At 45.5% G+C, this 61,183-nt stretch overlaps 2 protein-coding genes across 3 annotated transcripts; one reads left to right on the top strand and one right to left on the bottom strand.

Annotated features, from left to right (window-relative positions):
- Positions 1-24,204: 24,204 nt before the first annotated feature.
- On the bottom strand, positions 24,205-54,147 carry SelT (selenoprotein T). The gene is made up of 5 exons (XM_084595425.1): positions 53,939-54,147; positions 49,555-49,795; positions 42,611-42,698; positions 39,787-39,951; positions 24,205-24,614 (listed from the first exon to the last, which is right to left on the bottom strand). Exons 2-4 carry the CDS (start codon positions 49,744-49,746, stop codon positions 39,833-39,835), a joined length of 399 nt encoding a protein of 132 aa, XP_084451551.1. The 5' UTR covers positions 49,747-49,795; positions 53,939-54,147; the 3' UTR covers positions 24,205-24,614; positions 39,787-39,832.
- A 120-nt stretch (positions 54,148-54,267) lies between these two features.
- LOC146200235 (peptidyl-prolyl cis-trans isomerase NIMA-interacting 4) lies at positions 54,268-60,608 on the top strand. Of its 2 annotated transcripts, none has more exons than XM_084595427.1 (4): positions 54,268-54,386; positions 54,810-54,963; positions 57,032-57,151; positions 60,312-60,608. In XM_084595427.1, the coding sequence occupies exons 2-4, from the start codon at positions 54,835-54,837 to the stop codon at positions 60,468-60,470; spliced, it is 408 nt and encodes a 135-aa protein (XP_084451553.1). In that variant the 5' UTR covers positions 54,268-54,386; positions 54,810-54,834; the 3' UTR covers positions 60,471-60,608. The 2 variants fall into 2 exon arrangements, with proteins under 2 accessions (XP_084451553.1, XP_084451554.1); XM_084595428.1 differs by lacking the exon at positions 54,268-54,386 and adding an exon at positions 54,393-54,536.
- The last annotated feature ends 575 nt before the right edge of the window (positions 60,609-61,183 follow it).

Consider the following 61,183-nt stretch of genomic DNA (forward strand, 5'->3'; position numbering starts at 1 on the left):
CTGGACTCACAACATTCACGATGTCATTAATATATATCAGGAATAACAGGGGACCCAGAACACTACCTTGGGGCACCCCTGACGTGACTGGAAGAATGGCCGAGCTGCATTCGCCAATTTTAACGTACTGCGTTCGTTCAGTGAGGTAAGCAACAATCTAGTGTAGAAAAATGTCAGGTATGCCAATCATTCTTAGTTTAAATATTAATTTGTCGTGCGGCACCTTATCAAACGCTTTGGTGAAATCTAAAAATATTACATCTATTTGTCCATTATTGTCGAGGGATAACGCAAAATTATGAATTACGGATACCAGTTGTGTTACAGCCGAATAACCCTTTCTGAAACCATGCTGAAACTCTGTAAGCACATTGTTTTCAGCCAAGAATTCATTGATGCAATTTGCCACAATGTGCTCCAAGAGCTTGTAACATTGAGATGTTAAAGAGATGGGGCGATAATTTTGGAGTATTTTTCGATCTCCCTTTTTGAATACCGGAACAACTCGGGCCACCCTCCAGTCAGCCGGGAGCTCCCCCGACGAAAGTGAAACAGAAAGAATTTTAACAAGAAATTTCGCGCTTTTCGCAAAAATACCGCTTTAGGAAGATATTCGGTATTTCGTCAGGGCCACATGTAGTTTTGGCCTTGAGATTTACCAGCATATTGACAATACCAGCATAAGAAACTGTGGGATTCGGGCTTGGTGCGGCTGGCCTTTGCACGGCCGCCGCCCGCTTCCCAGTTCTCCCCGTTCCCTTTCTCCCGCCTGAGGCGGCGGAGAGGGGCTCGGACGACTTGTCACTGTCGTTCGGGCCACAGCTCCGCCCTGGCGTCCCAGTGGCTGTTCTCATTGGCGCCTTTTGGCGGGAAGACGGCACCGCTTCGACGGCCGCGCTCGCGCGACTGTCCGAGCGGAGCTCAGAGAGAGACCCCTCCGAGACATCGCAAGGTGCGTACGCAACTGTTCTTGTCTGCCGGCCTTTGTCCGCGCAGACCAGTGTGTACTCGAGTTCGTCTGCTCCGGGTCTTACCTGAGAGCGCAGCTCGAGCCTGTCGATCGTGATCCAACGATCCGCGACAGGCGTACCTGGCGGTGGTTGCCCACTCTCTCTCAAAGGAACCCTTTGGTCACTGCGAGAGAGAGATCACAGCACGCCCTTGCGTGCTTGCGGCGCGCACTCCGTGTCACTTCGTGCGCGCAGGGGAGCCTTGCTCCTCGCGCGCTCCCGTGACACGGTGACTGAGTATGTGTGTGTATGTGCGTTTTGTATATATGTGTATGTGTGTGCGTGTGTGTGTGTGCGTGTGTGTGCCGCTGGAGGATGGCGTTTCAATAAACGTCTCCTTCGTGAACTTGGAGGTTTGTGTCCTTGTAGCGAAGTGCTCTCCTCCCGGTGGAGGTTGAGTGCGCGCTGCAGTGTTTCAGTGTGCGCGTGGTGACGGCTGATCGGGGCTTCGGCTCGCGCGACGCTCGAACCCGCGGTGGTTGGTGGCCTATGACCACGTAGAAACCACAAAACAAAACTGGCATCAAATTCACGCTTCTTGGAAAACCCGGTAATAACATTTGATACTGAAAAGACACTTTGAAAATATTCATTGAAGTGCTGCGCTATGTATGTGTCATCAGTTATCAGTGTGTCATCCACTGTCAATTGCGGAATCGATTTCTTTTTCTCCTTCATATGCTTCCAGAATTTATCAGGATCATTTTTAATGAAGTTGGGCAGTGAAGTATTGTAGTAATAATGTTTAGCTGCGTTCACCTTCTGTTCAAGCACATCCTGAGCTTCTTTTATTTTATTCGGATTGATATGCTTTTTCTTTAACCTTTTTAACTTTCGTTTAGCATGAATCACGTCGCGTGTCATCCAGGCTGTACGCTTGTGAACTTTCTTTCTCTTAGTAGGTATGAATTTTTCTACGCAGTGAAGACACATGCTTTTGTAAGTATTCCAAAGGGAGCAGACACTGGCGCTGTTAAAATCGGCAAGACAATTTTCCATGTAATTTATGATAGAAACGTCATCAGCATGAGAATAATCTTTGTAAGAAAGCACTGAAGAATGGTTTTCCGCTATTTGCATAAGTGGAAGGGTAACGCTCACCATGCAGTGATCAGGGGCCGAATTACGGACTCCGCTCACAAGTTTGTGAGCGTGACGTCAAAATTACGAAGCTGTGACGCAGCCTTGAGACGTCAATCGTGACGAGTATGCGAAATCGTCCAATTACCAGCGACTTTTAGCGTGGCTCCGCCCTAGTAGTCCCGAATCCTCGGCAAACGTTGATGCCACAGTGTGGCACAAAACTGAGCAGGGACCGTCTCCTAACTTTTTCTAACACGACGCAACTAATACGCAATAAATAAAACAAACAAAGGTTTATTTTGGCAAGATACTATTTTTAGTATTGATTAACATTGAGCTCAAGTTGAAGCGTTTTTAGTTTTGTAGTTATACTTGCTATTAGGTAACTTTTGTTGCCGCGAGGGTGCGCGGGCGGCGTCATGGCGTGCACATGGCGGCCTGCAAGGAAACAGCTGATTCCCCGAGAAGGTGCTGCTTTTTTTAGCGTCGTCGGTAATCGAAGTGCCGTGCAAGTGCCGTGAGCATGCTGAAAATCTAATAGAATGCAGTCGAAGTTCAGGGCCTGCAGCGATAAAATTTCATGGAGCGCTTGACACGGAAATAGACAAAGACAACTTGCGAAGGTGTTTTCGGTCGGCGCCTACTAGTATCGATGAGAAAAGTGCTGAAAGTGCAACGTGCAGGCTCCGTGGTTCTATTTGTTTCTCTTTAGGAAATACAAAACGACTGTGAAGCATGTAGTGTAGGCCAAAATGAAGCTCTGTCCTTGCATGATCATCTGTTTTTATGTAGCTGGATAGTTTAGGAAAGAACATGATCATGGGAATGCTTCCACCCCTGCCGTGACTGAACCCGAAGCCTTCATTCACTGCAGTGCCACCGCGAGAAGGCTTTCGATGTAGCTTTCATTGTAGTGTGCTCTGTATTTTTTTTTCTTTGTTCTCATGATTGAGTTGCTTTGTTTTTGAGCGATACCTTCTGCCCACACACCATTTGCTTGATGCATATGTGATGTTTTTCTGCGTACGCTACAATCACTGTGAGCACTAAAACTCGCAATATTATGCATTCAATTTGTCAGCTTTACACTGTTTAGCATTAAGCAAATGCTTTCTATGCGTCCTAACAGTATATGCAGGCCTGTAGTCCTGGAAGGTTCACTAATGGAGGCTATTTATGCAAACATTGTACATAGCACTACTACAGTGTACTAGCATATTCTAGTACACTGTAGCACTACTTGTGTCATGTTTCTGCACTGTTAAGAGCCATACTTTGTTTCCTGCTTCTGAAATGTGCCAAACCTATGACAACTACTATGCACGCCTGTAATCATTAAGCAACTATTATTTTGTGTCATGCCACTGAGTCGCAGTTTTATGCACAATACTTTCATTTCTTGTTTCTGAAGTGTGTCAGACCTGCGATGAGTACAGTGGCAGCTTACAGGCTCTAAAAAATTATTCGTGTATGTCTTCTCTGTGTAGCACAATCGTGCAGTACGTGCAAATAACTGCCTGTGCTATTGCAGGCAGTTGGTTTCGCTGCTGCATATTCAAGCGTGTGAAACGCTGCAGGAAAATAAAGGGGCACAGTTGATACACGTGCTTCTAAAAAACTTCTGTGAGACTTTCCCATTCCGATAGGCATCACAATTGCTGCCTCGTTGTGAAACACTAATTATGTACTCAAACACAGGCACACACACAAACACCAACATGCACGGTTGCAAGCAACAGTGAATAGGGGGGGGGGGGGGTACGAAGACAAATTTGACTTGACAGATGAGGTTCGAGAAGATTCATCATTATCACAAAGGTTTCTGGCACAGACATGAAACGAGAAGGCGCTGCACTTGGTTGCCTGCGATGAGTTGGTCAGCTACGTGTGGTATATCATAGCCGATTGTTGTGCTGGCATTGACGCCGCAGCTGTTGCCGTACCATGGGCAGCTGTGCCAGCCAGCTCTGGTGGCAGGTTCTGTGGAACAGGCTAACATGATTCTGTATGGCTTTTCCCTAGAGGTATGCATGGCAATAGTGATCCCACTTCCAAGTAGCCGGTACACAGATGTGACCCTTTCTTGTCCAAGCCAGCAGCACCCTCCTCGTCTGCAGGCAGGAAGACATCCAAAGAAGTTATGCAACACGGCACATGTTACACGCTCTGGCTGGTAGAGGAGCGTCTAGTATTTTTGCAAGCACTGGAAGCGGCTCTTCAGCACGCCTACGCAGTTATCCACCATTAACCTTGTGGAGGTGTATGCCTTGTTCTATGGCCGTTATGGAGAGTCCGGACCGGGATGCCATGACACTGGCAGCCATGTCTCCAACAGGTGCCCCTTTCACCAGCATAACCGAAAATGGCACGCTGTTAAGCACATTCTTCGTCGTTGTCGACCTCAACAGCCTCATAAACTGACACAATGGAAGAGTCGCATCAAGTAGCTCATTGCCAGGTCTTGCTGACGATGACATTCATGGGAGTGCAGACAATGAATGATTGAAAGTTTCAGCAACACTGCTGTAAGGACAGCCTTGCACTTCATATCGGTATAAATGGTGCCCCATTCCTACTCAATACAGGCATCAAACACACGCATTCCCATATTCATTTCTTACGTAGGCATTTCAAAAATGTACGACGTGTCTTACGTTTCAGCTTTTATAAAAGCCCAAGAACGGCAATACATGTGAGGCATGTGGAGCCTACCGTAACTTATCTTGCAAAGAGCAGCACGGCTCACTGTCGTGAATTCGACGCCTCGCAGAAGGCCTTCCTCGGCCTGTGTCATGCCTGTGTGCAGCCGAGAAGGCCGCCAGAAGAAAGCATCATGCCAAGATACCACGTAGGGAGGTTCATGGCCCAAATCATGTCGGCATCTCATATCTGAAAACAGGGACATCACAAGGCTACTCGTAGACGCCCGATGGGCCGTCGACAAACCCGACGACGCCCGGTATGCTGCCGTGACGAAGGAAGCCTTTCTTCGCCGCCGCCTTGCTGCATGCCGCAAACGCTTTTGAAGTGTCGGCTGCGCGAGGCCGATGTTCGCCTCGTTGCCAGTAGCGGTTTGGAAGCCACTAGGAGCTCGGAAAAAGCGCAGTGCACACATTATCTGCCGCCACACAGACAGCGCACTCGGCCGCACACACCTATCTCAGTTCGTCGCGTCGCACAGTCACTGTCCTATATCCTTCTCGAGTAGCAACATGCTTCGAAACATCTCGCCCGGCACGTCAAACAGTCTTCGTACACCGTCCTTTGCCGATGATCGCGTCGGGGCGCCGCCGCTACCGCCTCACGAGAACGCCGGCCGCCGCATAGACCGCCGCCATTTTTCCTTTGTGAGCGCGCTCACAAACGAGTTGTGAGCGGCTCGCGTCGCTCACATCCCCCGCTCACAATTGGCCCGTAGTCGACGTCACCACTTCAAGTGTGTTCATGACGTAAACAGCAGACGTCGATGATGTAAAGGACGGCCACTCCCACCGTTTTGCCGCTGGCCAATAGGAAGATTGTGAGTGTGAGTGTGATTGCGAGTGTGAGCCGTCTGTAATACGACAGTCCTTGTTCTATAGAAACGAAATATTCTGGGAAATCCCGGCTAACAAAAACCAAATCCAGAATTGAGCTGCATATTCCCTGCACACGTGTTGGTTCATGTAGGTACCACCTGCGTGAGGTTGTAACGCAGCATAATGTTGAAAGTAAGGCTAATGTTTTTGTTCTGCCCATTCCCCGCATTAAGGCGCTCCCAATCAATATTTGGCAAATTAAAGTCTCCCATTAATACAATATTATTGTTCGCATGTCTGACCATTCCTTCTTCCAATTTCTGCAAATATTCAACAGGGGCATCTGGTGGCCTGTAGATAGCATAAACAATAAAGTTGTGTCCCCAACACTTTATCTTGACACGCAAGCATTCAAGGTCAGGGATATCTTCCAGCTGATAGGCAGATATGCTATTTTTGATAAGGGTGGCTACACCGCCACCTCTGGTGCCTCTATATTTTCGGAAAACAGTATAGCGTGAAGGAAATACATCGTCACCTATTTCTTCATTTAGCCAAGTCTCCGTTAATACTGTAATATGAGGATCATGCTTCAGTAATAACATTTCTAATTCATCAGTTTTATTTCTTACACTGCGGGCATTGACATTTATAAGCCTCAGCTGCTTAAGATGTCCTTCAGTGTCCCGTCAATCCTGTATGTTTGAGGAATCGCTAGACATGTCCGTTCCGGGAGAGGTTGTTAGGGACATTTGTACACGTTTGTTTAAACTTTCATCCCAATAAAAAGTGTTTTTACCAACTTTAAGCTTAACATGGATTAGTGAAGCTTTTATTTTAGGATCTCTTTCCCGTTTACAACTCTCCCAGAGAAGCTTTCGTTTTTTTAATGTGGATGGAGAATAATCATTCTGGACATAAATATTAGACCCTTTTACTTTCTTGCAGTTTGCAAGAATTGCCTCCTTTTCGTTGTAATCTTGAAGGTGGATAATTATTGGTCGGCTTTCCTTGTTTTTTCCTAGTCTGTGTATTCGGCCAATTGACTCACACTTCACGCCCAGCTTATCCTGAAATACCTCATTCACTACTTTTTCTTTTATCGTAGATTCTGTTTCATCATCCGACTCCTTAACTCCATATATAATCAGATTGGAACGCCTGCTATAGTCCTCCAAATTGGTCAGCTTCTTTGTCTGAAAGGATATCACTTGTTCTAAAGATTTCAGCGTCGTTTCTACTTGACCAGCTTGGAACTCGGTTGTAGAAGACTGATGTAATTTAGTATGTATTTCTTTTACTGCAATTTGCAGGGTGGCAAGTACATTGTTAAGGCTGCATAGCTGTGTTTTAATTTCATTTACTTTGAAGAATAGTTTTTTGGCCCTCAAATATTTGTTCGTACAATTCCTTTTGCGTTGGTCATGGATTTGTTCCTACATCTCCGCATAGAACTAATTTACACACCAGAAAACACTCGTAAGCAAGACTGGCACACTGCTGTGGGCACGGCAGGACCACAATGAAACGGTTGTCACTACGAACGCTGCTAAATGTCACAGAAGAACCAACCTGCACAACGAAGAACAGTTGCCTGGTCAGCATCGTTGCAGCGCCGGGTCCACCGTGCCCACTGAAGCTGAAGCAACAGAGAGTCTCATTTATAGGTATGGCTTCCATGACGTCACGCGGCGCTGACCAAAAGGTGTCGCCAGAGGATCAGGGCCACGAGGAGCTGATACTGCAAAGTATTCGATGGTTCGCACGAGTTCGCTCTTGTTGATGCTGATATGGTGATCTGCGCAGTTGAAGTTCGAAGCCGTTGATACTGCGGCGATTCCCAGCAAAGCCTGCACAACGAAGAACAGTTGCCTGGGCAGCATCGTTGCAGCGCCGGGTCCACCGTGCCCACTGAAGCTGAAGCAACAGAGAGTCTCTTTTATGGGTATGGCTTCCATGACGTCACGCGGCGCTGACTAAAAGGTGTCGCCAGAGGATCAGGGCCACGAGGAGCTGATACTGCAAAGTATTCGATGGTTCGCACGAGTTCGCTCTTGTCGATGCCGATATGGTGATCTGCGCAGTTGAAGTTCGAAGCCGTTGATACTGCGGCGGTCTGCACAACGAAGAACAGTTGCCTGGACAGCATCGTTGCAGCGCCGGGTCCACCGTGCCCACTGAAGCTGAAGCAACAGAGAGTCCCTTTTATAGGTATGGCTATCCATGACGTCACACGGCGCTGACCAAAAGATGTCGCCAGAAGATCAGGGCCACGAGGAGCTGATACTGCAAAGTATTCGATGGTTCGCACGGGTTCGCTCTTGTCGATGCTGATATGGTGATTTGCGCAGTTGAAGTTCGAAGCCGTTAATACTGCGGCGGTTCCCAGCAAAGCCTGCACAATGAAGAACAGTTGCCTGGTCAGCATCGTTGCAGCGCCGGGTCCACCGTGCCCACTCTATTGAGTTCAAACAAAGTGATTAATGCTGGCGATATTAATTCTCACCATGTTCTTTGGGGTTGCCGTTCAGATGTAGGCAGCGTCTTTGGAGCTGGATGTCTATAAATGATACGTTGTTGCTGTAATAGTCCAGACATAACCTATATACGATCAGCTTCTAGGACATTGATTTAACGCTAGCAGCGAATGGATTACGGGTTTCGTCACAAACTACATTGTATTGTGGTGCATCTATTGACCACTTCGCAGTTACGTTTAATGCAGTGGCCGTTCCCCTTAGAGTAGTTACTTCTGAACAAAAATTTGTCAACCATGGCCTCTTCAAGAAGCTTGTGAGTTCCTATTTCTCCTCCAAGGCATCATTTGAGCATTCTGAACATGCTCAACAAACACCATCTTCTATGTTAGATGTCACTTAGTGTTCAGTGCACACCGTGAAATCGCTTGTCAGTAACAAAATGTCGTTCCGAAGGTGGAATGAAGAATGTGAAAAAAAGCATACCGTCGTATAAACGCTGCACGGAAGAGCCTTTCCCATAACCAGTGTCCTCAAATTTGGATAAATAACAAATTTTATGCGGCTTCATTTAAAAGAACTATCGGTAAAGCTAAGGACGAGTATAATGCTAATATGAACATTTACCTCTCTCATCCAAATGATCGGAAGGCATGTATAGGTTCTTAGAACGCCGCCAAAGTTCATCTACACCTCATGTAACCGAGTCCGAGGTGTTACCGCCCCATTAAACAAAAATTAGACTTGACCAGATAGCGAAAGGCCTTTCTCTTCGCTTTCAAGCGCAAACGATGGTACCGTTTCTTCGACCACACGCTGATCTCATTGCAGTTGAGCCATCGGAGTTGCGTTTTATAGTGGATCCTCTGAAACCTGCAACTCCTGGGGGCGACGGTATCGCAGTCGCTGTACTGAAAACTTTAGTGCAAGACGACAACTCGGAGGTGTTGAATATTGCAAATTTTTGCATGGAGACAGCTTGGTTGTTTGAAGAATTTAAAATTGATAAAATTATAATCTCAAAATTATGACTTCAAAGATCTGAAAAATAGGTGTTGGTTCGTATAATATTGGGCCGATTTCTCGAACCTCAAACTTAGTGAAACTTATTGAGCGCATAGTTCACATGCGCCTAACAAAACATGTTATGACCTGAATACCTTTTAGTGATGCACAGACCGAGTTCCTTCAAGGGTGCTCGATTTGGACAGCTCATATAGACTTGGAGAGTAGAATTAGGATTGCAATAAAAAGGGAAGTAGATGCTCAAGCTACATCTGTACTGTTCTTTGACCAGTCGTTGCGATCTAATGCTGAGTACTTGACAACTTCTGTAATAAATGACCACTTGGAAGATTATCTATTTCAGTATGCACGACACGTAGCTACTTTCACAGACGCCTCCCAACGCGATGAAAAAGCCGCACTGGGTATTTATTCCCAGGCAGAGTTTCTTTGTGCGGAGCCAGATTACACGCCAATATTTACCGCTGAATTGCTTGCAATTGGCTTGGCTCTTCAAAAAGTTCCCTGTGCTATTACCCATGTAATCATACTCTATTACTGCCTCTCAGTCCTAGCAGCACTGGGAAGCCCAAAGATGCGTCTTTGAAGCAAACCCTTATTTCTTCTCTCACATATACATGAAGTGCGTTTTCAAAGCTCCGCCGGGTTGGTGCAATGGTAAGACGCCCGACTACTATGCCGGAGTACCCGGGTTCAATCCCGACCTCGGCGGCTGCGTTTCGATGGAGGTGAAACGAAGAGGCGTCCGTGTGCTGTGCGATGTCAGCGCACGTTAAAGATCCCCAGGTGGTCGAAATTACTCTGGAGCCCTCCGCCATGGCACCTCTTTCTCTCTATCCACTTTCACTGCCACCTTCTCCCTTCTCTTACGGAGCGGTTCAGGTGTCCACAGAAGCAAGTGTGACAGATACTGCGCCTTTCCCTTCCTGTGAACCATTTATTATTATTATTATTATTATTATTATTATTATTATTATTATTATTATTATTATTATTATTATTATTATTATTATTATTATTATTATTATTATTATTATTATTATTATTATTATTTCAAAGGGTTCCGAGGCACTGCTGCATTACTTCCAATGGCTGATTTATTAGCAAATTCAGATCTCAATGGGCATATTGCTGATATGGTACAGAACATTATATTGCTAAATATATCCCGTTTCGAATGGTTTCAATTATTGCAGTCCTTGAGCCATAAGCCATTCCTTGCGACTGCGGATTTTGAACATATAAACTTCCATTGGAATGTCCGGTATTGTAATTCGAGGCAATGTGAGTTCTCGATGACGCTCATGCGTTGTAGAATTCCTTGCCGCAATCTTTTTGTCGCTCTGGATTCACGCCGTAGAACCTTTGTGTGCCATGTGGTGACGTGGAAACAACTGAGCATTATATCTTCTCTTGCCGCAGGTATGCTGCTCAGAGGAGAAATTATTTAGAAATTTCCCTTGCTCGCCTAGGACGGCCATTTACAGTTCCTGTCTTCCTCTCCTTTGTTGCGTCTGTCAAAGGGCATGTCCTAAAACAGGTTTGCGAGCTACTCCATAGCTATAATACTGCTACTGAAAGATTTGTTTGTTAGCGCAGCTCTGTCTGGATCATATTTACTAATTTTAATTACATTTTCTTAAATATCCTTCTTTCATTGATTACTATTTCTATCTCCTCAAAAATTATCCAAATTTTTTTAGCAACATAAATTCTTCATAACTTATTTATGCCACAGCCTAAATCGACATCATGAATTTTGTTCTTAGACGTGCAATGCACTCTGGCCAATCCCCCACTGTGGGTATGTGCCGTACGCACTGAGGGAGAGGACGAAGAAGAACAATAGCGGGACTCAGCCGATTAGTGGGATAGGGTAACAGCGAGGTGACAATGCGCAGACGCAGAATGCTGCGACGAATGAGCGAGGCGTGCGGCAAGTACTCTGAACATGCGCACTTGCGCTCCGTTATTATCCTATTCTCCTAACCGATAGGACGTCCCTATTCTAAATATATCTCATAAATAAATCTTCTGGTCGCGATATTCTGTCGAGTAACTAACACACCGGTTTTAGGGCATGCTTTTGACGGTTGCACCAAAGGAAAGAAGGAATAATTTCTTCTCTGAGCAGCTTACCGGCGGCAGGAGAGGATATAATGCTCAATGGTTTCCACGTGCATATGGCACGTACCGACAGTGAATGCCGTGTTCGACGGCATGTACAGGGCGATTTTTCTTATATATAAGTCGGAGCCGCAGTTTAGCAATTCCTTGACCGCTTCCTGTGTCTTAACTCCCCCACTCGAGGCAACGCTGTCAGTTTTTTTTTAGAGCAGAAGCTCTACATCTTAAACCTCGAGGTCATCTGGCTCCGAAGACTTACCTACGCCCATGCATCCTGCATTATACACGCCATATTATATATTATGTCAACATAGGGCCTACCTAGAACTCATACTGTGGGCATGTCCACGAGTTCCCCTTCGCGGGATCTGCAGCTCTCACCCTGTGAGCATTGAGAAGCCCCTATTGCCCTGTCGCGACGCCGGACGCACAGGACCGGAGCCGAGGGTAGCGTTGACCGGCGAGGCGTCGAGGAACCGCGGAGACGTGGAGCTTTCATTAGAGCTGAGTACAAGTAGTTTATTTACATGTGTACAGTTTGGAGATTTCAGAAGGAAGCCCTCTCCAGATGTCGGACCCCCGGTTTGCTTCTCTTGGGTCTCCCTAGGACCCTAGGCAGGGAAAAGTTCACCTTTGGCACGGGCCAATCGCAAAGCGCGAGGTGACAGTTTGCGCACTGCATCACTGAGCCCCGCCCCGCACATTCTTGCACGTGTGCCACTACACTTTAACAAACACATCGCCAGTTCACAAGCGACCCCCCATCGTTCTATTCTCACAGCTGGCCTCTGTTTTTCTCCGTTCGGTCCGGCGCCTTGTGGGTCTCCCCCTCAGCAGCAAACACTTCAGCCAGCAGGCCAGACCTCGCGCGAAGCCGACGATGGCTTCTCCCTCCGCTATTGTCCGACGTCGAGTACCGTAACCCGACACCGCGCGGCTCCGACGACGGTCGCTTGCTCCGCCGCAGCCCCTCTGTAGGTCATTAACAGGCCAGGCTCTTCTTGGGAAGTCAGGCCGTTTCTTCACAAAGCGACCAAATCGGCGCTTCGAAATGGCCATGGGTGAGGACAGCGGCTGTTGAGGCGTGCGTGCAGACCGGGTGGGCATCTGCAGACGAAGCTTGCTGAGATGCCCGTGGAGCGCACGCAGACACACCGACGCCTTCTGAGCAATAAATTAGCTCGGACACAACAGCTCCTCCGCCGACGGGAAGATCTCGGACGGCGAGGAGTTTCCGCTGCTCGACGTTAGAGATCAGATTCTTCGTACGGTGGTTGGGCCACTCCTAAATCGCAAAGACTGGCGCCACAAACCAAGCAAGCGCCAGCAAAAGCTCTCAAGCTCCCAGGCTATTGCATGATAAACAAAAATCTCTGCCCAGTATCATATTTGCGGACCCTGTCACACTACTGCCACCCGTTTTCTGCCTCACTCCCTCTCTTCTGTTCATAAAAAGAGCTACAAATTCACTCACTTATGAAAACTGCTAAGAAACATTCAGTGCAACAATGCCTAAATTAAACACTTAGAACAGTAAAGGATACATTTGTATCTTCCTCGTTCACTGAAGCGGTAAAAAGAGCATTATGCACGGCTCAAGCCATCGACTTTAGCATTTGTCTTTCCCTTTTTGTACCGCGCACTGAAGCTCAAATCTTGGAGCGCAAGGCTCCCTCTCAATAGTCGAGGATTTTTCCCTGACATTTGCGAAAGCCACGTTAGTGGACAGTAGTCTGTCACAAAGACGAACGGGGTTCCGTAGAGGTAGCAAGCCAGTTTTTGGGATGCCCAAACCAGGCAAACTTTCTTTTTCGCGTGCGCTATAGGCCTCCTCTCTTGCTGCTAGCTTTCTGCTGGCGAATAGCACAGGTTGTTCACCTCCGTTTTCATCTACCTGACGGAGAATCTCTCCCTCACATCGTTTCATTAGGTGGTGGTGATAGATCATGAAATCTCGGCGCCCTCGCTTCCGCTCGATGACGTAGTTCGTCTCTGAAAGCTTTTTCGCCACTCGGAACGGCCCTTCCCATTGACCTTTGAGCTTTTTCGCTCGCGATGAGCACAGGACAAGGGCTTCATCGCCCTCTCGATACGACTGCAACTTTGCGTTTCGGTCGTAGTAACTTTTCGCCCTAGTCTGTGCCTCAATGTTGGCTGGGTCCCACACATCTTTGAGATTTCCATCTTCTGTCTGCTCCTTAATGAGCGTTTCTCTGGTCACCTTTCCGACATTTCGATCTGTCGACACTGACAACGGAAGCACTGACAACCCCTCACAATCTCTTCCAACACTTTCCGATTGTCCTGTATTGCCTGACTTGTCTCCCGTTTCTCTCTCATCGAAGTGTGATGGGGCCTGCTTGTTTTTCATTTCATTGAACTGCCTGTTTGACACCTCCTTACTGCTTCCTTGTTCCTCGCTCCTCTGCGATGTCGGAGCCTGTGCACCCTCAACATCTCTCTCCTGCTACCCTGAGTCAGCCTCATTCCTCTCTAGCTTGGCAGCAAGGGAACTCGCCTCAGCTCTTGTGAGCGCCTGAACGACTCCCTCTGTCAAGTTTTTCCCTTGAGCTCTCAGAAGCTGGTCCGTTCGGTTAGAAAACAAGTAGGGGTACTGCGGTGGCAGCTTGTTTGAAACTGCAGCCTCAGTACGAACTTCACCGAAAGTTCCAGTGATTACGACTTCCGCTACTGGAAGGCAAACACTAGATTCCTCCAGAATCGGCTTTATCCACGCACATTTCCCGCTGAACTGCTTTTCTTTCACGTAATCAGGATGTACAAGGTCAATTGTTGCCCCACTGTCTCTGAGCACTCGGCATTTTTTCCCGTTGACAGTCAGATCAAACAAATAAGGATTGAGTAGTTCCTCATCCGTCACCGAATAGCAAGTGTATGCGAACGTAACTTTCGGTTTTCGACATCCCGCTGCAATGTGCCCAGATTCTTGGCAGTTATAGCAGACAGGCGGTTTGCGCGCTTCAAAAATCTTCCTCTGTAACCGATCGTGCGCCCCCTTTTTTTCAGGCTCACTTTCTGACTTTTTAACACTAAGCGTTTTCGTAGTGTCCGTTGTCACATTTCCCAGCTTAGATCCTGAACTCCACTGGCGCTTTTCAGTCCTGACCCTGTCACGCTATTTCCCTTATCAGTCGGCATAGCGGAAGAAAGCTCCTCTCGCACCCCTCGGCGGGAGACGTATTCGTCCGCAAGTTCTGCCGCTGCCTGCACCGAGCTGACAGTCGTCTTGTCCTGAATCCAAATTCTCATCGCCTCAGGAAGTTTAGAAAGAAATTGCTCGATAGCAATGATTTCTAAGGCCTTGAGGTACTCATTATTGGCTTTGGCGCCTACCATCCATTCCGTTAGGTTTGCCTTCAACTCATAGGCAAACTCTCCATAGCTAGCACCTTGCCTTTTTGTAATGCTCCGAAATCTCTGTCTGAAAGCCTCTGACGACAGACGAAATCTCTTGAGAAGGCTCTCCTTAACTTTATCGTAGTCGTCAGAGTCCTATGCAGAGAGTCGAGCAATTACATCCGCTGCCTCGCAAGGCAACAAACTTAATAAACGCCGCGGCCAAGAGCTGCGACCAAACTGTGCCTTTTCGCACGTTCTCTCGAAATTCACAAGATAGAGGCCTATGTCCTGCCCAGCCTTGAATGGTTGTAATAACTTTGATAGATCATAAAGATCTTGTCGAACCGCTACCTCTACTCCTTGAACAACGCTCGTCTTTCCGAGTTCAACTTGCAGGCGGAGTTTCTCTACTTCAAGCTCTAATTGCTTTTTCTTTTCCGCCTGGGCTCTCTGAATCTCCAACCATGTCTCTTCTACTTGCTCACTCTCGGCATCCGAACTTTCTATTGCCACCATGACCTCATGCTTTGTCATTTCAGGGCCAACCTTGATGCCTAGCTCCTCCCCCAGACTCACGAGTTGAGACTTGAGCAGTTTTTTCAAATCCATGACAGCAGTGTGACAATGCCCTGGCCTCCACCCAGAAGTACTTTAATTTACGCTTCTGCGGCTGGCCTCCCCAGAAATAAGATTACACCTCTATCTCATCAGCCTGGGAACTCAAAAGCAATGCCAGCACTCACCAGTCCGCAACTGCCAGTCTCCGTGATCTTGGTGTGCTCTTCTCCATCAGTCAGCCAGGTTCGATCCCACCACGCTGCCAATCAGTTGTCGCGACGCCGGACGCACAGGACCGGAGCCGAGGGTAGCGTTGACCGGCGAGGCGTCGAGGAACCGCGGAGACGTGGAGCTTTCATTAGAGCTGAGTACAAGTAGTTTATTTGCATGTGTACAGTTTGGAGATTTCAGAAGGAAGCCCTCTCCAGATGTCGGACCCCCGGTTTTCTTCTCTTGGGTCTCCCTAGGTCCCTAGGCAGGGAAAAGTTCACCTTTGGCACGGGCCAATCGCAAAGCGCGAGGTGACAGTCTGCGCACTGCATCACTGAGCCCCGCCCCGCACATTCTTGCACGTGTGCCACTACACTTTAACAAACACATCGCCAGTTCACAAGCGACCCCCCATCGTTCTATTCTCACGGCTGCCTCTGTTTTTCTCCGTTCGGTCCGGCGCCTTGTGGGTCTCCCCCTCAGCAGCAAACACTTCAGCCAGCAGGCCAGACCTCGCGCGAAGCCGACGATGGCTTCTCCCTCCGCTATTGTCCGACGTCGAGTACCGTAACCCGACACCGCGCGGCTCCGACGACGGTCGCTTGCTCCGCCGCCGCCCCTCTGTAGGTCATTAACAGGCCAGGCTCTTCTTGGGAAGTCTTGGGCCGTTTCTTCACAAAGCGACCAAATCGGCGCTTCGAAATGGCCATGGGTGAGGACAGCGGCTGTTGAGGCGTGCGTGCAGACCGGGTGGGCATCTGCAGACGAAGCTTGCTGAGATGCCCATGGAGCGCACGCAGACACACCGACGCCTTCTGAGCAATAAATTAGCTCGGACGCAACAGCCCAGTTCGGACCTGCGAATCACTCTGTGTCATCGGACGCGCAACCGTGACTTTGACGCAGCCCAAGTCTGACCAACTGACTGAAAGACTTTATTAAGAGAGATAAGGGAAAGGATGTGTGCGTGGGGTCGCCAAAGCCCGAGCTACCTAGCTCGGAAGCCCCCTGTATAAGACTTCCTTCTCGACGAATAGGTTATCCTCCTCCCTCTTGACCTTGAACTGAGGTAGAGATTGTGAGTTCCTCCGCCCCCCCTCCCCCCCCCCCAAAAAAAAAAAAGAATTCAATCGAAGACATAAAAATTGCTCAATGAAAAGGTGGCATGACCTTGACCTAACCAGAAAAGGACCTTCGGGTGGTCGCCAGTGCCGCGTCTCACGTCGGCTCAGGGGTCTGCTATTGTTTTGTGCGGTTTTTCGACTGTTTGTGGACTGAATGTGCTGCAAGCTGTTGGTGGAAATGTTCTGCACCATTTAAAACCACTTTTCGGACTTACGAGCCGGCATTTTTATGCTGACTGACACGGAGCGACCGACGCTTCGCTGGGCCTCGCAGTAGGAACAGCTGGACATCGCCGCGCTTAGAATAGACTGTGCCTAGCCTTCCAGTGCGCACATGGCTTCACGAAACGCCGAGCCTGCTTGCAGCAGTAGGACGTGTCAAGTCACCGTAGAAGCAATCCCGGTCGAAGAATTTGCCACGGATCCTAGATGGACCAAGGCCCTTCCAGCACGTTAACTGGCACACCCAATACCGCTCATACTCGCGCTCGCCACCACGAGCTCGCCTCTCAAGCCACCGGTTAGACCCGCCGCACTGGCCCCAGCACAAGCGAGGCAAGTCTCCTCCATCAACTAAAAAGCGTCAGGCTCTGCTACCCAAGCTACTCGCCCTAGAACTGTAAATCATCTACCGTTTGAAAGGAGGCCTCGATCTCCGCAACCACGATGGGGGCTACATAATATCCCTCGTGTGCGCCGCCCTGAAACTCCCCATAGAGGCAGTATGTCAACAAGACACAATACGCATAAGTCCTCAAAAAACTCCTTCACCGTTAGTACCCCATCAGAGAACACAGCGGAATGCTACGTTCGGCTCCGACATTACGAGGTAGCTGAGGTGGCTCAGCCCGGACGCCTGCACCAACTGCAGACAGCCGGGTCATCCAAGCCCCAAAAATAATCTCTGTCCCCACTGTGGAACGCAGCATCCATAAGACCAGCCTTGTACGCCCAAGTGCATACTCTGTGAGGGTCCTCACCTTACCGGCACGGGATCGTGTAAAGGACCCAGTCTTCACCAGCCACGCAAGCAATCAAGCCAACAACGAACGCACCCAAGGACCATTTTCCCCAGTTGTCCAAACTCAACCAGCCCTACCAGCATAAGCAGGCCTGGACAGTGTCGCTAAAACAAGCCTGGAATGCTTCTGCCACTTCACCCAAGCAAACATCCACGACAGCGACTACCAGTCTACAACACGCCCTTGCTAAATCTTAGGAGGAGGCAACGGCGTCAAAAGCGGAAGCTACAGCAGCGCGAGCAGAAGCCGCCGCCCTTCGTCAACACATCGCCAGACTGGAAGCCCAGATAAGTGCTATTGCCACTGGATCTCAAGTTTATTCCCCCATAACTACCGCATCTTAGTCTTCCCCACCTAACTTATTCACCGCTGATAACTTTTCCAATACCTCAAACGCTAGTTCCCCTCCTGATTCACTACCAATGGAAGCTGACACGGAACCCCCTACAAATACTACTCCGTGTATAAGATACCTCCCTCTACCCCCAACTCAGTAGATGGCTTGCCAACCATGAGTTATTGCAGCTCGATTTGAGGCAAAATTTCTGGAAGCTATAACGCACATCAATCAGGAATGTGCAACACTCAAAGATGCGGTATGCCGCATAACGCAAGACAACGCTATTCTTAATCACAGATTAGATACCCTAACGCAAAAATTCTCTGACCGCTATACAGATGTTGAGACTCGGCTCAATACTTACTCAACCCGCCTTCCAAAGCGCAAGAAACCCAAAGCAGCGGGAGGACAGGAAATTCCTCTCTCTGCTGTAGCTCATCTATCCCACCGCTCCGTTTTGACTACCCCTCAGATATGTTCTCATGATGGCATATCGAAACCGTAATCTTACTGTTTGGCAGTGGAACTGCCGGGGCTTTGGCCAGAATTGCGCCATGTAGTCCACCAACTGCTGTCCTGCGCTACGGGACCCGACATCCTTGCTCTACAGGAACCCTCCAACCCACTCACCCTCCCCGAATATACACCTATTTTGCCTACATCTGCTGCTTCCTCTCGAATAGCCTTTTTATTTAGTCGCTCTCTCACCACCATCACACATCCCCTAGCGATTCCAGACATTGATAAACATGCTGCGGGGAATGGGTCTGACCCTGAGGGCGCGTCTCCAGGGTTCTGGCGCTCGTACACGTTCCTCAAAGATGGGCCTCTCGGAGTTCCCGATAGGTGTTGAACATCCCAAGGTCCAACAAACGCTGGTTGGATGTGGCAATGGGGAGATCAAGAGTCCGTTTGATAACTTTGCGATGTATGACCTCAAGTTGGTCCTCGTCATGTTTGCGCATGCGAAGGTAGGGTGTTGAGTAGAGAATTCTACTCGTAACCGTGCACGTGCCAGCCGCAAGGCATCTTCACTTCGTAACCCCCACGCTTATTGGAGACCCGGCGGACCATACGGCCCACATGGGCGCCATACATGCGAGGTTTCGTTAGCATTGTGGTCGGTATGCGTTGTTGGTGAATAAAGAGACCAAGGATGCGGATCTCCTTGGCCTCTCTAATCGGACCCGAAGGGAGTGAAAGGTGAATTGATGTGTCATCCCGAGGGGAGGGACGGATATGGACAAATTTTGATTTGGTGAGGGCACATTGCAGACCGCACTATGCAGCGTAAGCGTCCACAACCTCCGCTGCCTGTTGTAGGCATGTTTCCATGTGTCCAAGCTTACCTTCCGGTGCCCAGATAGAGATATCATCCGCATATGTGGCATATCGGATGCCAGGCATAGAGCTTAACTTTGCGGGAAGGTTTTTCATTGCAAGGTTGAAGAGGAGAGGAGACAACACTGCGCCTTGTGGTGTACCCCGAGATCCGATGGTATAGGGTCCATGTTTCATGTCTTGAATTCGAATGTAGGAGTGTCGACCCGTGAGAAATTGCCATATGTATCGATACGTATTCTGACCACAGTTGCTATCATGGAGATGATTTAATATCACTTCATGTTTGATGTTATCAAAGGCTCCTTTCAAGTCTAAGACCAGGACTATACCTTGTCATTGTGAGGGAGTTCTTGAGGCTAATAATGTGTCATGATGAATTTGTAGAAGGATATCTTGAGCGGATTTGTGGTCAGAAGCCATAGTGTCTGCAAAAGTGTGATGTGTTTCGAAGTAAGTGGACAACCTGTCTCGCACCATAGTCTCCATCAATTTGCCGACACAAGATGTAATGGAGATAGGGCGCAGGTTTTCCACATCAGTTGGCTTGCCTGACTTAGGAATAAATGTCACTAGGGCTGTCTTCCAATCCCGGGTGAACGGAATATCTCCTAGCCAGATTTGGTTGGTAAATTCAAGGAGGGTATGGTACGCTGCATCCGGAAGGTTCGCGAGAAATTTGACGAAAACCTTGTCCCGGCCCGGTGCGGTACCGCGCTTAATTTTGGCTAGGGCCTCTTTCAAATCATGGAGCTGGAACGGGGCATCCAGCTCCAGATTTGTTTGGCCTGCGTATGAGCATTGGAAAAGACGAAGGTCTACTGTGGTACAAATATATTTGTCGCACAGTGTTCGGGCCTACTGTGTTATTGTACCGGGAAAGTTTTGAATGCACGTGTTTGAGAGGGGTCTGTAAGTGCATGAAACAAACGCCACGTATTACGACCAGACATCTGGCGCGCAGCAGTGTTACATCGATCCACCCAGTTAGTTTCGGCTAACTGAGCGGCATAGTCGGCAGCCTTTTGGGTGAGTTGAGCGATGCGGTGTCTGAGTCACGCACTCGTGATATCCCGAGCGGACAATGTCGACAGAGGGAAGTGTCGCGCGGAACTTCGTCCAATCGAGAATATGCGCTTGTTGTTTGGGGATTTTAAGGGGCCGTGTGTATATCATCATCACCATCATCATCAGCCTGACTATACCCACTGCAGGGCGAAGGCCTCTCCCATGTTTCTCCAATTAACCCGGTTCTGTGCTAGCTGCATCCACTTGACCCCTGCGAACTTCTTAATCTCATCCGCCCACCTAACTTTCTGCCGCCCCCTGCTACGCTTTCCTTCCCTTGGAATCCAGTTTGTTACCCTAAGCGACCATCGGTTATCCTCTCTTCGCACTACATGTCCTGCCCATGTCCATTTCTTCTTAATTTCCGCTAGAATTCCGTGTGCATATGGTGGTATTAATAATACAGAGGTCACATGCCCAGGGTGCCTTGCGCATTTAAGCCAGTCGGCGTGCTGAATATTGCGGGTAAGAGTCAAATCAGGGCATATGTATCTCTGGTTACTGAGTTGCCCATGCGAATGGGATTGGCCGGATCGGTGTTGATGGTAAGACCGAGGGTCGAAATTAGTTCCGCCAATTTTCTTCATCGGGGTTCCTCTCTAAGGTAGCCCCATTGCCGGCAAGGAGCATTGAAATCTACAGAGTAGGGGGTCACGTCCATGCCACGCGCATTGTTTCTGCAAAGAGCTTGGAAAAAGTTACATCTTTAAGTTTGGGGGGACAGTATATATTTAGCACATGAATCGGGGGGTCTTTGCTTCGCAAAGGTATATATAATACTGTGACCATGATATAGGAGTATTCGGGGATCGATGGAAGGGTGACCTCTTGTGCTGTGTAGTCTTTGTGGACTAGGATGCAGGTTTGTGTGTCCCTCTAGAAAGTCTGATAGTGAGTTTGGCGTTGGTTCCTGGCTCCTGAATGGAACTCAAATATTTCAAGGTAAAGGCGAACGTGCGCTCGCTTCTGCCGGTCCTTGAAATCTCTGCGATTCCACTAGGTTAGTGTGAAGGGATGTGTTTGTGTGGATGATCGCGATCTAGGATTGGGGGCCATGATCAGAGCTTGAGGGGGTGAAGGATACCACTGTGTTAAAAAGATTCGATCTGCTGGCGCCCGACACTTCGCGGATGGCGCGTTCTTCGTCATCAGAATTGTCACTGCGACGAGAGAATTTTGCGGGACGCGCGTGTAGGTTGAGGTGTCCACAGAAAACAAGTGAGACAGTTACCGCGCCTTTTTCTTTCTATAAATCAATCAGGCAGCGGAGTTGACTCTGCTACAGAGCCAGTAGCAGGCCCGTGCATTTTCTTTTCCTTCTTCCTACAGCCGCAACAACTGACATCGCACACCACCAAGTTTTTGAAGCGAAAGCTTAAAGGGGTCGTGAAACGTTTTCTGGAAATTTTGCACGGCTTGGTTAAATGGAATCCTTATCCTGCATCATATAATATACCTCGATTCGTTTCATCGCCCGCGTTGATTTAATAGCGACAAAAACAGATTTCGGTTTCCTAGCGTGCGTCCTCCTCAGCTCAACAGATACGTCATAGCGCTAAGCCAATGAGAAGCTCCCGTTGCCGGAGCCTGCTCAGCCAAAGTTGACCCGTTGACCGAGCTCGGTGAATTTTAGAGGTTCTAATTGTGCCCTACTCTACGCTCACACGGGTTTTTTTAATATGGCCGACGTCCTAGGTTCCAGCGTCGCTGCTATAGTGAACTAGAATATACTCGCTACTGTTAAAACATGGTTACATCGTGGGCTTTGAGCCTTACGCCGACGCAACTTTTCGGGTGTCAGGTCGGCGAAGATGGAGCCTGCGGCCTGTACAGTAGCACTTGTGTCGAGAGGCCGCGGTAACCGCGGCACAACTGCGGCTTGCAGAAGCCCCGACCGCCAGTCTCCCGATCCCAGCAGTTTCGGAACTACGCATTGGCATGCAAGTCTTGCAGCTAGCCTACCTCATTAATCGCCACCGGGAATTGAACCTCCATCCCTCTGATCCCCAGAATGGAATAATATTCCACTTGAAATTAAAATGGCAAATAACTTTATTTTTTATCAAAAGATCTTATTTTGACAGAATTATATTATTATAACACTAAATAAAAAAGATAAATGCTTCCATTTCTGGCACTAACAAATGTGTATGTCTTGGTTGTATTCATTTTCCTCGGTATTCCGTGATCTCGCAATTATGCAAGTCGCATAAAATAATTTGTGCATGTGAATGCCAGCTTTTCATTTCTATGCTGTTATGTATTTTTTGTTTTTGTACTTCATTCTCTGTGATCATTGATTGTTACGTTTGCGTGTGTATAATAAGCCTGAAAACATTTGTTACAAGTCCTTTAGCGTGTCTCCACTAATATGTATATGCATGTATGGGCCTAAACTAGCTTCGGCTATTGGCCCAACATCTTTGCAATTTTTAAATTTTATTGAAATCAATGATTGAACTGCGCCACGCCCATGACCAGCCGATATAGAAGCGGGCAGTGGCGTGGCTAGGAGCGCTCGCGCTAGGCCCACTCTGGTAGAGGTTAATGAGTGGTGTCAATCGATAGAGAGTGACGTAATGTGTCTGAAAAATTAATTAGGCCAATAAGTTAATTAGGTTATTACAGGCAAAAATTTAAAAGTAAACGCGAAAATGGTCTCATCGGCAAATGGCTTGGCGCCACATTCGAATGTTAAGTCGGTCAATTAGGGTGATGTCGAGATGCATCAAATACTAAATAGTTAATTAAATCAGTCAGTTAAGCTGACGTCACGCAACCTGAAGTCGAGCCAAACAAGGGCATAGGAAGGGATTGGCACACAATTTCAAAGTACCAGACAATAAATAGGTAATTAAAAGTCAATTAGGGTGACATCAGCAACCGGAAGTAGAGCCGAAAAAGGGGCATAGGAAGGGATTGGCGCGCGGTTTGAGTCGTCATCATCAGCCTGACTATACCCACTGCAGGGCAAAGGCCTCTCCCATATTTCTCCAATTAACCCGGTTCTGTGCTAGCTGCATCCACTTCACCCCTGCGAACTTCTTAACCTATCCGCCCACCTAACTTTCTGCTGCCCCCTGCGACGCTTTCCTTTCCTTCTCTTGGAACCCAGTTTGTTACCCTAATCAACTATCGGTTATCCTCTCTTCGCACGTCCTGCCCATGCCCATTTCTTCTTAATTTCAACTAGAATGTCAGTAATGAGTTATTTCTCTGACCCACTCTGCACGCTTCCTATCTATGTTACATAACCCCTACCATTTTTCGTTCCACAGCTCTCTGCGTTGTCCTCAACTCAAGTAGAACCCTTTTGGTTAGCCTCCACTTTTCAGCCCCATAGGTGAGTAAGGTAAGATGCAACTGTTCTATACTTTCCTCTTGAGCGATACCGGTAAGCTGCTAGTCATAATCTGCGAGTGCTTGCCAAATGCGCTCCATCCTAATCTTATTTCCTTTTCATGGTCCGGATCTGCGTTTACTATCGGAGCTCGGAAAAAAGATGCACGTGAGAATTCCTTTACAGTAAATAAATGGAATGGTGGTAGGTTTCTGGAGATGCTTTCAACTTTGCAAATCACATTTGTAGCTAGGAAAATTAACCTAATTAGTTATGAATTTGGTGCGCAAGACAGCTGGCAGCTGTATACAACTAATTTTCCTGGGCTATCTGAAATATTTAATTTTTTAACCCTTGGTTCATGCTACATATATTGCTAAGGAGTATTGTTTCTATTGGAAATAGGACAGTAGACATTTCTTGCAGACACATTTATGCATCTGTCTACTTTCTTCTACCTAATATAATATATATATGATGTTGACCATCACAAATGCTGCCAACTTCACTTCTTGCCAGGCCGTGGTTGCAGACACCATCCCACTATGATATAGCGCTGTAAGACTGACGTGTTAAGACAAGGTACAACAATAGAAGCCCTCTGAGATTATCCTTTTATTGCAAAAAAAGAAACAAGTATGGCAACAATCAAAAACAAGATGGAAAGCTAGTGATCTGCAACATTCGAAACACGATGTGTGCTCACTGTCCTTTACACTCTGACGGCCCCAGAAGGAGGCACATTCATCGGGGGATGAGAGGGAGGAGGGGAAAGGGGGGCAAGTTGGCTGATGACATGGGAAAGGTGAGGCTGCTTTGTCGTCGTGCGGGGGCCGCAGTCAAGCGTCGGCCGGGTGGCTCCTGTCGTTCGACGCCAGAAGGGAAACATCCGCCGGCTGCGGGCAACGTGGTTGCTTTCTGCGGTCGGCTTCATAGGAGCGTCGGCGACGAGAAGTTCCCGGCATGGCGCCTGGCTCGGCCGCTGTCCGACGGCAAAGCTGGCCTTGAATCTGCCAAAAAAAAAATGCATTCAGCATATATTAGGGCAGTGGGCCACATAAGATTGCCCTCTCTAACACTGCCATTAGACGTTGCTTACATTTTGCGAAGTTTGCAAAAGTAAAATGAAACAGTCTCGAGTGAGGTCTCAAGCATCAAGGAGTATCTCCGACCTCAAAGAAAGAGCTGCAGTGACAATGCAACAATTTCTTCCTTGCACTTCTGTGCTGTGCTGCAGCACAAAATGCTGCCGTTTTAACTGTGACTTCCTTTTTCTTTAAGCCCTGTTATCCTGCATTCAAAGTGAATTTGCACTTATGTGTTCCTACCTAAAATTATTGCTTTGATTCAAGGAAACAAGATGCTGCTGCTATGCAAAGAAAAATTTGTGCAGGTTATGGGAGTGGTTAGTGAGTAGGAGTGGTCGAAGTCAATCATAACAAACCAGTAGATTTCCCTGGAAGGACTATAGACATCAAACCATAATTGGTGCTTTCTTCTTTTAAGTGATGTGTTCGACATTAGAATGTGTGAATCACTGCAAGGTATTTTCCTATGGCCACTAAATAATTTATTATTGATGGTGCCTGATGCTGCTTTGATTTCGATTTCATCATCTGAATGATGACTCTGATGTGTAGCCGATGTTTATGTCATATAAGGCCAAAGAAAACTGCAATATAATCATAGATACATAGTTGTAATTCACTAAAGACATAAGTTGGGCTGCCTCAACGACTGTAATGACAAAAAAGTACTATATCAGCAGTTCTACTGCCGTCGTTCTCATGTCTCACGTGACTTAAATACCAACTTCACAGTCATTGTTGAGTTGATTAAACCAAGAGCATCAATAAAAGCGTTCAAACACAAATTATATATTGGTGGTAGTTGAACACTACATGTTCAAAAGCGTATACAAATGTCTAACCCACCATTAAAAGAAAAAAACATGAAAGCAAAGATTCAGTCCGTACTCTTTTAAGACCAATTTGAAGCCACTGCGGCAATCAGTTCATTATATTGGAAGTGAACCCAAAAGTGCATGTGAGAAGGCAGGGTACATGCAAGTATTAGTTACATGAGAACCACGGTGTAAGAGAGGTGCTTCGACGGTGCGACCGCGCTGCAGAGAGAAAGCGGCCGCTTAGTGTGACCGAAAGAAAGGGCCGCCGCTAGGGGAAACACGTTTTGGGGACCATCCTCACCGTCGATTCTGCTGACGTGCCTGTGGAGCAGCGGCACACGCGCCGATAATTTTCCCCTATCAGCACTAAAGCACCATAACATCGACGCATTCTTATTTTTGTTATTTCAGGGTTCGTACAGGTGGCAAAGAAAAATATTCAAGGATATTCAAGGAATTTCAAGCCCCCATAGGAGGATTTTCAAGGCCCCCTTCGAGGGCTTAATTTTTTTTTCCATGTCAAAGATCTTCAAACAGTGCTCTCAAAATGTCTGAAATATTTATTCCACAAAGAAAAAAAACATCACTACGCAGATTTGCTTCTATTGCACAGAAAAAAATTAAATATAGCTTCATAAAATATCACAGTGAAAGTTTGGTCATATCCCGCAGAAAAGTAAAAAATTAGTTTTATAAAATTGTTGGTTATTTCCTATACCCTCACAAAATATTGTCCACTGCTTCAACTGCACAAAACAAAAAACTCCTTAGGAAGCAGCTCCTCAGGGCTACTTCAGGGGAGCTGCAGCAGCTTTTGTTGAATTTGGAGCTTGATGGCGTGTAGCTCCTCACTCTTGTCTTTGGCCGTCTTTCTGAGGCTATTGGACTTTACAATGTGTATCACATTGTTTTCTGCCTCTGCTTTATCAGCATAGGCATTTGCAGATGCCATGAGATCATCAATTGTCAATTCCAGCTTCTTTTTCTCTCTTTTCATTGCGTCAAGCTCTTCCTCAATTCAGTGCTTTTTTCTCTGCTTTGAAGCTTCAAGGTCCTGCTTTTTCTGGGCTTCCAAGTATGCTCCATACTTTTGCCTTGCAGCCGAAACAGCGATCCTCAGTTCCTTGGTGATTGGAATGTTTAGAACACCACCTGCTTTCTCAACCGCATCGCACACAATCCGTTGTGAAACATATGAAAGGTCCTTCAGATTCTCAACGCACACCTGTCGGTTTACACTGAATCCACGCTCGACAGTTGCCTGGCCATGACTGAGGACAAGCAGAAGTTCCACAATGCTCCACAACTTCGAGTAGGTTGAACTGAACTTCAAGAGATCAGGGTAAAATTCATCCAGTCTGTCAGCGCACTTGTCAAATTGTCTAAGCTGATGTTTCTGCTCGTGCAGGAGCTCCGTGTACTCGGCCAGCACCGTGTCTCGAAGGTGATCAGCCATTCTACCTGCAGTGATGAAGGTGTCCAACACTTTTCTGAAACCTGCAAGGCATTCCTCTGGCTTCGAGCACATCTGTCGTGGGTCTAGTGAAGAAAGGCCCCTAACAAATGCAAACTTCAGGGGGCTTCTGTCTAGAACTTTCTTTGTGGCACTGATCAAAAACTGTTTACCTTCCATCCGGAATTGAAACACGTCCTTTGAGCTCACTTTAGAATTCTTGAGAACTTGCTCTGCTTTGTAGCCTATATCCACCTTTTCAAGTGGAACATGGTTCTCAGCACTATCAATGTCGATCTTCAGCAGACCCACTATCCCTTTGGCAGACAGGAACACGCGAGGAACACGCGCTAGTAGACTGCTCTACTGCGACCGGCGTCAGGTACCTTTTCAACGCGCTCCCTTGCGCTACCTTCATTGCGCCAATATGCTTGCCGCTTTTTATGTGACTTTTTAAAGCGGATTCACCCATGGCAGTCACATCCACAGTTTTACCGCAAAGCTTGCACTTAGCCCGATGCGGACTCGTTGTATCAGGCGCAATCCACTGCTTGTATTCGTCATGGTGGAGCCACGTAGCCTGAAACTTGCTCTTTCCGGGCATTGTGTCACATATGAAAATATCACGTGCGCTGACAGGCAGAAGCCACGCTCATTCCAAAAATGCAAGCACTAGGGCAACGCCAGCGTAGACACGGCCGCACGGCTCAGTAAACCTATCTAAAAACATTGGGCTCGGTGAGTGATGGCGATGCGATAGCGATGGGACGATGCAGCCGCGTGCCCACTGCAGTGTTGCCAGCCGCCTAACGAGAATGCGCTAAGTAGGCTAAAAATCGATACGTTTCCTTCCCCGCAGTTCATTCAGAACTCAGTCAAGAATAACATTTTAGCAACAAAAACGTTTTCATGACGAAAAACATCAGTTCAAATTTAGTATTCAAGGAATTCAAGAATCTTCAAGGACCAGTCATAAATTCAAGGTTTTTAAGGGCCTTGAAAACAGACTTCCGTAATTCAATGGTATTCAAGGTTTTCAAGCACCTGTGCGCACCCTGTTATTTCTACATTAATTTCTGAGCAAGCAGAGGCTTTGTTACTGTTTCGAGGAAGGTGAGAGGAGCGTTGTCTGCGCTCGCCGCCACAAAGCGCACTTTGAATGTGCTGTGAACGGATTACTGCTTCATGTGGCCAAACAAATAGCAGCGTCATGTCATCATGCCACCGATAGCAATGCCTCACAGGCGATGGGTAGCTCAGCTTACATATGTACAACGATATGCGAGACATCTAATGCAGTCACTTTAGATTGCGACCGCAGAGACACACATGCTCTGACCCAATATCTGCCTTTCGTGCATTTCGCTACAGGAAGCTGCTCTTGCATACCTCAAGCGAGAAGGCCAGCTGCTCAACCCGGCTGCTCGTATTTTTAAAATGTTAAAATGCTGGAGAAGGTAGAAGCAGTTTCCCGAATATATGCTGTAAGCTTAATGCTTACCTATTGACGAATCGCGTGGTATTTTCATGAGCTGAGCATAAAGTAAATATGACAGCACATCCCCCAAATTACTTTGTTGCAGTGAGGTCGCAACATTTCAGCAGGTAAAGACAGTCGAAAAAAAAAAAAGTCGCGCAATTTGAGAAAGTCTGCGTAAGCCACTATACGCTATTGTGGTAGCTGAAAAAAATAAACCCAGCTGTTACAAACAGCTAGCTAGCTATCGAACAGTCGAATGACGGCATATGCGGCGAGGCTTCATATGTCCAGTGGTGCTCTCAGTAACGCAAAGCCAAACAGCTGTGGAGTAACTTTGAGCCGACGGAGTGTGCTCGCCGATAATCGATACGGCCCAAGCTGGCCACCGTGTGTACGTGCGTCTGCCAAGTGAGAATAAAGACTTGCAGTGCTGGTTGTAGTTGTTTGTTTTGATACTAGTTTCCATGCACTTTAAGTTTTAAGCTTTCAAGTGGAATGGTGCCGGATGCCTTACACGATATCAGCTACCTGCTTATATGCCTCACACGTACGTCTTTTCTTGTAAATAAAGAACTAAAAGAACTACGGACTACAAAGCTTTCTCTAGTTACACATTCAATATACAAGTAAAATAATCGATTGTAGCATCCTTGCTTGAAATAGTGCCATAATGTTTTACTACGTAATAAAAATAGAAAAGCAGACACATTGGCGCGCCGATGAGCTCTGCGGTTCAAATATCTTGTCATTATGTTTATGTCTAGGAGGCAGCAAAAAAGCCCTAGAGCCGTCCGTATTATAACTGACATGGTTAGCGTGTTATTCGAATAGTGAGCTTTTCTATTCCAATTTCTTCTCGTCGCTCTTCTACCAGGCGGATAGAAATGCGACGAAAAGAAACATGGAAGTGAAGCTCGTAGGCGCTCCACGGTGTCCGCATTCCTTTTCTATCCAGATAGCTTCGGGCAACTTGTGCATGTTGGCAGCTGTGGAGGCTAATCTAGTCCTCTTGCACTCCTTTGAATGCCTTTTGCACGGCGTGCACTCGAGTGCTTTAAACAGATATTATTTTACCCAACTAACCCGTAAATCTCAAAGTTGCATACCGGTTAAGAAATCATTCATGCGGCCCCGAGTAGAATTATGACCCACAAAATGGGTAGAAATATAAAGGTACATACCTCCAACCAAAAAAATATTGCTTCAAGCAGCCGAACACGCCTATGTGTCAAAATCAAGGGCTGTCCCAGGCACGCCCGTAGAAACCCCAGCGAAACAAGCGAAAAGACAGGCCACCAGTACCTGTCACACTTGTACTTTGGACACCTGAACTGCGCCATAAGGAAAGGGAGGAAGTTTGGAATGAAAACAAAAAGAGAAGAAGGGGTGCCATAGTGCAGGGCTCTGGAATAATTTCGACCACCTGGGGATCTGAGGGGGACGTGCACTGGCAACGCACTCTCAGTTATCTTTGCATCGATTTTATGGCATCCTTATGTGGTATAGTTACTTTCTGAATTCATGCATTTTGGGCAGCTGCAGCCCATGTACCAGACCTCTGCCATTGATACCTACGCGGCTAGGTATCTAGCAGAACTTGGTTTCAGTTTGGTTTGGTTTAGCTTGGTTTGGTTTGGTTTCACAGGTTTAACATCCCAAAGCGACTAAGCCTATGAGAGAAGTCATAGTGGAGGGCTCCAGAAATTTCGACCACCTGGGATTCTTTACCGTGCACTGACATCACATTGCACACGGGTGCCTTGCTTTTCGTCTCCATCGAAAAGCAGCTGCCGAGGCCGGGATTCGATCCCGCATCCTTGGGCATAGTAGCCTAGCGCCCTACCACTGCACCACCCCAGCCGGGTGAACTTTGTTTCATGTCCTTGTGTTTTGGCTGCTATACATTATGTTATGTATTATTTTGGAGCAGCTCAGGGAGCAGTAATAATGCCATTCTGGAGCAGCTTTGGAGCAGTAAAATGAGTATTGGAGCATTGTCATTTATATAATTTGAAGCAGGCCTCTGATAACTGCAATTTTCTATTCCTAACATACAAGAAACCCAGGTCAGCTTTCCTTTTTATTCCTTCGTTCTTCCTTTTGATCCAACAATCATTGCTTTGCTGACTATGCAGGCATCTCTGACAAGACAAGACAGACAAAATGTGTACTACAGGCGTCTAAAATAAAAAAGCTGACCTAAGCAACAATTCCGAACTGCCTGGCAGAAACAATGCTATGCTTTTTTCTGCACTTCATGACTGAACACTATGTGCGACTAAATGTTTTTGCCTATTTTAACTTCACAGGTTCAAATGTGCAGTCTACCATTTTTACGTTCTCAATCACTGCCACTAGTTAGGAATTTATGTCAATGAGCAGCACATATATGCTCTCTATTTTGTGCATATCTTTTCTGAACCTACGCCTGTGCAGATAAATTCCTGGGCACTGGTCATTAGTGCCTTTAGAGAGCAAAGGGTAACCTGAAGGGTGGCTTGTTTTTACCTCTTCAGATTCTTTACTTCACGCTCCTGCCAGGGGCTCTTCATGTTTTCAGATGAACAATGCTGGGACTTCCTTCATTTCAGCACGTTCGTGATGGGCACTGTACGGTTTCCCAGCCCCTTTGACAAGATTGATAGAGACATCATCCGTGCATTATCCCCAAATTTCTTCAAGTATGCTTTTGTCTGAAGTAGGCTTGACATGCCTGTTATTGACAAAGAGGCTCAATGGCAAAGTGCCTCCTCGTTTTCACAGCAACAACTTCTGCGCTTCTTTGTAGCCGGAAGAATTTCCTAATGGCTCGCTGTAGTACATGGTATCGGTTCAGTTCTCTGCACTTGTCTCTTCATCGGCCATTCAAATGGCTGGGAGGACGTGCATAGAGAGTATTTTTTAGCAATTAATTCCCTCCAATCCCTTGTGGCCAATTTTAAATACCTGCAAACAAATATTTATTATGCTCCATAATTCGCTAGTTTACGAAAACTTTATTTGTATTAGGCCCCATGCAAGATGCATACCGTTAGTATGCCGCTATGCCGCTATGATTTTCTGGATGCACAACTCAACATGCCACTGGCTTGCTGCGCATCTCGCGGTCACTTTTATCAGACTGGACCAGATCGCATTTTTTACAGGCAATGAAATGGCCGACAGTGTGGAAAAAACCCACGTTCTGCTATATTTGACTGGAAAACACCAAGGAAGCCGGTTTGAAGCAGTTTTGGAGCAATACTCTGTTCTAAGTGAAACCGCAGTTGTGGCCGAGTGGTTTGGGCGCCAGTCTCGGCTGCGGGAGGTGGTCAGTTCGAAACCCGCCACCGGACACCCACCGGTAAAATTAGGTACAAGCGTCCCCCGACCTGGCGCCCGGCTACTTCAGGGGTGCGCGTTTGGAAGAGACTCTGCTAATCCTGCTGTGCTCCTTCGAGAGCTTGTAGTTTCGAACAACTAATGGCCTGCAAAAGCAGGCCGACAGAAACCGAAGCGTGGCCTTGTGGTAGAGCATCCAACTCGTGATCAAGAGGTACCAGGTTCGATCCCTGGTGCCGTCAAGTACCCACCGGCTTTTCAATGAGTACAAGCTTTCCCCCGGCCTGGTGCTCGGCTCGTTGGGGTGAAATATTTGGGAAAGGGATCATAGGTCTCAAATAGTCCGATGTGGCAGTGATCAGTTCCGCCATCAGACACAAGTCTGCCTTGTGCGGCAAAAACCCATTATGTGGCCCTTTTTTTTTCTGTCAGCCCGGCCTTTGCAGGCCATTGGTTGTTCGAAACTTTAAGCCCTCGAAGGAGCCCAGCAGGATTAGCAGAGCCTCTTCCAAACGCACACCCCTGAAGGAGCCGGGCGCCGGGCCGGGCCGGGGGACGCTTGTACCCAATTTTACCGGTCGATGTCCGGCGGCGGGTTTCGAACTGACCACCTCCCGCAGCTGAAACGGGCGCCCAAACCACTCGGCCACGACTGCAACCATCTCCAATTTCTCCAACCATCACTTTTTTTTTAATTTTACGAAACCCGACATTTCGGAGCCGGCTCGGTTTTTTTTTGTCAAGGGTGCATGACGCGGGGCTTGGCGCAACTATCAGCAAAGGAACGGTCAAAGGGGAGGAGAAGAGAGGGGGAGGGCAGGGATTAAGACTTAAGATGGGTCACGGTGCCAAAGGTGCAAGGGGTGCCCGCTGGTGTCTTATTTCTTCTGTGAAGTGGCCAGGAAGGACATTGAAGTACAACAGGAAGGTTGCCTATTGGCCGGTGGATATTGTTTGCGGTCGACTATATGTGCCATGACTAAAGAAGGCGTCTTTTCCAATAATTGGTCGCGGTCTCCAGGATGAACATTTCTTCGAAATTTATTCCGTGGTTGGAATCTTCTGAATGCTCAGCTACGGGGTTCTTTCGGCACCACAAGAATGATGTATCAAAACTTCTCCAGAGAACGCAACCCCGTAGCTGAACATTCAGAAGAGTCGGACCACAGAATAAATTTCGAAGAAACGTTCATCCTGAAGACAGAGGCCAATTATCGGAAAAAATGCCTTCTTGAGTCAAGGCACATACAGTCGACCGCAAGCAATATCAACTGGACAATAGGCAACCTTCCTGCTGTACTTACAAGGTCCTCGCTCCTTCCTGGCCACTGCACAGTAGAAAAGAAGTAAGACACCAGCGGGCACCCCTGCACCTGCGGCACTGTGACTCATCTTAGGTCTTAACCCCCCCCGTCCTTGTTCCTTCCCATTTCTTTCATGCCCATCTAACCTCCTCCCCCATCTTCTTCTCCCCCTCGACCGTTCCTTTACTTATAGCTGCACCAAGGCCCGCGTCATGCACCCTTGAAGAAAGAGACGAGCAGACTCCGAAATGTCAGGTTTTGTAAAATTAAAAAAGTGAGAGTTGGAGAAATTTCAAGTTTCACTTAGTTATCAACCCAACCAGACAGGCAAATCTGTCAAAATGTTTAGCTTTCAATACTCTGTTTTGGAGCAAGATGGAGCAGGAAATGCGGTCTGCAGTAGAATGAAGAGAATAAAACAGCACTTCCACCCCTGTACAGTGCGTTGTACCAAGGTCGTTACAGCATAACGAGAGCGTAGCGCTGTGATTACATAGACTGAGAGAATCAATGTATATTATGCTTTCTTTAATGGTCCTCTTGATTACTGTTTCTACTGCCATATAAATGGCGTAACATTCAGGAGTGAAAATGGATGCACACTTAGGCAGTCATACTGCTTTTTCTCATTTGTCTTTACCTTGCACTACAGCTCTTCATACCCAATGCGCTGTCTTAGAACCATCTGTATAAAAAGCTCTGTTCTTTTCGTATTCTTTGTTTGAAGCCAAGGACTCTTGCAATATGTGTTCCTGTGGCGGTATGATAGCTTTTGCTGAAAGCAAGTTATTCAGATGTCGCATATATAAGGAAAACGGTAACAGTCTGGCAGTGCATCTTGTCTCGGAAGCTGTCCAGTACTCTTGAACTGTGGCATTTTTCCTCTAAGCAGAAAAATAAAGGTCTGGATGACTGTGGCTTAATTTAGAGCATTATTTCAGATGCAAATTTTGTCACTACGGGTAGCGTAGATGTTTTGGTAAGGACCGTATTTTCGGGCCATATGAGCATGTAAGAATGGTTCCCCTGTATTCGAGGGAAGGTACATTTGTTTCCATGTAGAGACTGCTCGTGGGAGATGTTCTGTATGCACCAGTTAAGAAACGCAAGTCCAGGTTATGTATTGGGTCTAATCATTTCGGATAAGAGGGGCTTGCGATCCCGTACACTATACTGCCATAATCTAAAGCAGACCATACCATATAGAAATAAATATGTAAAAGGCATGTCCTGTAAGGCCCCAGTATTTTCGCAAAAGCCCTTTGAGTATACTGAAAGATTTTGAAACCTTTTTCGAACTTGTTTATGTGAGGCAAGATGTGTTTCTTATCAGATATTATGTGTTCAAGCTTTACGAGTAGCATGACTTCATTTAGACAGAGCGTGGGATTGATGTGCAGACATAGCCTAAGCAAGAACAAAACAGCAACCTATCTGGCCATGTCACCAGTTTCTTTAACGTAAGCTGAATCTGCCTCTCGCGTATTGGTATGCAAGAGGATGTGCAGGTCATCTACATACACTGAATGCACGATGGACTTTGACATTATTTTCGCTGTGGAATTCATGTTAGCTACAGAGAATGTAGAAATTAGAATGCATCCTTGCGACACACCATTTTTTTGAGTAAGTGTTAGAAACGGTGGCACTGAGAATACGATCAGATACACCACACATCTTTCAGTCAGCGAAACTGTTTGGTGCTACAAATATTTCTCACACGTGGCATGTGATTCAGCCGAACTTCGATATGGCGAACCTCAATGTAATAAAACTCGCAATATACAGTTTTTTTTTTTTATTTCCCAATCTTTGCCCTAGTGAAAGCCATGTATATTTTTTTGTAATTTAAAAAAGTAATTTTATGCTGCACTTTTTATTTAAGGAAAGCCTCGCGCATCGCATGCATGTACCACAACCAGATGAGAATTAAAACTTTAACTGAGACACAATGTATTTGCATTCGCCCATTCATATGCCAATTTTCTTGCAGTCTGGAACTTGTCAGCGAAACAAAATGAGGATGATGATGATAGGGGCGTACCACTGCACCATCTGTCCTGTGCATACAAAACCCGCGAAAATTCAGGATGTGTCACGCCATGATGTCACTGGCCAGTCTGAATGGCACGGCGCTAGATGGAAATACCATATTTACTCGTGTAATGAACCCACTTTATCAAGAAAAATCGACGCCACTTTGAGGAGAGTTCGATATGCAAAAAAAAGTTGGCAAGACTTTCTTTACGAGAGTCATCCATCCTTCCACCCATCAATCATCAAAGAAAGCGCAATCAGTCACGATCACACAGCATCCACTTCAAAAGGCTTATAACACATATCACAGGTATGACTAGTTATATACTTCCTTCACATACCACCATAACATCATCTGTTATCCTGCTTTTGTTCTACCCTGATTTGCTTCCACATCCCCTCTATGTAATGCCTTACTCTGCCTTTAGGGTATTTCAAATAAATAAATAAAAATATTCTGACGATGCTGTGGCGGCGGACGGCATCTACCCCAATCATCGTGCGTTAAAGCGAACACACTGAAAACCAGGCTTGCGCAACCAGACGAACCAGCAAGCCACCACCAGCACTCCAGTCAAGGCCACTGGCAGTCGGCCATGTTTGCCCCCACACCCTCCCCACCACTAGAGCTATGCTAAGAGATACACCACGAAACGCTCGCAGCGCAGCAGCTTGATATCCTGTTAAGAAATATACTGTGAACTGCAATGGCGCGAAACGAAGAAACGGAGGAACCTGTTAACTAGCACTTTTTATTACTTTTTTTTTTCAAGTTCTCAGTGGCAAAAGTGGGAGGTGAGTTAATTATGATAGTGAGTTCATTATGCGAGTAAATACAGTAAGCATACACGAGGCCTGAGCAAAAAATTGCAGCACCCAAGGTAGCCACACTCAATGTTAACACTGGCCGCGCTGGCGTCATGCGAACATAGGACAGCATCCCCGTTCCAGCCCTAAGATCAGCTAGTCTAGAGACTCCAAACCCCGTTAGCAAAAGTTAGATGATGATGATGATGATACCAGTGGTGACATATGGTAGTGGCTTTGAGTACTAGATGCTGAGCCTGCTCTTTGCTTTGCGCAAACGAAGAAAAATTATGGGTTCGCATCCATTTGCTATCACTCATTATGCTCCTTATACAAAAAATAGCATCTGGCACCCTTGTCAGCGCTATTATTACCAGAATTTCTTGCTCATAACAAGTTCCCACTACTAGCAGCGTTCCCCGAACCTGTTACTTTATATGGGTTGCTAAAACATGGGAATCTCGACAAAACGAAATTCACAATTTAACTAAATTTTCGGCTGCAAGTCAGACTTCGTTACGTTGAGATTCAACTGTATGTGCATGATCTAGATATGTCAGAGCTGTGCGCTATGCACCGGCAGGCGTGACGATACACTACCTCCAACAGGACGAACCCCCCTTCTGAAGTCATTTTCCACAAGAAAGCTTCCCTCTGCTTCTGCAAAGTGCATGTCCATACGGGTTCTTGCAGGGGAACACCTTCCCTCAAGTAATCATTCCACTTCCTGCTTGCCTTGACAGCACAGATGCTTCGAGAGTACTGTTGGCAGAGTCTCCACGGTGCACAGTTATCCCAAAAGTTAACATTATTGCGAAAGCAATATTATGCCCATGAACGGCCTTTCGCATAATCCTGGACCGTGCCACATTTGACCTTTAAGCGTCAACCGTGGACCTATGGATGTCAAACCAGCTGCGAGAGATGGGCTACCAGGTCCATTCCGTATCATGCCACGCCGGCCGGCGGTTCTCCCGCTAGAGGCGCTGCGCTTCCACTTTGAGTGATGGTATAAAAGAGGCGCGCTGCTCCTCGTTAGACAGACATTATGGACAAGGAGGAAGATTGTGCCAGGTCGCCGCACTGCTTTCGCAACCTACCAGGCTTAACCAAAGCGAAGCCCCAGTTAATTTTTAACAGATCAAATGTGCGAAGCACTTTGTCTTAATTATTTTTTTTTAATACTGAGCCTAGGGAAAGCAAATGAATATTCTTCACATGTTCACCCTATCCAAGAATTTGCACTCTTAAGGGGGGACACTGGTCTTAAAACTTTCCTTATTCACCAATGAAAATTGATGCAACTTGGTGGGTTTGTGCAGTTTTCTGTGCAGATTCCAAATCTGCAATCATTCTTTTATGATTCAATTACTTCATTTGATAGTTGCACTAATAAGTTTAATTCTTACAAGAACAATTACAAAATGACCACTTAAGAAAAACTTCAGATGAACATACTGCTGTACACTAGAAAGAATGAAGAACACAACGTTGCAAGCAGTTTTTTGATTGAGCAATTATTTTTTGTTATATTGCATAACAAAGTTCAAAGGTCAAAATATTGCTCTATAATGGTCACCAAAAAAAGCCATTTTAAAAATTTGAACAAGAAATTAAAACATCTACTTGCAACATTGTGTGCTCCACGTATTTGGCTTCATGCTAAAAAAAAATTATTACTCTATCTGCAACAGGTACCGAGATATTAAGGCCGCAATACGGCAAGTGGTCGACAATGCGTACTTTGAGAAAATTGAGCAAAAAAGAAACGGGATTATTTAAAGGGGGACACTGGTCTTAAAACTATTTTCGTTATTTACCAATCAAAATTGATGCAACTTGATAGGTTTGTGTAGTTCTTTGTGCAGACTCCAAAACTGCAATTAATTATTTTGTGATCTAATTATTTCATGAGATACTTACACAAATTAGTCTAATTCTTACAAGAACAATTACAAAGTGATCACTGAAGAAAAACTTCAGATGAACACATTGCTGGACACTAGAAAGAATGAGGAACACAATTTTGCAAGCAGTTTTTTGGTTAAGCAAGTATTTCTTGTTTTATTGCATAACAAAGTTCAAAGGTCAAAATATAGCATATAATGGTCACAAAAAAAAAAACCATTTTAAAAATTTTGAACAAGAAATTAAAAAATCTACTTGCAACATTGTGTGCTCCACATATTTGGCTTCATGCTGAGAAAGAAACTATTATTCTATCTGCAATAGGTGCCGAGATATTAAGGCCGCAAAACTGCATGTGGTCGACAATGCATGTTTTGAGAAAAGAGCAAAAAAGAAACAGGGCATTATTCAGACATTCACTGGTGCAATGCACACATTTACAATTTAAAATGGCTATAAACCTCCAGGAATGTAGTCTCTTTGCTTTCCAACGTCCAAGTGTCGCCTCTTTCATTTTGATTTGCAGCTGCAGCACATTCAGTTGTCACTTTTTTGGCTGCGAGAGTCACATGCAGGCAGCGTTCTCTGTTTTTTTTTTATGTACGTCGTTTTGCTACGTCCTCGCATCAAGACCGCGGTGAGGAACGTTTATTGCGGAAAAGAAATGTAATTTGGAGCTGTTTGCTGCTTCCCAGTGCTGTACATTGCACTGGAAGCAAGTGCATTCACTAAGTGCTTGAGATTGAGCTAGTTGAGATTGAGATTGAGCATTCACTAAGGGCTATGAACGAGGTCCGATCGGCGCAAACGCGCGGCGAACTCTACGAAGACGTGTCCCGCAGTTTACGCATTGGAGAATAAGTTTAACGATGATTTCTTATCCCCGTTCACTTTTTTAAATGCCAATATCGCCACCGTATGTTTCACACTTCGCCAATCTCCGTATGCTTACACTTCGCCAATCTCGGCAAACTGTTTAGATCCGACGATCGTGAACTCCGCCTCGCCAGACGGACTATCCGCCGCGCTGCCGTCATCATCACACAAACAATCCGACTGCTGCTTCGTTGCCGTGAGTTCAAGCGTTTTCTGTTTTGAGCTTCTCTTTCTGCCCGTTTGCAGCCTACAATATCACTGTGTCGCAGCGGGTGCGACCGCTGGCAGTAGCAGTCTCCCGAGCACGGTGCTCCTGTGCTGGGGAACACGCTAGGCCTACTTCCGGCTCGTACGCCCGATTGTTCGGTGCACAGCTTTCGTCGGCCTGAGCGCACACAGCCAGGACAAGGCATCACTTGAGATGATTAATCAACAGTTCTTTTCATTTTTTTCACAAATTCTTACCGTGAATGCACCTCGCGGTTCGAAACCAAGCGCGGCCGGCATCACGGCAATTAGAAGACGAAAGGCGGCTATTTCATATGAGATGAAATTGGCTCCGGTGCCGCGCACAAAATGGGACCTACGCCTCAAGGAAAATGGCTGTTTTGGGGGCAGTTCTTGGTCCAAATTCGGCCAACATCGATTATATAAATTGGCATTGTGACTAAAATACTGATCCTAGAGATGAAAAACTTAGCAGATAGGTAGAAAAAGAGCTACTGATTTCGCAAATCACATTTTCTAAAAAGTGATCTTTTCGCGATTTTTTGGTCCAAAAGACTCGTGTCCCGTGGGTTTGACTAAATGCGTGCTTACAGTGTCACACTTTACGCTTTTCTATTGTAAAAAGTTTGAGCAAGCAATCATGTCGATATGTTTTTCACAACAAATGCAAAGGAGTGTGAGTTCATCTTACGTGGCAATACAACTAACGTATAATACCAAACTTCCAAGAAAGGCTCCGAAGGACGGGCATGCATCAGGTTGACACATCTTGCACTGAGCTGTCCAACTCATGAACTAGCAAGTAAATACAACACTCGCAACACTAAATAGTGACATGTGGTTGCGATAGAGGTAAACTCACCTAGGTTAACAGGATGTGTGTTTGACTGCACACTGAGGGCAAGCAGCTAGCTATCAGCCAGCCCAAGGACTGAAGACTTGAGGAACACCTGGTTGTCAATGATCTGGAACAGCTCTGGCGGCGATGGGATGCGGCCCGTCTCTATCTTCGACCACACCCGCACGTCTGCACACAAGAAATGCAAGGAAGGGCGGCGCAAATTATCATGTGGCTGGGAAAGCATAGAGAAAGAAAAAAAGGAGGGGGGGGGGGGGGGGGGGGCAGCAGAACACAATTTGCCTGCTGCTATATTGAGGAGCAGAGCAGACACTACAGCTTTGTCTTGCATGCACACAGGTCAAGAATAGTATTTATCACTGGCACATATAAAAATGCAGTATCAGACAAAGTAATAGGTTCACCAGAGAGAGGTCGCTAACATTTACAGCCTGGGCCTAATGCATCTGTCAGACATACTGGTTTGGTTTGGTTTGGTTTGTAAGGTTTAACATCCCAAAGCGACTCAGCCTGTGAGGGCCACTGTAATGGAGGGCTCTGGGAATTTCAACCACCTGGGGTTCTTTAACGTGCACTGACATCGCACCGCACACGGGCGCCTTGCCTTTCGCCTCCGGTAAAAAGTGGCCGCCACGGCCACAATTCGATCTTGCATTTATTGGTTCAGCAGTCAAGTGCTCTAACCACTGAGCCACCGCAGCGAGGTACAGGCCACGACAGTTTGGCGTCTCAAGCAGCACCTACATTTTGAGCGACTATATAACAATGTGGTCCGACTCCAAATTGTCCGCCTCATCCTGACCAAACAGTACAAACAGAAGCAACAAACGGCAAATTCTTAGAAAGCCTCAGACGGTTTAAGAGGTGCATTAATGTGGATTAGTGACAGTCATGTGCATATACAGCAATGGCTACCTATAGGATTGCTGCAACCATGTAATTGTCCCAATAATGTTGCACCAATTTTTCGAGGCCGCTTTTTCTGGCCACCGCTGCTAGGTTCCAATGCTAACGGGCAATACAAGACCCTTGCCTTTAGAAAATTCAGCAACACAGTCTCTCATGGCATAGAAAGCAGACAGGGCAAAGAGTAAAAGCATGACAGGACGAGCCTCCAATCATGCCTGCTGCTCTCGCAAACAATATGAGAGATAAGCGCACCACCATGCCAAAATGCAAGCCATAGACCTATAATGTGGACACGTTTGCATAATCTCTCCTCCTACATTCAAGTGGTGAGCAAGCATCACATATGACCCAAGGAGAGCTACACAGCGATTGCATGCTGCCCATATATCCCCTAATATAGAGCTTCTCAAAATTCCCCCGCAGGAAAAGCAGCGCCCTCACCAAGGCTAGATCTTTAGAAAGCACTTCATCCACCAAAACAGAAACACCAGGAAAATGAGGCTTTGCATTTGGTTAGTGTGGGCCGAAACGTGCATCCTACAGTAGAATCAGTAGTTGCGACTTCCTCAATAAATGTTACGTCAGCAAAAGTTTGGTCTGTAGGAAAGTGTGGAAACCTTTCCAAGCACCTCTTTGAGGTTCCCCACCAGGCGAGTCACCTTGTGACAGATGAATCCATTTTTGCACCCAATATTAGACAAGCCAGAAATGATTCATATTCCCAGAACTGCTGCACCTCTCCATGGTGGATGAACTATTGCACAGTCCCTTTTCCCTCCAGGTACTAACTGTAGCAGCAGTAGCACGGCCATAAATAAATCCAGTGACATGCGAGAATGCATTTCCATCGTTTCTGCACAAGTATCCAGTCTGCTTTGGATGATGAAAAATCCTGTTATGAACTTTTTCTGCATCCTTATGATGTTCCTTTTGTAATTCTACTGCATTATGGCATGGGGAACTAAGTGGTTGAAAAAGGAAGGGGCACCATGGTAAATCGTGCAAACACTTCTGGTGGAAAAAATACAGATGCTACAGGTTTTCAACACTCGATGTCATTAGCTCGATACACAAATGAACTTGGGGCTTCGCAATCCGTGCACCAAGCTTTGTGTGAACACGAAGGCGACGCAGACGGTCCTCGTCACTTACACGGGACAGATGTCGATGTCGGTTTGGACCCATGTGCACAGACAGAATCGGTAGTGTCAATTGCTGCGACTCTAGCAAGCATGGCTGAGCGCAGAGAACAAACAGTACACACATGCAACCCAACATTACTTGCTGCAATTGCTGACGACCTACTCTCAAGTTCTCCTGACAGAGATGATTAAAGGAAGTTTACCATCATGAGAGAAAACAAAGGCAGCGCACGCCCGCAGATTATCAGCTTTCTGGATGGGATGGCGAGACGTTTTAATGATACCAAGGTAAGCTACCACATTTATTCCTTCACTTTCTGTCAGGGGGTGATTATATGAGCACTGTTTCATCTAAGAGTAGTGCTTATTCTAGTGTATTGTTACAAATGTACGTGCGATTCCATGATAAACTGTGAGATAAAATTAGTAGACGATGCAATTTGGAAATGGCTCCCAAACACGACCTGTGTGTACAAGTTATGGGAAATGTAGCCTGTCTTCAATTTCATCTTCTGCCTGTATTCAGACCATCAGTCATCTGCCCTTTGCATTACATGCCTGGCCGCAGCCATTTTCTCCTTTTGATTTCTGCTAGGTTACTGTCAATTTTTGTCAGTTCCTTAATTCAGAGTGTTACTTGATGACACGAGTAATGCCACATCATAAAGGTATGGAGCAAATATATTGATGTGTGCCCTCTGCAAAGGGTACTCTACTGACAAGGTAAATAACAATGCCTTCCAGGACAATACTGTGTTTCGGCCATGCATACGTACCATTAAAGTAGATCTCAAACGCTCCAGTCGAGACCAGCTTGCTCTCGATGGCTCCACACACAAAGAACACCATCAGGCAAGAATACAGCTGCAAAAGCCATCCAAAAGAGATTATACATTAGCAACATTTACACACACGAAATCCCATAAAACAGATAATATGGGGAAAATGATTTAGAAAGGGCATGAGGTCTGTGAAAATCAGGTCTGAAGGAAAACACCGGCAATTTCTTTAACATTCATAGTTGATGACAATTACATCCCGCTCAGTTAATGTGGCAAGTTGGGCGTGTTGGCACATAGTTCTCAGAAAAGCAGCGCAAAAAAGACGCGGACAAGGATGAGTGCCCGTCCTTGTCATCTTGTCTTTGTCCGCATCTTTTTTTGCGCTGCCTTTCTGAGAACATCCCAATTCTTACAGCCCCTTCTCTCTAATACAAAAAAAAAAAAAAAAATGTTTCTCAAGGTACCAGATAAGGTATTTAAGAGAGCAAGAACCAAAAAACCAAACTGGTTTCCAAATAAACTGTGACATCACAAACCCCCCCAGGCCCTTATAGATTGGTTGCTTCAGTAATAATTTGCAAAAAAAGATTACCAAAAGCAAGCAGGAGATTCTTATTAGTATCAGCAAACATAGAGTCAATGTCAACGAGTATGCTAGCTGTGATGTCACACACACAGAGAAGGGGTAATTTTAAGATTTGTTTGCACCACAAGGAGACATTGTCAGGCAGCTTAGATTAGCTCAAAAGAGCAGAAAAAACTAGAGGAATAATATACTTGAAAGTTTTGTTGAAATCTGCAGAGGTAAGAAAAAAATGTCAAAGTTCGGCTTTAAAGAAGCGTGATGCGACAAGTCTAGCGCTGGCAAACCTGGAGAACTAATATAGCTTTGAAGGGAGGTCACCCTTCATATGGCTCTATTTCCTTTTTCTTCTCCCCAGATTGTCTAGTTCTCCTGCAAGGCAACATGCAAAAAACTGTCAAGTGATCACCCCAAGGCACGCAACAGGTCAGTGGTGTGGCAAGCCACTTTACGCTCAACAACCATTCCACTCAGTTACTCTCTCTCAAATAACCTCACTGGTAAGCAGATCCAAAAGAGATTACTAGTTACTGTCCACTACGGGGCCTGCTCATTAGGAGTCCGGCTTTTTGAAAACCTAACAAATGGCAGAGAGTGGTAGAATGAAAACTTAATGAGGCACATTGCAGTGGCTTCTGACACCAGACTTCTCTTGTGAAACTAACTGCACTTAAAAAAGTCCTACTCCAGACTACCCCAGCCGCAAATGAAAGATATAAATTTCAATGCCATGCCCATATCATATACAAACAGCCACTCTCCTCCAAGCCTAACCTCAACTAAGCGGACGTGTTTGAGTTGGGTACACTGCCTACTGATTACTTCTTCCAAGCACACTCAAAAATGGCCTAGAGTAGTTTGGTAAGAAGTGTGTCATGAGCTGGTCAGTACAAAACTTAATTAAGCTCTGTCAAAGTATCTGGGATAAGATCATAGAATGCACATGTTGCCTCCATGAATTAACAGTGATTCTCGCTTTGCGACATAGCGTCTAGTGCAATTTTCGTTCATCACCTCAGTCATGCTGGCTAGACATGGAATTCCTGCCAGACAGATTGGCGCCATCATCACAAGCCAGTTCATCACAGTTCGCAACAATACATTTGGGTATAGTCCCGGACAAGTTTTTCTGACTAAGCCGCCAAGCTATAGAGGGCGGAGCTTCCCTCACAGTGCTACTGCATCATGTAGTTCTGGCATATCTGGCCTCATTTATGGTTTCGGTTTCAGTTCATTCTTTGCCTGAAATTATTGTCTTCGAGCTGACAATGACGCAGAAATAACTTTCTTTAGAATAATGAAGGCCTTAACGAAAGAAAATTCACAGTTAATGAATATTGTGTGCTGTGTACATTGCCGAAACAAACGCATTGCGAAAGAGTACAGGAACCGGCAGGTAAACGCAACAGAAGCAGCCGAAATGCTCTTCAAGAAATTCCCGACAGATGCCGCAGGCACCCCATTTGCTCGGCGTACTCTGTATAGTTTGTGACCATTGCAAGCTTGCAACCTGGTGATGCAAATAAGCCAGGGCTAAGTAGGCTATGCATCGTCGTGAACACTGCGTTTTGTTGGGGCTGGGAAAGTTCTGCAACTAAAGCTTTGTATTCGGGCATATAGAGAGAACATGGAAGGAATGGTCCCCTTAGCATTATTCAAGCTGCTGCTTTTACGTTTGTTTTACGAGCCATCATACTGTGTTTTGTCAGTACCTTGTCAAGTTTTAGCCCGTGTAAACCTAAGGCTCCTCTATTCTTTTAAAGGTAGCGAAAGGTCTTAATCCAGCCGCCTCTCGCTGTGATAGGCCAGTTGGCACCATGTGACCTCTTCGCCCTCAAGCTCCGCCCAAAAGGTCCAGCAGTGTTCGCTGCTGCATCGCTGAGATGCGCGGAGGTCTGCACTTGCGAGCGTGATATTGGTCGACTTCGCACGTCTATATTGCATTTTTAGGAGTGTATATGCAGTACTTGATGCATAAGCGAACACAAGAATTGCATGTCTGAGCTCAACTTTTGCAACATATGTGTGACTTATGGTTATGCCGGGTTGCTGCGCCTTTGGCTGCCGGAACCATGCGGAAGGCAGGAAAAAATTATTTTCCGTTACTCGCGGTGACGGTAACAGCAACTAAGGAAGCTGTGGTTTAAAAGGGTCAGGTGCAAAAATTTGGTGGTGTTGTTTCCCTGGCGTTACTAAAATACTTTGATCCCGCTTGCACGAAGAAATGCCCACATTGTGAGGGAATGTCTCGGATATTTTCCACATGGTGTGGGCATGCCAAAAAAAAAAAAAAAAAAAAAAAAACCCCAATCTATCCCCTCTACCCAACCCTTCCCAGGAAGACTGGAACGAAGCTCTGTTCGCTGCTCTGACCTGATGGCAAAACGGACCTTAGTCGAGTGGGCCCGGGCTGTGGCCGACGCCAATGGGCTTCCGTAAGAGAAAGCCCACCGAGTAATTGTAAGGGGCAGCCCTTTATGGACAGCTGTCGTACCCTCCCTGTATATGAAATAAATGTTTTCCATGCATTCATTCTCCCGGCGTTGCACTGAATGCAGACATTGCGTTCCTCTGAACGCGCACTGGGATGAATCAAGTTTCAAGAAGCGGCCTCCGAGCTTACTGATCACGTCATTGCCCGCCAGGCTATAAGAGGAAAATATATAAAGCAAATACAAAATAGAAAAGTGAGAAAACATTGTCCGCGAGCTTCGCTATCATGTCATACCCTATCTTTTTTTAATTCTTGGAAAGTATACATGGGCTGGTAATCCACAGTTGTAGTGAAGCTGACTTTTTTTCCTAAATAAAGCTATTGGAATACTGTGTAAACAAAATAAACTCGAGCAAAAAAGATGTGTGAAACGGAGTACTGCCCACCGGTTACAAACTCAATGACAACCATTGCATTAGAGATGTTTCCCAAAGTTGCAGAACAATCGCAATCTACGCATGTTTAGTTAGGAAATGAGACTAATAAGTTTACCGAAGTATCGTTTCCAATTCAAGCTCGCCATTAATTTCAAAGCGCAATTAACAAAAACTTTCCTAGCCGCTATACTGTGGCGAATAGTCCAGAAGAATCAGCTGGCCCCTTTAACACAAGCGCTTTAATTTCGACGTTTTTGTGGCACAGGCATGTGTAAGTTATTGTCCCAGTCTTTTGAAGCTTCCTAAGCAGCTTAAAACACAAACCTGTTGAATTAACCGGTTTATGTGTGCACTGAGCACGGCTACACGATATGCATGAAAGAGAGCGGTGCGTCGTCTCCTTGGACCACTCAAGAGTGCACTCGTCTAGTTGTCGCTACCTTTAAAAAAATAGAGGAGCTTAGTCAAAGCGTGATACCAGTCCTTCCATCACTGACAGCAATTGTCAAAGAATTGTAACAAAACCACATAAGAGATTACTGCTATTACAACATGATTGCTGCTCTTTATTTGATTCCTGGTAGGCCTTACAGGTATGACAATGTATGCTGATGATGGGTGAAAACAAATTTACTTGCAATGCCTGCATTTTCTCTTCTTTAAAACTGTGTTTTATGGAAATATACTGCTCTCTGCTTTCACTTATCTGGTCAAATTGTTCATATCATATGAAACTATCCAATTTGTGATCAACATCTATCACATTCTCTTTGCACTCAAGAAGCTTAATTTGCACACTCTTAATCAAATGGCTTTTTTCTGGCCACATTTTGCGGAAAAATTTATCAATAACTTAATTCAGCAGTAGTACTTAAAAGTATTTGCTTCACACCCAAAATTTTGCTATTCACACTATTCAAATTATAAAGTTATTTATAAAAAATTAATGCACTCTAAATAAAAAATTAATGTACTCTAAATATATAATGCATACAGTACCTCTTTTTCCCACAGTAAAATGAGGCGTGCATGTCATTAAAGCGTTTTTCTCTTTACATTCAGGATTTTCATGGTGATTTATTTTTTAAAGTAATCATACATTTATAGGTGTTGATATTACAGTGCTTGCCTGCAGGACGCATTTCATATAACGAAGGCTATTTTTCACAACCAGCAATCACAACCAGAGTCTCGTTGCTGTCCCTGACTCTGGAAACATTAAATGCACAGAACAGCAACTTCCAACTGTGATGAAGGGATCTGGGACAAGCTTCTCTGCTTGCACTAACACACAAAAGGCAATCAAATGACAACTAAGACTATAATGCATAATACAGAGAACACTGAAAGCACCATGAGTGCCTGACATACAGCACAATGTGCACAGGAAAGACTTTTATTGCCACGACAGCTGCCCAACAGAACACCTGACGGGGGTAAGTGGCCTAGCACAGCTCTCTGCTAGCAGAAAGCAGGATGTGCGTCATGTCGTGAAGCGAAACAAAACCCGTCGAGCACAAAAGCAGCACAGTCAAGCTTACCAGCTGTGCTCGCAAAACCCCGCAAACACCTAAGGGACGTGATGTGTTCTCAGCTCAAGAGGCAGCCTTGCATGTAAACGTGAAGGGCTACGAAGTTTTAATTTTTTAGACAGCCTTGCTGAAAATTTCGCAACTGCGAGTGACATTCCACAGTCTTGTCAGAGACTCAGCAGCGAAACACAGTTTCACCGCAATGTAATTTTGAAGCGAATTTGCTGTTTACAACTTTGCCTTCTTCAGAAGCCTGATTTAAATCTGCTCGAACAAATTTCTACTCTGGAGCCCTTTTAAGAATCGAAAAACCCTTTACATAGCTACAACTAAAACAAAGCCTCGGGTATACAACACTTCAGCCAAACCTCAACTCGAGTCTGCCTATACTATTTGGAATCTGCATCAAGTTTACTTAAAGCAGTCCCTGGAGTCATTGCAGAATTGTGCAATTCATTTTATTATAAGCAACTACACACACACAATGGTATTATACAGCTCCGAGCCTTCCTGCATATACAAACGCTTCAGCCGTGCAGACACACATCTTTATTTCTCTATTTCTTCGAACTCTACTACAGCACTAGCACTTTTCAACTTCAACATATTCGCCCTGAATCATACATTTCTTATCGCACTGACACTCCATTCAATGTATACCTACTGCATTGCAGGAGTAACTTGTTCAAATTCTCACCCTTGCTTTTAGCTATTAAACTTTGAAACAACTTGCAGAGTATGGCGCATGTACTAACAATTACGATACATTTTTTTGCTGCTATCTCTCCTGTATAGGCTTGCTGTTTTGCATCCCGTGTTCTCTGCGAGTGTACAACAATGTCCCCCTCTTACGTAATACCTCTTTGTTGGTGTTTAAGGGCATTGTAAATAAATATAAAAAGCTTTGAAGGAATTTCAATCCTTTTTTTTTTCACGATGAAATTATTTTTCGTAAAACTGCAGGCAGGTTTCATGAAATCGTAAGATGGGTGAAAATTTGTATGTTTTATGAAAATTCGGAACAAATGACAAGGATGCACTTATAAATGCTTTTTTTCCTGCGCACAGTGGAACTGCTGCATACTCTGGCATGTGAGCCTGCAATTCATAAGCAAAATAAGCATCAAAAGAGGATAGATAAAAAGGCGTAGATATCCAAAGGCACAGGCAAAATTGTAGGTTTTTCACTGCACTCAGAGCAGGTACATCAGGCTAGGATGTCCCCCAGAATGCAGAATAACTGTGAATGTTTTCTAAACAAGTTTTGGAAGAGCTTCAGGGCCCCTTGTGGCCTCACTGACGTGTTGTCAAATGGGAAGGAAAAATCTAGCACATGATTACTTAAAGATTAAAACATTTTCGCAAAATCATTCAAGTCACACTCTCAGGACAGTTGAAGTGCTGTCCACATACAGTTCCTGTGCATGTAAGCTACAATGCATGGCTTTCCTCCCCCATAGTTAATTTACGGCAAAGCAACTCAGAGAATGGCTTTCCTCCCCCATAGTTAATTTACGGCAAAGCAACTCAGAGAAAATGCAGTTTAGAGAGTACAGTTCACTGTGAAAATAGGAGGAAAAGACATACCCTGGACAAGCTGTGATTGCAAATGTGACTCAAAAATTTGAATATTGTGCAAGTTTCAATCACTGTAGAACAAGAATACAGAAACTTTCATGTGCTTTAATGACATGACTGAACATCACTGATGAGACCTGGTTGTCATGAATTCACAAAATCCTTGCTGCATTGCAAAGTGTGTGAAATACCATGCGTTCAAAGCACTCTTGTGAGCAGTTAGAGACGCTAAGAATTCAGGATGCACGACTGCAGTCAGTAACCCTACGTTAACACGAAACAAGCCCCAGAAAGAGCCGCTGCAATAATGGGGCTCAAAAAAAAAGAAAGTCAGCAGACAAATGACAGCTACAATGCAGGGACCATAGGATTACCTTGTTGGTGAGCATCCAGGTGAAGAATGCGGGCGTAGGGCCCCACCCAAACCGGGCGAAGGGGTCCAGGCCGAGCAGCACGAGGGCAATGAGGGCCAGCTTGAGCAGCGACAGGGCATGAGCCAGCTGCATGCGCGGAGGCGGCGGAGGGAACGCGTCGCCCTCCACGAGTAGTGATGGGTACTTCTCCATCAGCAGCCCCGCATACTGCTCAAAGGCCCTCCGGTAGCCTCACGAGTAGCTGCGCAGATGAGACATATGGAAGCCGATCTCAAAGTAAGTCTTCTATAATTGCAGTGAAACTGCCTTCCTCCCCCTACCCTTTGAGTTTCAAGCGACTACATTATTCCAGACCCTCGTGGAAAAATTCCACACTTTGTCAGCCACCAATAAGCATTCCTGCCTATTAGCAGCATGTTTTTTTTTAATAAAAAGTGCTCATGCAACCTTTTTTAGAAAGCCTTTCAACCCCCTGGGATTCTTTAATGTACACTGTAATCGCACATTATGCTACATAGCCCCCCCCCCCCCCCCCTCGAACACTTCTGCAAGCTCAAAAATGGAAGCACTAGTTGATGAAAACAGAGATGTTTTCCAGTCAATGAAAACAAACAGGCACTGGAAACAGAAACAAGAAAACTATATTGCAGTGCATTTTTTTTCTATTATAGGCCACAATAAACTGGGATAAGGCAAAAAATTTTCATGCAGACGTGGATGCTTAGTTCATCGGCATCTGTAGTCTACCAGTTCAACTTATGGCGACGCTTTGGTAGAGAAAAAAAAAAATGCGTTCATACATGGCAGTAGAGATCTCTATTATAATTGACCACAATTCAATTAAGTCTGTGTTGAGAAAGCAGTGCACCCCCACGCTGCCTCTAAAGAAAGTTCCTGGGGTAGGTGACGCAAGTACAAACTGGGCTCATCCTTTGGGCAGCAAAGCACTCACTAAAACAAAAAATTGCTTCACTCAAAACAATGCTCTGCTGAATAATAACCCAACTTTTCCTCACAGTACACAGAGCAACTGATGCTTTCCACACCCACGTACAGCCTACAGATCCACGTGAGTGTTTCTGTTTCAGTACAAGAAGCACATGCAATATCGATTGAGCGTACACCACTATGTAGGCCAGTGCTTCACTGATAGTCATGGTAACCATCAGGTGGGGTTATAAACATACCACAAGGACATGCATAACTAGTGCCTGGCCACAAGGTGCAAAACATTAGACTTGGCAAACTCTAAATGTGCTTCTCTGTTTCATCAATGCTAATTTTTGACTCTGTTAGTGCAGATTTACCAAAAAGAATGCTTTTGAATTTGCCCCACCACTATCGAACTAACTGCCACTAATTGCACACAACTCCATCACAGATTTCCACAATTCTAACACCAGTGATCTTAATGAGGCTATACTGCACTGAGCAATCCATGAGTGCAGCAAGAGTGGAATGACAGAGTTCCACATTTCTTTTAGCTCACAAAAATAAACAGCAATGAGTACAGACAACTGTTCATATATTTTGTTAATGCACACACACACAGACTTTTTTAAATTTTGCAGATAGCATCCAGATGTGAAAGCTGCAGTCTGCCACATATTCGGCGCAAAACATTCAGACAGCTGGCAGGAAATCCAGGGCACAGTAACACATGCTGCACTTTATTCTTCTTGCGTCTCTTGGGATAAAGCCAACTAAAAACTCAGTGGCATGCAATCTGTGCCTTCACACTAAAAAAAAAAAAAAAGAAAAAAAAAAAAAAAAAGAAACGAAAGAAAGAAAGAAAGCAACACCAGCAAGCTCAAGTGTGAGCTAAGGGTGCCTTCAAATGTGTACAAGCAAATGGTTCGGGTTATTGGACTTAACATCCCAAAGTGTTACTCAGGCAATGATGTGAACGAGCACTGAACAAGGGTAGAGGAGGGGAAGGCTCAGTTCGCAGGTCGAGCCAACATGTTGACAAGTGGACTTGTCTTTGTCTCTCCTCTATCCCTGTTCAGTGCCCTTTCATACCATGTAGCCATCTTCCTCTCGTTCTGCCTGGATCCTCAGGCTATGATGGACACTCTATAAGGTCTCACAATAATGTTGATAACTTGCAGTTCCTTAAACAGTACATGGGCACTTGTTCTTTACCTCTATCCAAAAGTGGCCATCATGGCAGAGCCACATTTCAATGAAAACGAAGGCAAGGCAATTCAAATGCAAAGAAAATGCCTGTGGTAAACCTCCAAGTGTGGACGAGTGTCAATCACTTCACAACAAGCCTCCTCTTGCCACTACTCTCAAAGAAAGGGAATGGCTGAAAACATGCAGTGTTTTTTACAAGGGCATTCCTGAATGTACAGACATACACCTAATTAGTTATATTGAGTTTTATGATGCAAATGTAACTAAGGCTATGAAGTGCCAAACACAAGATTAAAATTTGATGGTATGGGTAGTATGGGTAAAATAGTTTGATACTTGCATTTTTTCAGATGCTGGCTTCTTTGAGAAACTTAACAATTTGTGAAGAATCAACAAGTGCTCACCCACCTAAAAACAGCGTGGGGTGTAATGGAATGTGTTCTTTGTAAATTAAGGTCGAATAAATTTTTTTTCTTAGTTGTTCAAGTTCTGTACAGTTTACAGGTTTGGTTTATAGTCAGTTCACCACCACACATTTCGCAGAGCGGTTTGTCAATTGTTAGAAACTGCGAGTGAGGTAAGTGTGTCCGATGGATAAGCGACATAAAATTACTTCATTAAAACGTTCCTGATACCTGATGACTTCCATTCTCTTAAAAAAGGCTTTACAGAATGCAACGTTTTGATTACTTGCTCTTTCCAGGCGTGGAGCAGTGGTTTGCCCACTCAATTGGGGATCGGAGGGATAGTATGGACATATACACCCACCCATACTGTTATGCACTTATTTTACATACCGAAATACGTAATTGGGTCAGGGTCTCTTTAAGCAGCTGTGAACCTTCTCCTCTAGTAGGGCACATTGTCGGACTAGATTTCAATGTATGAACAAGCACACACTAGAATGAAGGCATTACAAAAGAGGCCTTTTCACAACTGCAACTGGATAAATATATTACAAGCTTACCACGACCCGAACAAAGACCAGTAAATTCTTGCACGTAGGGTGGGTGTGGCTGAAAACCACCACTAAAGAGTCAAAGGGCTGAGAACTTCTTTCACAAGCTTGCATATGAAACTCTCTTCAAACAAGAGATATGAAACTCTCTTCAAACAAGAGATGTCTGTGCTTTTACTACAACTTTCCTACTCAAGTCAACTTGAGCAGATACAGCCTGTGCTTTTCCTACAAGAAGAAGTCTGACGTTTGCTGGGTATTACTATTTTACCATACCTAGGCTTGTTAGCATTGGTACCTAACTCGACAGTGATATCTTGCTGCCAAAGTGAGATGAGAGTTCTAGAATGGTCACGTGCCTGCTCGCCCATCCGGCACAATCGAAACTGCAATTTGCAACTCGCTGACCCTTCATGCGGACCACTGGCGGCGTTCACGGGGCAGAAACTACTTGGGCTCATAACGGCAAAAAGTCTGAAGTGCGTCTTAAGACAAAAAGAAGCTAAATGCAGCACAGAAAAATCGTGCAGGGCGGGCATGTTAATGAGGGATCGTGTCATTCCCCGTGGTCAGTGCATTGTATGTACGTAAGCGCGACTTGGCCCAACAAGAAATGCGTAGCTGTATAAACGACTCTTATGAAATACTTTCTCTTTTTTGACGTCACACCACTCGACTGAGGCAGTGACGAAATTCACGGAGTCGTCGAATCAGGCTCATCTTTTTTTCCCCCTCTCTCCCCAGAAACCACATCTGTACCAAAAGCGAAAAAAAAAAAAAATAACGCACGGCTGCGATGACTTCCAACTGCCAAGACAGCCCATACAGTGACTTCGCGTACAAATTAACGCGACACATTAGACAACCGCGGTCGATGCTCTTAAGTTCACTCGCATCGCAAATGTAACAAAATGAGCAGCTCCATAGCTTCAACTTGCGACGAAAAAGGAAAAGGAAGACCCGCTAGTTTCAATGAACTACGAAGGAAAGTTTTCAACCACCTGCCGTTTTAATAACTCCCATCGTGGAATTTTGAGGTCAACGCTTCACTTGAAACCACAGTGCGCGATATCCTTGTCGCGCCGGCGTCGAACACCACAAGAGGCCCGGACGCAGCACAGGCGATGAGCGGATAACGCGAGATAAATTGGGATAAGTACTAAGAAGAAAGAAATAAGGTCGAAGGCCGTTCAGGGCCAAATGCGCCCGCAAGATCGCATGTAGTGCGTAGTTTTTTTCCGTGTAGGCCGGCGATTGCCGCCGCATCCGACGGAACCGTGTACTCACCAGTAGAGGAACTTTAATTTGGGGTTCGCAAAGTCTGTCTTGAAACTTGTCTTTGGAATCTCCTTCATTTGCGTCGTACTCTCTTCACCACTGAAAAAAAAATCTTGCAGGCTATACGCGAGAAACAGTAAAAACACGCCACCGTAGAACAGCTTGGAATTATCGGCCATCTCACACCGCTGACGAGCCGATACTGGATTGGATTAATACGACTAGGATAGAAAAAGGACTCCGTTCTTCAACATTATCATCATCATCATTATCACAAATGTTGGCATTTTTGTTTATAAAAATATATATTTACATAAAAATTAAGCATGATTGTGGTACATTGCTATATATTAAAGTTTTGTTCTACTGCACCTGTTATTCTCATATATATTTATTGTTTGTTTACGTTTGTGGTAGCACGTGCTGCTCCAGCCGGCGTTCGGTCCAGTGCCCTGTTGTAAGTGAATAAACTTTGTGTAATAAAGGAGCAGTTAGCAATACTTGTGTTGCTTGCGCAAAATATGTTAGGTATCTCACGGAGCTAATGATAGCTTTGTAAAAAGTCTATTTTGCTGATTTGATGCAAGCAATTAACGTTAATTTACACGTACGTACGGCATTTGTCACATTTGTCATGAAACAGCTGACAGTGACGTTCGAGCTGGGCAGTTAGTGCCGGCTAGAAGCTGTTCGGGATCCAGACCGTGTATTTTCGCGAAGAAATGGTGTTTGTAACACTTTACCCCACAGAAAGTATACTAGTGCACCATAACTGAAACTGCCGCATACAGCCCTGTTTTTAAAATAACGTTTTTAAGTTTGCTCCTTACGTTTCTTGTTTAATAGTGCCTGAATGCGCATTTCCACGTGTGCGTGGTAGGTCGCCTGTGAACGCTGAAGCCAGGATGCCACCAAAAGGCAAAGGCGGCGACGCCAAGGGGTCAAAGAGCGGCAAAGCAGCGTCAAAAGGCGCCGGCGAAGAAGCCTCCGACTCCAAGGGCGGCAAGCAGAGCAAAGGCGGAACTGCCGTCAAGGTGCAACGTACTGCCGTTCTGCATGTGTATCTGTATTGTCGTGCTGTTTCTTGGAATGTAGTGTGAAGGGTAACTAGTTGAATTCCAAGAGAAGGAAAGTGTTGCAGGGGGCGGCCGAAAGTTAGGTGAGTGGATGCGGTTAAGAAGTTTGTAGGGGTCAAGTGGACACAGCTAGGACCGGGTTAATTGGAGGAATGTGGAATTTGGAAAAGCCCTCTGCCCTGCAGTGGGTACAGTTGGGCTGATGGTGATGAAGAAGATGAAGGCTGAGGTGGATCGATTATAGATTATATTTAATTACCACATCGTTCATGGCATTGCAAAAGGGCTCTGTCAAAAAAAAAAAAAAAAAAAAAAAAAGATCATACAAATTGTCAACGTAAAGGCTAGACTCAGAATGCTGATGCCATCTGGTGGGTTCACTAGCAGGAATCAGCAGTGAGAATGGCAGTGCTGCTGACCAAGTACAATATGTGGCTGCGAAGGGCTGCCACTTCACATGCGAGCGCTCCTTCGCCATGGTGGTGTGGTGCCCAACTACTGTGCTGGAGCACCCAGGTTTGAACCCAACCACTGGCAGCTGCATTTTGATGGAGGCAAAACAGATTGGCGTCCGTGTACTGTACGATGTCGGTGCACGTTACAGAACCCCAGGTGGCCTAAATTTCCGAAGTCCTCCACTATGGTGTCTCTCATAACCTGAGCTGCTTTGGGACGTTAAAGCCTACAAACTAAACAAAACCTTCAAAACTGAGGTCCCCTTGATTTCTTTATTTTTTTTATCATGAAAATCACACCAAACTTAGGCCAAAATAACAATTTGCTATTTGAGCAGACCAAGCCTCCTAGTTATGTGGCACATAGTAGAGCCTGAAAGATTCATTTCTGTCTATATATATAAGAGAGAATGAAGATCAGCACGGAAACTGCTTTACGTTTTGGTCATGGGACCAACAGAAAGCAGTGCCATAGCCAAAACATGAAATAAATTATTTTCATTCATGGTTGTTTTTTTTCCTCCATATTTTACTGCGCCAAAAAGTTTTCTTTTTCCGTGGCACGTGCAGCTGAACAAAAGTACTGCTTTTATAGATATTTTATCGAAAGCCTGGCCTTCTTTCAGACTTTCTCAAGCCTTAAAGAAGAGTTTCTGCAGCTGTAATGTTGGCAATAAGTCTCTAAGGATACAGAGGAGTATAATGCACTAGCAATGCTGACAAGAAAGATCATCTCAACCTACATTTATGGACCAACAAGCCAGCAAATACGTATTAAATAAGTCTCTCACTGAGAAGAACTTTCCTTCTTCAGTTCTTCCCCATACCTATACAGTCTACCTTAAATCCAGATGCGTGCATACATACAGCACCAGACATGAAATTTGCAGTTTTTGGTTTCGGATCTTACTGCCTGCATATAGTTGTTTTATCCTAATTTTTAAGTGAAATTGACTACCTCAATGATTACATTATTTTTCCTCATTGACCAACAGGAAAAAATAATCTCGTATGTTTTCCAAGATGTGAGTGGTTGTTGGCTCCCTCTGTATATATCTCATAACGATCACTCATATTCTGTATACATACGCATTCACACGCATGCCCTGCCGTGGTGGTACAGTGGTTAGGATGCTTGACTGCTGTGCCCAAGGATGTGGGATCGAATCCCGGCTGCAGCGGCCACTTTTCAATAGAGGCAAAAAACAAGGCTCCCATGTGCTGTGTGATGTCAGTGCACGTTAAAAAACCCCAGGTGGTCGCAATTTCTGGAGCCCTCCACTACGGCCTCTCTCGTAGCCTGAGTCACTTTGGGATGCGGGACGCTAAACCCTATAAACAACACACACCCATGCACGCGTGTGCTTCTTGAATTTTCACTTCCTCTGCATTATTGAACAGTAATTGAACTCTGGAGAGTGAGTTGCATGCTTTGCAGTTTGGTGGCATTATGATAGAGTGGGGCTTGATGGCCATCAGTGTTCTGAGAACACTGCACAATTCGTTTGCAGTGAAAAAGAAGGCCATCCTATGTAGCCAGTATGTGTGTGTGTCCTGTTTGCTCAATGCAGGTGCGTCACATCTTGTGTGAAAAGCAGTCCAAAGCCCTGGAGGCTCTGGAGAAGCTCAAGGGGGGCATGAAGTTCAATGAGGTGGCTGCCACTTACAGTGAGGACAAGGCACGCCAAGGGGTGAGTGCATTGCTCTCCCATCACATCATGCACTGGGGTAGGCAGTGGCTGTCTGTTGAGAATGGAGCGATCCCTGGAGGCTGTTTTGAGGAGCCTGACACATGGTGGACACACAGTCTAACAGAAGTTGTGGGTTTCAGAAGAAGCCCTTGCAAACAGGCCTTGCACAACGCTTAACACTGAGGACAGAAGATGTACACTCTGGGACACTTATCAGGCAGAGGCACATTATTGGAGCTAGCAGCTCTAATCACTAAACAGTGTGTAATTGAAATACATGGGTTCGTTTGTTATTGTTCTTTCATCGTCTCTCTTCAGCTGAAGCCGCATAGACTTTTCAGACAGTTAACTTCCTTGTTTGTGTTTTGAACGGATAGCATGTCCACCCGTGTACTTTTGAGCCTCAGCCTGCACTCGAGCATTGTAGACCTGTGCTTGCTCTTGTGTGTACATTCAGTTGTCCTCTTTGAGGGCACCAGGATGCATAGTTTTCAAACCTTAAGCGGCACGTCTACTAGCCTGCATCCAACCACACGCTGACAGAAGTAGGTCAAATAAAGAAAAAGAAAAGGCAGCGGAATTCAATTAGTAAGGCATTATGAAATGCACTGATGGTCACATATCACATTGCATTGGTTCGACGAAATAATAAGAGTGCCGCATTATTAACTACTTACTTGTGTTGCCTTGTGGTTAAGCTCGGGAGACTGGCACGCGCTCGTCTTCTTTGCTCGGGGAGCTTTCTCATGGGTCGGTTCACCAGCCGTGCCTTCATTCGCCAGTGTATGTGTGTTAGTGCCCAGTAAACCGACTTACTTGGCTCTACTGGCTTCTGTGACAATGCATAGTTCTAGTTCTGTCAGTGCGTATGGTGTCAGTGGTGCCGCCTGCTTTGTCAATGAAGACTAATGTTTTAAATGATTACAGAGAGAGTATACCATTTTCTCATTTCAACATGTTTAAAGCCTTGTTCTGCACAATAACATTATTAGTTGTTTTTTTAAATGCCCAGGCCTCATGAAAACTGATAGTAAACTCCATCGTGCTTATTTTCGTGAAAGCATACCTTACAAAGGTAACTTTAGAAACCTATTCATACGTGCGTGAAAAAAAAAGACAGCTTTATTGCACTCGTCGACGCATCAGAATTAATGCGCAGGATTTATATGCATAGAACTCCATTGCTGCTTCCATTTGAGCACTGCATGTGCTTCTGTTTCCTTTGGTGCTGCCTTGCACCTAATGTCAGCATGAACAAATTGGCCTTGTTCAACCACATTAACATGCTTAGCTTGTTGACCTTGTGGTGATGGACAGGCCTGTCTCTCTTTTTCAGTAACACAACACCAATACACGTCTTCCATGACGACAACTTTTACTTTCCTGCTCTTTCATGCCTTCGGTCCTTTTCCATATCGTCCTACACCTTCCTACGATATATCAGTTCTGGGGTACAGCAATGACTTTTCATCCGAATGAGCTCAATACACTACCTGCGATATGCAAACTTTTTGAGCAGCTGTGGAGCAGAACATGAATATTCTGAAGCAGGTATGGAGAACCAGTGTGTATAATAATTTTTGTAGTAGCTATATCAGCACATTGGAGCAAGAGCACAAACACGGTCAACTTTCATGAAAAGAAGATCCAAATCTAACTACTGCTGATGTTATTGAAAGTTTTCATGCCAGACGCACTCTACTGAGCTCGATGTTTATCACCACTTGACTTCAAATACATGAAAATCTGGCATGTGAAAATTCGAAGCTGATGCCATCAGCCAGCAGTTGGCACGGTCCTGTGTCATTGTTCGACACTATGACATTCTACATGGTGCTGCGCCTCGTTTTCAGATCCGCTGGTGTCCAGCGGTCATTGTAGCCAGCATCGGCTCTCGACAGCTGTCAGGGCATTTATGCAAGACCTAGCATTACCGCACACGCTGACTGTCGATTCCATAAGGAAAGAGCGGTTTAACTGATGTGACAAGTGCAAAAGGTTGTGACTAGTGAACAATACTTGGAATAAGCAATGGCTGGTCACGAGTTCAGACAAGCAAAAAATTCCAGAACTTCTTAATATTTTGAAAGATGTAATACTTAGATAACTAAGCTGTGGCACGGATCAAATAGCAAGTGCTTTTCACAAAATATTTCTAATGTTTGGATGCTCCTGAAAGTAGTAAGCTGGAGAGCAGTGCATGCTGGCATAAATAGAGATTGAGTCATGCTTACGTGGTCCTCTTTGTAGGAGCAGTTTAGTTCTTGCAGTGCAAAATGGCTCAGAAAAATTGCATTTGTGTCATAATAACACAATTGGTGAAGCTCTCAGAGACATGATACATCTTCTGCAAATGTCCATGAGTGGTGAGCTGGGCATGTTTAGCATCTTGCGTAAAAAATTACATACTTGTCTCCTTCGTACCTGTCACTTATGGAGACACGAAAACGAAAGCATAATTAAGCCATTAGCCATTGTGCCACTTTCTAAGAAGGTGTCTTGTCTTGCCTTCCTTGAAATAAAGATGGCTGCCTTTTTTGTTATGTTGGGTACCTTTAGGGAGCAGTAACGCACACTGGTAAAAATATATGGCACCACATACTTACCCAGCGTCAACCTGCCAGAGACTATTATTGACATGATCATAACACCTTATGGTAACCTGATGCCCATAATGAAGTCTACAAAAATACAGTTTGATCTTTGTTGCTTGAATGGTTTTTACTGAAATGCATTTATTCATGCGAGTGTTTAAAATGACGCCTCACCAAACTTGTCATCTAAGCATAGCCTGCATGTACTTACCTCAGCATGATCAAAATCTCCATTGTCCTTTCACAGAATTTGGTTGGCAACGCACACACAGTATGTGCACATTGTTCTACCCTCTTGTATAATGGTTGCAGTGCTAACACAGAAATCCGCACTAGAAAAAGCACTACACGCTGCCTAATATGCCTATGGAGTTTTCATAGGTCTTGAGTTGAGCCTATTGGCTCTGATCTCGGGGAGGCACTGGTTGACATATCATTCTAATGGGTAAAGAGAACCACTAGGATCTTCACAACCTCCTCATCACACATAAATTGAGCACAGAATATGGCTTTGAGAGGTGAAGTGTCACAACCCTGTCTCCTCTCCTCTTGTGTAATACCCACAGGGTGACCTGGGCTGGATGACCAGAGGCTCTATGGTGGGGCCGTTCCAGGATGCGGCCTTCGCACTGCCCATCAGCAATCTAGCCAACCCTGTCTACACAGACCCACCCGTCAAGACCAAGTTTGGCTACCACATCATCATGGTTGAGGGAAAGAAGTAGCCACTTGCACACTGATCTCAAATCATTTGTTACTCCTGTTTTACAATAAATGGTCACCATAATGAGGGCCACCAAGCTGTGTGTGTAAATCGTTCAGCAGAAAGTCGAATAAATTCGAATTTTTTCTCACTGATGCAATGAAGAGCTGGTGAATTCTCTTTTTGCTTTCAGTTTTGCCAGTTGCTTTTATATAATATGCTGTGGTGTTTTCAAGTTGTGGCTGTGATAGGTTGTGTTCGAGCTAATAATCGCATATATTTTATGAATGGGCACATTTTACAGTGAGAGTTGTTATACAGACCCTCCTTGGCAAATTCAACATGTCATTAAAATCCAGTTGTAGGTCATGGATTCATATCCGCATGTAAGCACACGACCACCACATTGTGGAAGCTGCACAGGTAGTGTGCCTGGAAAAACATGTCAGTCCGCCAAGCGTATCAAATTTCGCCAACGCCTTCGAAGCCTCGGCAAGGGTCTGGATGAAAACGTGGAGTGGTATAAAATGAGATGCCAGGCAATAGAAATTGCGGCCATGCCAGTTAGTGAACTTTTTTATTGTAATTTTCACTGATGAAAACATTTATGGGGCAAATGTGCAGCTGCTTATCACTTTGTCACATACACACCACTTTTATATTGCTGCTGTAGCTGGAGGAAATAGTAAAACTGCTATTGCCTGATGGAGAGCAATGAACAGGTGAAACAAAATA

This window comes from Amblyomma maculatum, chromosome 2, assembly GCF_055883805.1.
Source record: "Amblyomma maculatum isolate TAMU_Amacu chromosome 2, ASM5588380v1, whole genome shotgun sequence".
Lineage (NCBI taxonomy): Eukaryota > Metazoa > Arthropoda > Arachnida > Ixodida > Ixodidae > Amblyomma > Amblyomma maculatum.

Bases quoted from the DNA above. Each gene is read 5' to 3' on its own strand.
- SelT (XM_084595425.1), bottom strand. From the start codon at position 49,746: ATGGAGAAGTACCCATCACTACTCGTGGAGGGCGACGCGTTCCCTCCG. The intron at 42,699-49,554 runs GTAATCCTATGG...TGGCTTTTGCAG, and splicing joins CCTGGATGCTCACCAACAAG to CTGTATTCTTGCCTGATGGT. The intron at 39,952-42,610 runs GTACGTATGCAT...TCTTGTGTGCAG, and splicing joins GTTTGAGATCTACTTTAATG to ACGTGCGGGTGTGGTCGAAG.
- LOC146200235 (XM_084595427.1), top strand. From the start codon at position 54,835: ATGCCACCAAAAGGCAAAGGCGGCGACGCCAAGGGGTCAAAGAGCGGC. The intron at 54,964-57,031 runs GTGCAACGTACT...TGCTCAATGCAG, and splicing joins AAGGCGGAACTGCCGTCAAG to GTGCGTCACATCTTGTGTGA. The intron at 57,152-60,311 runs GTGAGTGCATTG...TAATACCCACAG, and splicing joins AGGACAAGGCACGCCAAGGG to GGTGACCTGGGCTGGATGAC.